The sequence below is a fragment of the Semicossyphus pulcher genome, unplaced genomic scaffold (assembly GCF_022749685.1).
Source record: "Semicossyphus pulcher isolate SPU_LCO1_2020_fin unplaced genomic scaffold, fSemPul1.0.p SCAF_3, whole genome shotgun sequence".
In the NCBI taxonomy this organism is placed as follows: Eukaryota; Metazoa; Chordata; class Actinopteri; order Labriformes; family Labridae; genus Semicossyphus; species Semicossyphus pulcher.
In genome coordinates, this window is record NW_027211704.1 from 12,852,579 (window position 1) to 12,920,823 (window position 68,245).

The 68,245-nt window shown below is 40.4% G+C and overlaps 8 protein-coding genes across 11 annotated transcripts; 7 read left to right on the forward strand and 1 right to left on the reverse strand.

Moving 5' to 3' along the window:
* Window positions 1–617: 617 nt before the first annotated feature.
* cisha (cytokine inducible SH2-containing protein a) lies at window positions 618–3,227 on the forward strand. Its single transcript, XM_069678933.1, has 3 exons — window positions 618–1,264; window positions 1,921–2,084; window positions 2,287–3,227. The coding sequence occupies exons 1-3, from the start codon at window positions 1,245–1,247 to the stop codon at window positions 2,781–2,783; spliced, it is 681 nt and encodes a 226-aa protein (XP_069535034.1). The 5' UTR covers window positions 618–1,244; the 3' UTR covers window positions 2,784–3,227.
* hemk1 (HemK methyltransferase family member 1) lies at window positions 2,977–10,721 on the reverse strand. Its single transcript, XM_069677860.1, has 11 exons — window positions 10,462–10,721; window positions 8,876–9,049; window positions 8,671–8,762; window positions 8,504–8,597; window positions 8,279–8,416; window positions 6,454–6,518; window positions 6,322–6,371; window positions 6,136–6,241; window positions 4,552–4,647; window positions 4,152–4,262; window positions 2,977–3,959 (listed from the first exon to the last, which is right to left on the reverse strand). Exons 1-11 carry the CDS (start codon window positions 10,522–10,524, stop codon window positions 3,896–3,898), a joined length of 1,053 nt encoding a protein of 350 aa, XP_069533961.1. The 5' UTR covers window positions 10,525–10,721; the 3' UTR covers window positions 2,977–3,895.
* A 531-nt stretch (window positions 10,722–11,252) lies between these two features.
* On the forward strand, window positions 11,253–15,762 carry nprl2 (NPR2 like, GATOR1 complex subunit). The gene is made up of 11 exons (XM_069678672.1): window positions 11,253–11,590; window positions 12,021–12,112; window positions 12,245–12,413; window positions 12,527–12,635; window positions 13,234–13,370; window positions 13,645–13,742; window positions 14,027–14,063; window positions 14,648–14,741; window positions 15,037–15,154; window positions 15,259–15,401; window positions 15,483–15,762. Exons 1-11 carry the CDS (start codon window positions 11,510–11,512, stop codon window positions 15,548–15,550), a joined length of 1,146 nt encoding a protein of 381 aa, XP_069534773.1. The 5' UTR covers window positions 11,253–11,509; the 3' UTR covers window positions 15,551–15,762.
* A 550-nt stretch (window positions 15,763–16,312) lies between these two features.
* zmynd10 (zinc finger, MYND-type containing 10) lies at window positions 16,313–20,941 on the forward strand. Its single transcript, XM_069678912.1, has 12 exons — window positions 16,313–16,401; window positions 17,428–17,536; window positions 17,643–17,759; window positions 17,845–17,898; window positions 17,986–18,138; window positions 18,243–18,331; window positions 18,519–18,613; window positions 18,694–18,866; window positions 19,243–19,368; window positions 19,451–19,572; window positions 19,681–19,806; window positions 20,730–20,941. Exons 1-12 carry the CDS (start codon window positions 16,313–16,315, stop codon window positions 20,827–20,829), a joined length of 1,353 nt encoding a protein of 450 aa, XP_069535013.1. The 3' UTR covers window positions 20,830–20,941.
* Window positions 20,942–21,560: 619 nt separating this feature from the next.
* LOC138606385 (ras association domain-containing protein 1-like) lies at window positions 21,561–31,690 on the forward strand. Of its 4 annotated transcripts, XM_069678850.1 has the most exons (7): window positions 21,561–21,853; window positions 22,762–23,114; window positions 23,884–24,008; window positions 29,496–29,600; window positions 29,693–29,978; window positions 30,302–30,417; window positions 30,508–31,690. In XM_069678850.1, the coding sequence occupies exons 2-7, from the start codon at window positions 22,796–22,798 to the stop codon at window positions 30,652–30,654; spliced, it is 1,098 nt and encodes a 365-aa protein (XP_069534951.1). In that variant the 5' UTR covers window positions 21,561–21,853; window positions 22,762–22,795; the 3' UTR covers window positions 30,655–31,690. The 4 variants fall into 4 exon arrangements, with proteins under 4 accessions (XP_069534951.1, XP_069534954.1, XP_069534953.1 ...); XM_069678853.1 differs by lacking the exon at window positions 21,561–21,853 and having other exon boundaries at window positions 23,088–23,186; XM_069678852.1 differs by lacking the exons at window positions 21,561–21,853; window positions 22,762–23,114; window positions 23,884–24,008 and adding exons at window positions 26,702–26,990; window positions 27,083–27,270.
* A 256-nt stretch (window positions 31,691–31,946) lies between these two features.
* On the forward strand, window positions 31,947–35,853 carry tusc2a (tumor suppressor 2, mitochondrial calcium regulator a). The gene is made up of 4 exons (XM_069678362.1): window positions 31,947–32,039; window positions 33,266–33,503; window positions 34,929–35,049; window positions 35,134–35,853. The coding sequence occupies exons 2-4, from the start codon at window positions 33,355–33,357 to the stop codon at window positions 35,197–35,199; spliced, it is 336 nt and encodes a 111-aa protein (XP_069534463.1). The 5' UTR covers window positions 31,947–32,039; window positions 33,266–33,354; the 3' UTR covers window positions 35,200–35,853.
* Window positions 35,854–40,049: 4,196 nt separating this feature from the next.
* Window positions 40,050–45,073, forward strand: hyal2a (hyaluronidase 2a). Its single transcript, XM_069678361.1, has 4 exons — window positions 40,050–40,274; window positions 40,865–41,837; window positions 42,381–42,470; window positions 44,020–45,073. The coding sequence occupies exons 2-4, from the start codon at window positions 40,908–40,910 to the stop codon at window positions 44,410–44,412; spliced, it is 1,413 nt and encodes a 470-aa protein (XP_069534462.1). The 5' UTR covers window positions 40,050–40,274; window positions 40,865–40,907; the 3' UTR covers window positions 44,413–45,073.
* Window positions 45,074–45,728: 655 nt separating this feature from the next.
* On the forward strand, window positions 45,729–49,152 carry hyal1 (hyaluronidase 1). Its single transcript, XM_069678461.1, has 4 exons — window positions 45,729–45,816; window positions 46,146–47,053; window positions 47,136–47,225; window positions 48,500–49,152. Exons 2-4 carry the CDS (start codon window positions 46,148–46,150, stop codon window positions 48,824–48,826), a joined length of 1,323 nt encoding a protein of 440 aa, XP_069534562.1. The 5' UTR covers window positions 45,729–45,816; window positions 46,146–46,147; the 3' UTR covers window positions 48,827–49,152.
* Window positions 49,153–68,245: the final 19,093 nt, after the last annotated feature.

Consider the following 68,245-nt stretch of genomic DNA (forward strand, 5'->3'; position numbering starts at 1 on the left):
CTGATTATGAACAATATGGTGATAATGTAGCACCAGTAGCCTTTATTAAGCCTGCTTCCACGAATCAACAGGAAAGGACAAGATATTCAGCTGATGTGATTTCCTAGATAGATTCCCTTGAAAAGAAATGTCAGGAGAGATATGTGTGCAGTAATTCAGTTTGACTATTTTCTATCTTTAAGCCCTCTATCTTTAGAAAAAACTATTGGAAACACGCGGTTTAACAAATCCTCCATAATATAATATAAAAGTCTGGGTCACAAACTGGAACAAACCGTGAGCAAAATGTCACTTACTCTGCGGTTACAGAAGCATTTTGTTTTAGTTTGTTGTCACGATAACAACTTGTTTTGTCGCGCATAATTACTCCAACTAAAGCCTCCGAGAAAACCTCTCGCCGCTTGTTTTTCCACCATGGATCGAGGGAAATCTATATTACTGGAAACAGCCTGTGTGCATTCCTATTATCTTTAATGTCGAGGCGGTGAATTCCCAGAATGAATGCTCTGTCGGGGCCGCCCGGCGGGGCGGAGTCAACTCTGAAATTATTCCTGGAAAGCGGATAGGGAGAAGCTGCCGCGCGGTTCCAGGGAGCGCGCGCCGGTTCAGCGAAGGCACGAGCCCATGGGTGAAACGAAGGGAGAACAGCAGCCGATAAATATGACGAAACCACGCACGAATGTCATGAGAGTTAACTGTCACAATAAATCGTTTTAAACTCCATGTATAAGCCAATAAAAAACAATATGCTGCTAATGCCGGAGCCGTTAGCTGTCACGAAGCGAATTAACCGGCGACGGTTGGTGCGGAATGGGAGTTGGTGCGTTCGATGTGACGTCAGAGCCGCCGGTGCTGTGAAGAGTTCTCAGAATAGACTTCTAGGAAACGGTAAATTTTAAAAGCCAAGCCTTTACACTCTGTCCTTCACACATTTGGATCTCACTCTGGCTACAACACACTCCAACCCGCGGCTGTTGCATAGGTTTTTAAACGTTTTGAATTAATTCCGTTTTCATAGTACACACAGTGTTCTTATAGCTATAAAGTACAGGACCCTGTTTGGATACGCGGAGCGCTTCCTCGTCTCTATATCGCTAATAACAGACGGGCTTCACTCATATCGGATCTAAGTTAAAGCTTATTTTGTACTGGATGTTTTTCCTTTACACGCAGCTCTGTCTTATTTTCTGAACCAGACGAAGAAACACTGACCGGATTTTAGACCATAGGATTGAAGAAATAGCATGATCCTGTGTGTACCAGGGTGAGTCATGACTTTTCTTTGTTTCTGTGTTTTCTCCTTCTTTGTCTTTGTTAATAAACACTGCTCTATCTGTAAAGTACAGTTTAAATAGGGTAAAGTTCTCTTTAAAGTTTTTGTTTTAAGTAATTACTTATGTATTCTAAAGGTGAGAAATGTTTCGGAGTCAAGTCTACCTATTCCACATGCAAAGGCCTGTTGCACAAGTTTTAAAAACCAAAAAAAAGGTCTTCATGAGAGACCTCTAATAGGTGGAATTATACACTACTTTTTAATTTAACCTTGATGTAATCAGGAAAGCCTGACAGATGTTAAAAGTGGCCAGGACAGTATTTTCAAAAGTGTCCTGGCCAAGACTGCCATCAACAACAAACAACAAAAAAACAGGTAGAACAGTATACGCCACTGAGTCAACTTGAAATACATATGTGATAATTAAATCACTAATAAGATACATTTTTCAGATTTTGTGTTGTTAAATTGAAACTGGACACTGAATTCCCGTCTTATTATTTTCATTATTCAGAAAAGAGCTATACTGAACTACAAATAATGTATGATTTGACTTCCTGTATTAATATGGACGAGTCAAGCCAACAGTGATTGTTTTGTGTTTTTCTTGTATGTCATCTAAGCCACATTTTCCATCTTATCTCCAGGCCTAGAGCTCCTCTGGCCACTGCTCCGTCCACTGAAGCCCCGCGGGGCATGCGGGCAGGAACGGTACCTTCCACCCCATGCCTTCAAAGCAGCCCTCCACTCTGGGACCCCACTAAGGACCTGCGGGCAATCGCCAGCAACTTCTGCTATCTGGAAAATTCAGGTATAGACCAAAAAGTGCAACTAAACCTACTAATTAAGATCCTTTAAAATAAATCACAAACTGTCCCAGGCTTTGTTTTGCCCATTTCTGCTCAAAGAGATTCAGTTGTATTACTTACTGTTAAAATGAAGCAACATACATGGAAGTGGAAAATGCAGCAGTAAGTGTTCAGTGACTAATATTTAGGAATCTGTGTGTGTAGGATGGTACTGGGGAGCGGTTACTGCGTCTCAGGCCCACGCTGCCCTTCAGGAGGCATCCGAAGGGGCTTTTTTGGTACGGGACAGCAGCCACCCTCTGTACATGCTCACCCTCTCTGTCAGGACTGCACGAGGCCCCACCAGTATAAGGATCCAGTACAGCGGCGCACAGTTTCTCCTCGACTCAAGCTCCCCTGCTCGTCCCAACCTGTCGTCATTCCCCAACGTGCCCAGCCTGGTGCAGCACTACATGGGACCACAGGGGAAAGCAGAGGAATCGAAGGTAGAGGAGCAGGCTCCTTCAAAAGCCTCTCAGCAGACAATTCAGGAAACATCGGTGGTGTTAAAACTGAAGCGGGCCGTGTACAAGCCCCAAGGCCTCCCGTCGTTACAGCACCTCACCCGCCTCGTCATTAACAGACACTCGGACTGCCATGAACAGCTACCACTCCCGAGACCTCTGCTGCGCTACATACAGGACTATCCCTTCAAGGTATGACGGGTCCCTTGAGTCCTTTACTCTGACTGACTTAAAGGAAAAACAGTCCAACAGGTCCTTTGTGCCTGTGAGTGATACAGCTGCTCCGGCATTTGGAGGCCAGTCATGGAAATACTGGACACAGGGTCGTGTTTTTTTTGCTGATGAAATATGTACAAATTCAGCTCATACTGACGTGCCTGGTTTCAGACTTTATTTGTCAAGGCCTGGGTGGCAAGTTGACCCAAAAAAGATGACATTTAAGCAAACCTCAGTACTGTAATCTACACGCTTTATGAGGAATGTGGAAATTGTCCATATCCATTTTACCCACATCAGTTTGGGATGTACATGCTGGTATTAAGAAGTACACTGATTCCCTTCAGACATCTTTAAGGCCATTTTATTTTTCTCAGTAAGACATTTTTTCTACCTTTTACATGTGTACATTTTTCTATTAAAAAACTTGAGTATCACATGCTGTGTGCCATATATCCTTATTTTGTGCTACTAAAAATGGAAGTATTACTCACAGGGTTTAGGGAAAAACTGTCACAATCATCATTAGTAACCACCACATGATTACTGCTCTTGTGACACTTTGTTACGAAATATTTTCGCCCTCAATCACCTTTGAAACACAAAGACTTTACGGCCTTTGAGCTCTTAAGTGTGCGAGAGAGACCCTGATTGTGTTAGGAAGTGAAGGCCACATTGTGTGTGTGTGTTTTTCTGCTCAACAATACATACACAGCCTGCATCTGAGTCAGCGAGTGGACAAGTGAAGGGGAGGACCGTTCATCAGCCGATTCAGAGAACTACTGAGTGCTTCCTGGGAGGAGGGTGAGATTCTGGGAGGGAGGGTTCTAAGAAAAGCCTCGGTAATTACCTTCAGCTTTGAGCCTGCTTTTTGAGCCACCTCGCACACATTTTTCTATCGTGCCGCAGGATGTGATCACAAATGTTAGCGGATTAAAAGTGCAATAGTGATGTGTAAATCATTTGAGCCTCTGAAATATGGGACTTTTGAGTGATAGAATCAGTGCGATTGCGTGCTTGGCGGCACAGTGGGGGCAGGGGAGCGGAGGCTGTGGCAACCTGGGCCAAAGCCAGCGTAATAGGATCTTAGTTTCTCAATCCAGATCCAGCTTGTGGTCCTTGTTTGACTTCTCTTTCTGGAGGATGCAAAATCGTGGCCTAAGAACAAAAAAAATAATTTAATTAAGTCTAAATTTGGAAATGCAAAGTGAGATGACCAGAAATCAAGCCTAATTTTGTAATCAAGTTATTGGGGAAGCTTTTTCTTTAAATTAAACAAACAGCGATGTGCCTAAAAGAACAACAAATATGAAGTCTATGATTGTCGGCTGAGAGGTTCTCTAGACAGACCTGCCGCTGATGTCGTGCCGTGTCTCCACATAATGCGTCTCCTCCACATTCGCCTCCACCCACTGCTGAATAAGCGGGGGGTGTCTGGGATCTACCTCCAAGTAAACACGCCTGTTTTTCAACAGAAAAAGAACACAAAATAGATAAAATGTAATTATCTGCAGCACAGGATTATCAGAGGTAATCCTGAGATGAGAGCGGTGGCTCATGTCTAGAAGTGTATTCACTAGAAGTCTTTTAAAGCTTAACTCATTAAATAGGCAACACGATACAAGTGTTTTTCAGAACATGCTGTTCCTATGACAAGCCGCCGCGCCGTTAGGAATTAAACCCAGGTGGGTGTCCGTGTGTGTGTGTGTGTATGTGTGTGTGTGGTTGTGTTGAGCGGTGGGTTTCTTACCCTTTATTTGATAGAATCTGTGGCGCCAGAGTCAAAATCTGTTTTATCACTTTGAGGCCATCTTTACCGCCGTCCAAAGCAGCGTGGTCTTCAAACCTGGACACACAGTGTTCATGTTTCACTTTATTACATACATTTGATTTCACATACTTCCAAAAAAAATACACTTCTCTGGACACATCGTGCACTGATGCAAATTTTATGCATTTTCAAGGGTATGTGTTTGAACAAACATTGAATTTAGTTCGTACAATTTTCAAAATTATTGAAATTATTGGATTTACTTTATTTTTTTTACCATCTGATAAGCCTTTAGAAACCTTCACATGAGAATTAATGAGATGGTTTACAGCACATTATAACACACTTCTACACCCTTACAAATCCAAAATACGCATTACATAATTGTAATTAAAACTAGATTATGGCTTATTGGAATTTCTTCTCATGATGTAACATTTACTAATGCCAAAGAAAAGTATAACTAACAAAGAAAACTTTGTATATAAACTTGTGACCTAACCTGCCATGCCTTCCTAAAAGGCCAACAACTAACTACCCACAGCTGGAGCAACAAAGCTAAATTAAGCTAGCTTAAGCTTGCTTTCTAGGTACACCACAGCTTGCCTTGGCCAAAGCTTAACTTACATTTCCCTGTATCTGTTTCCTGTAATAGAAACAAATGTATTTTAGTTTTTAAATAAACGTAATTTAACATAAATAAGGTAGTAGCTCAATCAGAGCATCGACTATTAAAACAGTTAGCCTGCTAGCCTGCTAAAACAACTCAAATAACCCATGACTTTAGGTGGCTAAAATACTTTAAAATCATATTTTAGTTTTGCAAATAATATCATGTTTTCATTATGAGTTGTTGATGTATAATAAAAATACAGTATCTTGTATCTGCCACACAGTTCACTCAGTCAGCCTGAAAACTTTACACCATTTTCTCAACTTCAGCTTTTCAGTGCTATTGAATGCTATTGAGAGGGCAGTATCTGCGTAGGCATATAAAGAGACTTTTTGTAATGTATACCAGTATAATGTATTTTTATAATATAAGACCTAAAGCATCTCCGTGGATGAGCTGACGAACTGTCTTCATACATTTTGAATCCACATGTGAGTGAGTGTGTACAAGCACTTACTAAATGCCTTGCCTGTAATATTATATCAGTCTATTATGTAACCTTACTGTGTTTACCCATCACTCATTAAATGTTTATGCAAAGACTCAGCAGAATGACGCATTTCAAGTGACGTCAGTGATAAAAAATTTATCACATTTGCTAAAGTGGTTGTGCTCTACTTTCTGCATGCAAAAACAGTTAAGTAATAGTAACAAGACAGAGACAGAGCCAAGTCATTCACAGAGGTCATCTTCTTCTGTCTGTCTCTGGTTTATACACCTGTTATAGTTACTTTGTGAAAAGGGCTACAAGACAACAAACCCAGTAATTACATTTTTAAACTGCATGATAGTTGTAATGTTTTATGACAATTTATTAAGTGTTTATTATTGTGGGGAGGGGGAGGTTAAATAACACAAAAACAGATAGAGGTTGAATGGGTTTTAGTCACCTGTATATTTCAGGTTGCAATGACATCATATCTTCTGAGAACAGGTAAGGAGGGTTACTGACCAAAGTTGAGACAGGGTTACAGAGGCTCAACAAAGCTTCAGCATCTGGAAAAAAAACAGACATTAAAACTCATTTTTATCAGAAGTGTGTTCAGTGGTGTCATTTAATAACTGCTTTCAATTACCTTTCATTACATCTATATGAAAAACCTGTAATCTGTCCTGAAGCCCCAACCTGCACAGAAAAACACTTCATCAGACTTTAAGACTCTAACAAATAAATTAATTGATCACAACATTTCGACTGCTTCAATCACCTTAATGCATTCTCTCTCGTTAGATCCACTGCATCTTGGCTTTGATCCACGGCAACGGCTTTAAGCTTGTGAAAGAAAAACAAACACAGCACAACAGCTATTAGACTGCTGTTTACTGTTCTCTGGCACTGAACCAGTTATCTGTGTTTCAGGATTTGTCTGCACAAGTAGGTTAAGACATTTTTACAACTTTATGACGTGTTAACGGTGAAGAGAGCAAAATAAACAGGCATACCTAGCTTATGCAATGACAGATATGTACCTACAGAAAGGTACTTACTGTGCTTTGTGATATGAAGATAATAATGTACTCTACTACAAAGCACTTTTACTTGGTCATGTGTAGCAATTGTACAGCTCTAACTTTTTCTGTAATTATAATTTAACCGATTTTTTTTTCTGATAAGCAATAAATCATTTCACTGATGCCTGAAAATTACTCATTTATTCCGACCAACAGCCTAAAACTCCAAAGTATTCAATTAACAATGGTAGGGAGGTGACAAACAGTTCACATTTTTCAAACTGCAGCCAGTCAATGTTTGATATTTTACGTGATTACCATATCAAACGCAAACTCAACTGCTGTTATAATGTCGTAGTGCTGTGTTCCAGGTTGCAAGAAGCAGAGAAACTGTCAACTTTTATAAAAATGAAATCACCATCAATTGATCGATGGACTTTAACCAAGTCCAGTTGCCTTTTGGATTAAGCTGAGTTACCATGACCTGTATGACTGAGAACCTTCACAGAAACAGTGATAACTGTTACATTACTGTTAGCTAGGAATTTAAAGTTGCTTTTTCTATTGTATCAAATAACACTGTCAGACAGTATTGTTAGCATTCAGCCATTTCCTAGCTAACATTACTATTATCTAGAATTATAACACTGCAACTTTCCTATTGTATCAAACAACACTATCAATCAGTAATGTTAGCATTCAACCACATCCTAGCTAACATTTCAGTTAGCAAATAATTTAACGCTAGACTTTTGCTATTGTTTCATATGATACTATCAAATGGTAGTGTTAGCATTCATCCACGTCATAGCATACATTAATGTTAGCTAAGAAGTGGCTGTGTGCTATGCTAGCTGTTGTTTGGCGGTAGCTACTGGTTAATCAGATATGTTGTTTAAACTTCAAATATGGCCTGATATCATCCTGTATTATTACTGTTTATTGTTTTTCTCAGTTGTTAGAAATCTAAAAGCAGTGAAATTATAAGAATTTGTCCATTTCCCCAAGTTTAACAACAAAGCAGCATCACATTTGAGCTTCCCACCCTTAGCTAGTTGTAAAATATGCAGTTGTTGCAGTGTTTCATTATAGGTCACAAGCTCCAGGCTTTAACAAAGTAGAACAATGCATGGAATAAAAAGAGACAGCTTCTCAAAAATGTTATGGGAGTGCCATGCTACATTGGTGGAGTACTCCTATAATGTCAGCACTGTATGAGGTGTGAGCATGCTAACATTTGACCTCGACATATTTCCCTTAAAACAACAAATGTCAACCGTATGGTGTAGCTAGATGTTTTTTTTACGTAATCTGGGAAACCATGAATGCCTGTATAAAATTTGGTGCCAATTCATCTCTTTGATTTGGAGATATTTTGCTGAATAAGTAAAAATGTGGGCGCTTTGGGCCTTAGAGAAAAGTTCAGGAGACCAAAGTCAACAGGCTTTACCCTCATGGGATTATGAATGTCTGCCAAATTCCATTGTAATCCATCCATTACGTGTTGAGATATTCCTGCCAGAATCAAAGTGCTTGGAAGTGGAAATTAAATCTATTGCCTATTATTAGCACAAACCTCACCTGAGGCAGACTCTTCAGCAGACTGAGAGAAATGGCACCAGAGCCACATCCCACCTCCAAGCATGTAAGCTGGGCGCCTGCACCCACTTCAGTCCTGAGCTTCATTTCCAGGTCAGTGAGCACGAGTTCTACCAACTCCTGCACCAACACACAGAGAAAGCACCGCTCTGGTTATGTGTGAATGATCTTTGGGATTTGACTGTAAATTTCATGATTTTCGTTAACCTCAGTTTCAGGTCTCGGTATGAACACAGGAGGTCTCATCTTCAGCGTCAGATCTCTGAAGTCCCACTCCTCGATCACATACTGCACAGGCATTCTACCACAAACACACACATGTATGAATGTTCTCAGTAACACCAGAGTGCATATTGATATGAGGAAACTTTTACCTGGACAGACGTCTGGTGCAGAGCTTCCACATCTGCTCTGTTTTTTCTTGGCTGAGAAACTCTGTTAACTTCCCCTGCTCGAGACTTTCGATCTGGATAAAAATAGGGCATGTGGGAAGAGGAAAGGGAAGCTGTTTAATGTGAAGACAGACATTCAGACATTACGTCAGGCGATGCAAGATGAGCGCAGCAAATTTCAACTCACAGTTTTAGCCCCGAGCAGATACGCAATGATGTAATTGCTGGAGTGGTCAGGCTCCATCACACCAGTCTCCTCAAAGTGTCTCTTCCATAAATCGGCTGCCTGAAGTGCAGTGATCCTGCCTAAAGGAAAGGCTGGAGCACTGCATCTACGAACTGCATGGGAGCCCCAAAGTCCCTATAAGCATTTAAAAAAAACTGAATTTCTAATTCTAAAAATTATTGTGTATTCCAGCTGTGGTTTCCCCAGTATGCACTTCCCCACCGTCATCACACAGACGCTGAGGTGTCAAATCTGAAACATACATTTTAGATCAAACCTCAGACACCACTGACTGATATAAACTCAAGATAAATGTCTCACCCACAGATCAACGTCTTTCATCACTTCCTCTGTATGTAACAAGTTATCTGTATACTGAGTTATGAGATTTTAGATCACAATCTTATTGGGCGTAAAACAGCATAGGTAAGGATCCATATATAGATTCAATGATCAAAGATTCAATGTTATCAGTAGAAAGTAAAACTATAGACCGATATCATATTTAAGATACATCAACAATTATATATAGGCCGACACATATTTTTTAAATTTATATTAGAATGAATAGATTGTTTTTTAATTCAAATGTCGTAAAGAGTTCAGTAGTAAAATTGTCAAATTATTGTTTTTTACATGATGCAAATGTATCTGACTGTATGAAATGGGCCTTCAATATTGATTCATATCACTCACAGGCCAATGAATAGAATAAAAATCTATCAAAATAATATTGTGGCCAACAATGTGAAAACTGCCAATGGATCATCCTAAGAACTGATATAACTTCATATCCTGATGAATCTTGTGATTTTTACACACCTACAATATAATGCAACCTAGTAGAGAGAGAGTATTTCTAATCCTCTGTCCCCCATGTTTTATATGAACATTGATTTTCACTGGAAGAAAAATTAATGAATAAAAATGTTGAATTGAACCCTCCAAATATTTGATGCTCAGGGCTTCTTAAATGTTAGTGTTAGTTGCAGCTCTATATGTGTATTTCTAGATGCGTGGTAAGGCTGACTTTCTCAGTGGTACAATGGAGGAAGAAATGGCTGCAGTGCTTCCAAAACATGAGCCCCTCCTTCAGTTGTTTCAAGTACACTGAACTTAAACAATGTACCAAACTTCCAAGCCATTTTAATCAATCAAATATTCAAATTAAGATCAATTTTAGCATTACTTGCCCTCATTCTATATTAATAAACTTTAAAAACTATCTTGGTAATGAAGTCAAGGGTCCTTGCTACTGTTGAGTATAGTCTATTAGTTTGATTATTTGCCCAAATTTGATCCTTTTTGTCTAAAGACACATCGACATAAATGTAATTGTACACTAACAACAAAATGGCTCAACAATACACATGAAGTAGGATCACTATGTTTAAATGTGCATGGGTTTGTAAGTTCAGCGAAGGAACCAATAGCACTCAAAGCTAAGTCTTAATCATTTAACATTCTTCCGTATCCTTAATGTCGTACTCTTTCCTTGTATGTAAGCCGAGCCTTCCTCTAAAATAGGCTCATTATATTTTAGTTACCTTTGCTCCAAAACTCCTGCATCCAAAGCATCTGTAGCCAGCACTCAGTGATCTTCTCCACATGATTTACCTCAAAAGACATCCCCTACTACATCACTGTTCCTAACAAACAGTCTGTACTCGATGCATCCTGGAAGTATTACGTTGTCCTAAATGTACACGTTCTACTTCATTTGTATCGTTTTATGTTGACATTAAACAACATTTTCTGTGGTCGGACGACACGCTGGTTGACATTGTTGACAGTATTTCCTGCACATGGCGCAGCAAACCTGCCCTACCATCGACATAACGCGAAACGTCTCCATGTGCGGTGCATACTACGCAGCACTGAACCTGGTGAAGGGTGTTGCCTTAAAGTAGTATCGAATATATATAATAGTTGGCCATGAGCTCTCGAAAAACACAGTAAAGTTGTGATTAGCACCAATAGTCATGAGTTTTTTTATATTTTTATTTACGTTAGAATTGCTTTAAGAATGTAAATGATGTGGATAGCGTATAGCAATTTTGATATATTCCACTTCTGGCTATGTATGAACCTTAAAATATCGGAAATGTCCTACACAATATTAAAGATACATACATATTTATAAACTTAAAACTGTAAAATAATACTAACTAATTACTAATAATATTTTTTTGTGTTTGCTAAAAAAAAGAAACATGCTCCACTGTCTACGTAGTGTTTACGAGTTCCGTCATTTGCAACAGTAAATTCCGAGGAGCTCCTGAAGCCATCTTTATTGTTGTTCCACTGTCTGGTGTGGCTGAATGTGTCGAGTATTGAAGAGTTGTTGGTCAGTTTACTCCAAGTTTGGCAGTATTTCTTCCAAGTGCGGTGATAGCACATTATTGGTACACTGTCCAGACGTTAGACCTGTTACATTAATTGAAGCATTGGACACAAGCCTCTCTTTCAACGGTAAAACAGGAAGCTGGCAGCTAGCTTCAGCTGCTAAATAACAGTGGAGGCAAACAGGAGCCTGTAATCTCAAACTGAAACTGTTTGGTCAAAGTTTCTTTTCACACCATTTGGTGGATTGACATGATGGGTATGACCAATCGTATAGAGTGTTTATTTTTCAGTGAGTTTCACCCCACCCTGGGTCCAAAGATAACATATCAGGTAAGTGTGCAAATATTATATTTTATATGGGCTTAGACATCATAGTTCAGCATTTTTCAAAAGGAGAGTGGCAATATAAATTATATAAACTACCACTATGTCATAATTATCTTCATTATGATGGTAAAGTTAGGGTAATCATATAATTTGGTATCCGAAAAGTCAAGTGCATGAATAAATACACCTTTAGAGTGTGTTAGAGTGCTCAAAAAACATGCAGTGGCACATATTAGCCTGCGTCAGACTCTGCATTTTTGTATTGTGTTCGTGTGAATTCCATGTAGGAGTTATATAATTAAAATGAAAACCTCTGATCCCTCTACATATTCTTGTGGTATTAAGTTTGGTAGTACATAATCTTCTTATTGTATTTCGTTGGATGCCTTTTTTTTTTTCATTCAGTGTCCTCTCTTTTTTTCTCCTCTGACAGGTCCCAGAGGAGTACATTTCACGAGAGCTCTTTGACACAGTTCAAGTTTATATCATCACCAAGCCCGAGCTGCAAAACAAATTAATAACAGTGTATGCAATCTAACATTCCTCTTCAGTCTCTTTTTTTTGTAATCCTTTTTTAAAATGTGTGTTAATGTTATCAAGTTAATGGTATGTTTCTTTTTTCTTATATCAAGTTTCTTCTGGCTTTATTTCTTTTAGTACTGCCATGGGGAAAAAGTTGATCGGTTGCCCTGTTTGCATCGAACATAAAAAATACAGCCGAAACGCCCTCCTGTTTAACCTCGGCCTGGTTTGTGATGCCCAGACCAACACGTGTGCCCTGGAGCCGCTTGTGAAGAAGCTGTCTGGGTACCTAACCACTCTGGAGGTAGAGAATAATGCAGCTTCGCATCTGCACTTGTTACACAATTTCTTTGATCTTTGTATAGTTTGGGGTAATAAGTCTTATTATTATCTTGAATGTGTCTGGTTGTGTTGCAGCTGGAGAGTGGCTTCATATCCAACGAGGAGAGCAAGCAGAAACTTTTACCCATTATGTCGACCTTGTTGGAGGAGCTTAATGCCACGGGAGCCTGCACCCTGCCAATAGGTATTATTTTGTATTTTACAATGTATATTCCTGCTTTCTTTATAAAAAAATAACCTAAAACATGCTGAAAGTGCAGGTTAAATGCAAGTTATTGGTGTGTTTGTGTGTGTTCTGGAGCCTTGATTTAGAAGAGGAAAATTGTGCTTGCAGAATGTTTGGTTGCTCTTCATGTTTTCGACAACTTGAAGTTGTTGTCGAAGCTGTACGAAAGGTTGCAGATCGGACTCGCTCTAAATTATAGTTTTGGAAATAAAGTCAGGGATTCTTTGGTTTAATTCCCCAAGACAAAGCAGTTCCATTGCATTGCAGACTGTTGTAAAAAGTGTGGGCTGCAAAGACAGGAAACACACAAAAAACACACACTCAGCAAATGCTGATGAAGCATTTTAAGTGTTTGTTACAGTTCAGTTATTAATTTTAGTAATACTTTTAAATCTAGCTGTTATTATAGCTGTAATATAATGGAAAATTAAAATACAATATGCCTCAGTCTATTCATACATTGTGATGTTTCTGTACAGGTTCAATACCATGGTATCTAAAACTGATCAGAAGGAAAGATGAAAAAGCTAAAAATAATATCTCTTCCTGTATTCAGACGAGTCCAATACAATCCACTTAAAGCTGATCCAGCTGCGAAAGGACCCCCCAATCGTCCAGGAGTATGACGTGCCTGTCTTCACTCAGTGCAAAGAACATTTTATCAAATCTCAGTGGGATCTCACCACCCAACAGGTAGGCCTTGTCTGAAATCAAGGTGCATTGTGATAAACCAGGTGCCACATTTCTAAGAAGCAATAAGAGAAAGATTAAAGGCCTGTTTTCTATCAGCTTTGCATGAACTGATATAAGCTCTTGTGTCACATCCATTATTTTATGAATGTAAAAGGAGTTATCAGTGAAGGTTCAGGTGATCTTTATTGGTTCGATAACAAGTTATTGCTGTAAGTAAGAGTCCAAGGAGCTTAGAACAAGCCCATAATGTTGTACTTTATTATGTTTACTGCAGATCCTGCCCTATATTGATGGATTTCGACACATCCAGAAAATCTCTGCTGAAGCTGATGTGGAGCTGAATCTTGTTCGCATCGCGGTGCAGAATCTGCTGTGAGTATTTCAGTGAATAAAGGGAAACAAACACCAGCGAGGGCTGAAACGTCGAAATACCCTCATGCATTGTTTTCTGTGTACACCTCCACACCAGCATCATCACAGGTTCATCCAAACCAACATGTCAGGATAAAACACTGTCCTTTTTTCAACAGCAATTGTATCACATTTGCTATCTTTAAATTCTAAGATGTTTCTTGACATGTTGCTCGCCAGTGTGATAAGACTTTTATTTCCAGAAGCCAAAGAGAGATTCTCAAAATCTTCTTTTTCCTTCACAGGTACTATGGTGTTGTGACCTTGGTGTCCATATACCAGGTATAAAGTCTAACTCACAGCACAGCACACTGGACTATATCCAGTTATAAAACTCTAAAACTTTCTCAATGTAATTTTAGGGCCACTTTTATTTTGTCATAAAGTCATAATATTTTGTAATAAAGTCTAAATTCTACAACTGTTGAAGCTGGCTGCTACAGCTACAGTTTTACAACTTGCAAATATAACGACTTTTTACTCATTTTCAATTGCTATTTTACTCTCAAAATAAAACATAATTCATCAAATATATATGTTTTATTCAAGTAATATTGCCACCTTTGTAACAGCAGCCTAGGGTCTGGTAAATATGTTGATTGTCCTGTGCCTTTTCTCTTTTGTCTCTATGCCGCTAACCTGCTCTCACCTGTTTATTAAGAGTATATAAAATGATCATGACTTCAATGTCATGACTTTTTTACTCCAAATATTTAAGAAAATTTTACTTTTACTCTCTAAAATATAACGCCTTCATTCTAAAAATGTAAAGTAAATGTACTTGACCAGTAATACCTTGACTTTATCTTAACAGTGGCTTTGATTCCCTGTCTTAACTATTAGAGGGTCTGTTTTCCTCTTTCCAGTATTCAAACGTATATTGCACCACCCCCAAAGTCCAGAACCTCATAGATGACAAGTCCATTCAGGAGGAGTGCCTCAGCTACGTCACTAAGCAAGGTAGTTAATGGTCTTGGTAAATACTACAATCACTTACCTCTATTGTCTCCTGTCTACAACTGCTGTTGTATTATTTCTTTTATTATATATACAGTACATATATATGTATTTATTTGTATATTATTAATTAAGATATTATTCACAGGTCTGTATATGATAGTTTTAGTTTTTAGTGTTTTAAGTGTTTGTGTTACCTTTGTCTAACTTGTCCTTGTTTTAAGTGTAGTATGTCAATTTATGTGGCTGTACATAGAGAGTTGTCTAACACCTGAGTTATTGTTTTGTTGTCTGTCAGGTCAGAAGCGTGCTAGTCTGAGGGATGTTTTCCAGCTGTACTGCGGCCTGAGTCCAGGAACCACAGTCCGAGACCTTTGTTCACGATACTCACAGCAGCTTCAAAGGGTTGATGAGAGGTGAGCATCAATCACGTCATCAAATCCTGAAAAGCCTTTAAAGCTCTAAAAAAGTCAAATCAGAGTGACACTTGTTATTATGTGTCTCATGTGCTGCCTTTCAGGAGGCTGATCCAATTTGGACTGATGAAGTCTCTGATTCGACGGCTGCAGAAATACCCAGTGAAGGTGATTCGTGATGATCGGAGCAGGCCTCCTCGACTGTATACAGGCTGTCACAGTTATGATGAGATCTGCTGCAAAACAGGTAGGTTTTGAAGCTACTTCTCTGTTAGTTCAGTGTAACTTTATATAAAAAAAGCTGGTTTACAATATCCTAATTTTACAGGAATGAGTTACCAGGAGCTGGACGAACGTTTGGAAAATGATCCAAACATCGTGGTGTGCTGGAAGTGACACGAACTGAAAAAAAGAGCAACAGCCATGAGACTGAAAAATAACAGAGATGCCTCAACCAAAGATGCCTTCAGTGAGAGGAGAAACACTGGAAACAGAAGCAGTATTTTCTAATTTTTAAGTTAGATTTTTCTTTCTTCACACTTCTCTTCAGGTCTAGTGAGGAATATGATGTTTACTAATATTGTACAAAGCAGACTGTGATTAATAAAAGGTGATTATATGACAGCGTGGCCCTTTGTCTTGTATCACAGTGTTTAAAACAAGCTAAAAAAGTATCTAAATTGGCATTTGATGCAATTTTGTATCATCAAAAGAAGATACAGAAGATTTTATTGGGCTATATAAGATTTTGTCGGAAATAATTTGTCTAATTTTAAGAAGGGACACTCTTAACATTCATCTCAAAGATCCTCCGTTCAGTACTGTACTGTATAGAATTAAGGCTCTTGCACTTGTTCATTTCATTAGTCTTTATTTCAAGGAAAATGTACTTTTACGCCACTACATTTATTTTGGTTGAGTGTCTTTTGTTCCTCTGTTGCATTTAGACCATGTTTTAACTTAGAGAAGCAGCGCCTCTCTCTGGCGGGAGGGAGGTATTGCGCTCTGTGTGCGCTGGGTTTACAGTAACCATGACAACCACTCGACACGAAAGGTATCGCTTACACTAGTTAACTTGAGGAACACTTGACTGAAGTACATAGTTAAAGTTATTTTATATTTACTTTAGTATTTTGTGGAGTAAATTCGTGCAACAGAATGGACGCGTCTGTAATTCTTCCTGTGGAAGCGGAAGGGTTTGTTCAAAGTCTGGAAACTTTCTCTATCAAAGAAGTGGGCTCTGCGAGGTAAGATAAACCAGCTAGCTTAAGCTTACGTTAGCAAAACATTAAAGAAATGTACGTACCTACATATTTGCACAAAGGAAACGTCAATAAGTCAATTACTCTAACAGGTGGTCTTTCATCATTTAAGAAAGACTCACCTGTACCTATAGTAAGCCCCATGTCTTCATAAATTTAGAAATGAAGACAACAGGGAAGGAACTTGCAACTTTACACACAACAGAGGTGTGTTAGATTGTGTTTTAGCCAAAAGTATGGAACTGCAGTACGGTTCCACTTTGGGGCATTGCCTGGGGGCCCCAACCAACCATATTGCACCTTTTTCTCCCCCATTTTCAATGGACAGTAAAGTGTATGTATAAATTCTCCTACCTAATAGTTTTAATTCATGGCAATATCCTTCTTTACAATTGTATGTGGCTGTCTCATATCCAGTCCATGTCAAGTAAGAACAAACAAGAAAACATTACACATTAAATTCTATTTTGTCTCTATTTCAACCCGACATACAACACAGACAATTACCAGCCTTTATCAAATTCCTTAATATATATATTAGTAACATTTTATGATTGTTTAATTCCAAATACATTTTAAAGACTCCAGGACTCAAGTCGGAAGTCAGACTTGTGTAAAAGACCTGTTTGTAGGTCTCAAAATTAAGCTACTGCTGCTCAGTAAAACAGCCACAGCCAACATTGAAAATGTATATAGGTGGAAGGGTGATTTCCAGATTTTTATTCTAAAGGCAATGTAAGCGTAGCACCTTTAAATAACAAGGCAACTAAATTTACACTGTAAGATATATGCAGATCATGAATTAATAGTCCCACCTTCAATATAGTTAAAGTCACTAGTTCTGAGACTCAATCTAAAAGAGAGCAGACATCAGTTGTTTTTAAGGAGTTTGTTTTGTGGTGCATAGAAACGGAATTAGCTTCTTCACATAGGTTTGGACTCTAGGAATATCAATGAGACCTGTAATAAGTATGCAATGATTCCTGATATTCTGTCTCTGTGTGTTGCCAGGTGGTTCAGACAACACGAGTACATCGAGAAACTTAACATGCAGGCAATACTGAGTGCTTCTGCCATGCACGACAAGTTTGTCAAGGAGCTCCTGGTGTCACACGGAAAGGTGACTGCTGCCTCTCTATATATTCTGATAAAATGACGAGTAGTCGTGTTGTTTCTGTTACATAGAGTTAGACATGATAGAACTTTTGTTTCCCTCCCCTCTCTAGATACCTGTCCTGGTCCATGAAATGATCCTTGTTGAAGTGTGGAAGCATAAAGTGTTCCCCATCTTATGTCAGCTGGAGGACTTTAATCCCAAGAACACATTTCATCTGTACATGGTGGTGAGTGCAAAACAAGATGTAAAAATGAGGTTCAGTTTGCTGTGCTCATTACTGATTTAGTGTATTTTTAATGTCTCCTTTCAAGATCCACCATGAAGCCACCATCATAAACCTGCTTGAAACGATAATGTTTCATAAGGTCAGTGTAAACATAAATACATACCGATTAATCGTATTAATCTGCAGGATATTTTATGTGTTAGGAAAAAAAATCTGTTTTGTGTAGGATTCCTGTGAAGCAGCAGATGACTCTGTTCTCGACTTGGTGGATTACTGCCACCGCAAACTCACCCTGCTGGCCGGCAAAGCGACCAGGGAGGGCGAAACGACTCATGACCAACAGAACATGTCAGGGAACACAGTTGTCTCCTCTATAGAGGTAAAAGAGACTCAGATTTAAGCTGCTGTTATGGTTTCATTGTTCAGACTATTGCAGTGGAGTCTTTTCTTTAACTTGAATCTTTGGTTACATCCTTTCTGAAGGAGTTACAGTCACAGAATGCTGCACTGGAGTTTGAAATCTCCCTGAAGGCTGTCTCTGTGCTGCGCTACATCACTGATCACAGCGACAGGTATGTAATCTGAGAAATGGTCTCATATTTAAGGGATTTATTCTCAAGCTAAACTATTAGAGTTCTTTTCGGATACTGATAGTGCAGCTGACTCATACTGCCAAATAACAATTTACCATTAATGAATTTGTGATCGGCTTCACCTCTATCACCTACATGAGGAGAGTACTTTTGTTCTTCTTCACAGCATCAGTGTTATCAACCGGATGCTCTGCACCCACAATGTGCCTTGTGTACTGGTTCAGCTGATTGACTGCTGCCCTTGGAGCCGCTGCAGAAAAGGTATATCCACATCTTTGTTATCAAATATGTCCTTAAATTTTCGCATGCAGAAAACATAAAACATGTGACTTTGCCTTAAGGTGTGGTGGAAAAGTACATCAATGGAAAATGGCAGAATATTCCTGTTGAGGACCATTTGAAGATGACAAAACTTGATGGCCAAGTCTGGATTTCACTTTACAATCTGCTTCTGAAGGAGGACTGCCAACGGAAGTACGACTTCAACAGCTTCAACAAGAACCAGCTTCTTAAGGTGTGCTTTGATCAAAAAAATCAACCAACTCTTTGCTTCAGTCAGTCACAGCAACCACTCCACTCCCTCAGAGTGGCTGCTGTCCGTTATCTGTAAACTGAGGAGTAGGAAGTGTGCGAGTGCCAGATCATTGTCCTCCGAGATCTTAAAACACAGATTCAGTTTCCAAGGGTTGTTTTGACTAAGATGTTTCCTGCTATTATACGCTTTCTCATCCTCTTCCTGTTGCATTAATTATATAAACAGAGAGCCTTGTGCATCCTCCTGTTGTCACTTTTTCTACACTACAGTCTGCTTAACTCATTGTAAATAATCCTGACCTTGTAATTGTTGCTGCTGAATTATTTCTTGTGTGCTTATGGTTGTTTTGCCACAGCTACGAGGTTTCATGACAGAAGTGTTGATCGATCAGCTGCCAAACCTGGCAGAACTGCAGCGTTACCTGGCTCATATTGCTGTAACAGACCCTGCCCCGCCTAAGAAAGGGCTCGTCTTGGAACAGGTACACACTCACACACACCCATGTTTTTACTGAACTACTGTATGTTCATGTATGTTTACCTCCAGCTCTGCTTTGTGTATAGATCCCAGAGATGTGGAACCACATTGTCAGAGAGAATTCTGGGAAGTGGAAGGCAATAGCAAAACATCAAGTCAAAGAAACTTTCAACCCATCTGAAAGTGACCTGCAGCTACAGGCTCAAAGGTAACACTGAAAGAAACAGGTCTGACTACTGAAGGTATAGAGAAATCAACTCAAAATCAAACAAAAAATCCTTTCGTAATATTGAGATTAATTTATTTTTTTTACCAGGTTGGCCCAGACCTACAATTTGGATGTTATGGAGACATTACTACCTGAGAAGCCAAAGTGTGGATCCTGTGGGAAAGAGGCAACAAAGAGATGCTCGCGATGTCAGGGAGAGTGGTACTGTCAGAGGTAAGACTTAACACAGGTATAGATATAAGTCCAGCGGGTAATGCAGCTTCTGAAACTAACCTGAGGATCCCCTAAAAGCTGGAGTGGCGAGAAAAAAGGACTCATGGGTCACCTGGGCAAGCATCCAGATAATGGATGGATGGATGGATGGATGGATGGGTGGGTGTATGGGTGTATTTGGGTGGGTGTATGGGTGGGTGTATGGGTGTATTTGGGTGGGTGAATAGGTGTATTTGGGTGGGTGTATGGGTGTATGGGTGGGTGTATGAGTGTATTTGGGTGGGTGTATGGGTGTATTTGGGTGGGTGGGTGTATGGGTTGTATGGATGGATGGACAGACAGATGAATGGATGGACGGACGGTTGTTTGGATGGATGGATGGACGAACAGAGGGATGGACGGTAGATGGATGAATGGATGGATGGTAGATGGATGGTGGATGGATGGAAAGTTGGATGGATGAATGGGCCGACAGTTTGATGGATGGATGGATGATAGATAGACAGATCAATCGGCAGAAAGATGGATGGATGAATGGTTGTACAGATGAATGGAAGTATGGTTGGATAGATGGATGGTTGGTTGGATTGATGGATGGATGGTTGGATTGATGGATGGATGGATGGATGGATGGATGGATTGATTGTGAATGGTTAAATGGATAGATAGTTGGATGGATGGTTAAATGGAAGGACGGTAGACGGACAAAGGCACTGACGGACGGACAGAGGAATGGATTCATAAATGGATGGATTTATGGGTGAACGAATAAAAGAATGTAAGGATGGATTGTTGGTTGGTTGATTGGTTGGATGGACTACTTTCAGTAATACTGAATATCTTAAATACATATTTTTGTTATATCATATACTGAATGTGTTAGGTTTTTTACTTTATCTCTTCATCATATTGTGTCTTTTCAGAGAATGTCAGGTGAAACACTGGCCTAAACACAAGAAAGCCTGCCAGCTCATGATGGAGGCCACAGAGAAGATCCAGAGGGACCTGCACATCAACAGATAAAGAGAGAGACGGCTGAAGCTTGTGTGGGAACAAGCTGTGGATTAAAACAGGAGAACAGATCCGCACATGGACGATAGTTCAACACTCAAAACTTTATTTCCTGTTTCAGAATGTTGTTGTTCCTGACTGTAATGTTTATTCATGTGATAAACTTTTGGCACACTGTTCTAATAAATCAAGCTTGGAGAGGTGTTTCCCATTCATCAAGATTTTTTACATTATGCAGTAGCAACAACTAAAAACTTCCTTGTCTTCTTGCTCAGTGCTGTGACAACGAAAGTATGTATTTCAAATGACCCTCAACAGTGAGAAACTCTCTGCACTCAAAGAGTCACTTATTTACCCTCATCAGTAAAAAAAAAAAAAGCCCTGCTGGGGATGTGTGGTTCCTCTTCTTGGTTAATATTCTGACTGGTTATGTTCAGACTTTACCCTCCCTAAATGTTGGCTTGTTGACTTTCTGCAGAGGAGCTGACCTGTTTGTAGAAATGCATAATATGACAGTATGTAGGATATAGCATCATTTCCAGCATTGTAGTTTCTATATGTAAAAGACTTTACTGCTGTGGTGAATAAAACCCTGATCAATCACACATTTGAGACAGTGGTTGGAGGGGTGGGGGACGGCCCCTCAGCTGTGCTCAGGCCTCAGAAGCAGCTCCCCCTATGTGAAAACATCCCGGATGTCGGTGCGGCTCAATCTCATCTCACTCTCTCCTTCTCATGATACGCTGCTTCCTCCTGCAACAGTCTTGACTAAATCAAAAGATGATTACTGCCTTCAGGAGAGCTCACATACCGATGTTACACTGATGTTACCGAAAAAAGACAGCACGTTGTTCGGCCTCGGTCTCTCTCTGAAACTAGCCGGGGATGAGAGGTTATTTCCAGAGATGTAGCCGAGGCTGCTCACCTCCGTTACTTGGAAACCCACAGAAAAATACTCGCGGAAAGTTTTTCTCTTCGGATGGCAGAAGTCTTGAGACAAAGCGGATGCCACGGGGCTGTTTTCTCTACATTTCTGGTAAGTTTGACTGATTTGATTTTACTTTGCAGTTCAAAAAGTGATTACTTTAATTAACAAAGCTTGTAGTGTGGGACTTAACTTTTGGGTACTCATCCTTCGATCCTTAATTTCAACTATTTATTATTTAATTTACTGAGAAGAGGGAAAGTACACCGTTCATTTACTACATTACTACATGTTTAAAATAGTCTACTTATTACTGCTTATTCTGTACCCTGCTTTAGTTAGCCTTATGCCAAGTGACTGCAGACTGACAGATATTATGTAATAACTTATAAAGAGTAGGCCTATGTTATGTCTGGTCAACATATACATTACAAAACATGGTTACTTAACCGCCATTTATGTAAAATTAAGCATGTTAATAAAGATGTCTGAAATCTACTGTAGCCTACAAAACGAAACAAACACATAGGCATAATAGGTTACTTACATAATCAATGTAATTTAGTGCATTTGCTCTAAAACTGTTCTTAACTATATTTTACTGGACTTTATTCCCATTTTATGTTTCTAACTTCAACTCAACTACATATCAGAGGGAGATATTGTACTTTTATTCCACTGCATTGATTTGATTCAATTACTCTGTAGAATAAGATGTTGCATACATAACATGTTTACTTAATCAAATATGATGTACTGTTACAAATTAAACTGACTAACTGAAAATAAATACTTAAAATGATCCACACCTTGACCGACTATAACTTTTCAATGCTGTTATGTATTAAGGCATCAGTTATATAATGTATAAAGAAGCTATTCTGCTTTTGATGCCTGAGGTAAATTTAACTAAGAATACTTTTACTTAAGCTAATTGTTGAATGCAGGATCTTTGCATGTAAAGTACTATTTTCAAATTGTGGTATTGCAACATGTACTTGTGTTTCTCCACCTATCAGTGATAATGGAGGAAGTTGAGGTCTGACTGACACAATGTCTTGGGAGGAGTTCATCGAGCTGCGCGACCTGCGGCTGGACAGAGAGCAGATAGAGCTCACCGGTTCGCGCTCGCCCTGCTCGCCTCCACGCCTGGAGAGAACCAACGCCCTGAGGATAAGCCCGGGGAAGGTCCCGGACATGCTGAGCCGCGTGGGCATCATCAGGGTTCTGAGCAGCACCCAGGACCCCCAGATCCCCGAGGAGAAAGGAGAAGGGCACAACTTCCAGCCTTGCAGCCATGCTCAGCCCACATGGTGTGACCTGTGCGGAGACTTCATCTGGGGCCTGTACAAGCAGAGCCTGCGGTGTGTCAGTGAGTCGTCTTACGGAGGCTGTGTGTGTGCAGATGCATGATGAGAAATGAGAGCAAGACGGAGAGTGAGAAGTGAGAGGAAATTTGGTTAAAAGAAGAAGGATGTTGCCACTAATGTAGGCCTGAAATAGTCTGTGCTCATGCTGAATCATTTGCTCAGCCATAAATGTTCTCTATGTCCTGTCTGCAGAATAATGAATGTCTTGTTTTTCAGACAGGCTTCACATCAAGACTATTTTATACTCTGGGCTTTTGATGTGCGTGTTTCTGAAGAACGGGCATCTCACATGTATGCAGTAGTTTAAGTGGTTTTGGTGGTTTGGTGATGATCATGGTGCAGGGCATACTTCAGACCCGTATGCTCTTATTGCTGAAGTCTTATTTTAGCAATCGCCCCGCAACTTCCTGTTCATCAACTAAAACCATCTGACATGTACCTGCGGTTTGTTTAAAAGAACAAGGGTACGGGGGAAAATGCATCTATTCAGTAGCCTGACATTGAAACCACAATCAAGTCAGAATGAAACTCTGTGGCACAAGTAGACTGATAAGTGTCAAAACCTTGACCAAAAGACGGATCAAGCCTACAATAATTTATGTACTTATATTTATTGTGACACAAAAGTGAAGGGTTCCAAATTCAAGGAGAACTTGCAGTGACCATTAATGGCCAGAGGAGGACATCACACATTCGCATTTGCACTCCATTTTGTTGTGTGTATTTATGTTTGCAAGTTTCTGTCTAACCTCAGTAACTTTCTGTTTTCAGATTGCAGATTCACATGCCACTACCGCTGTCGTGCACTGATCCGCTTGGACTGCAGCTGGGACCGAGGCTCTGTGTCTGACCACACGTTGGTTGTGGAGCACACAATAGAGACAGACACAAATGTGGTAAGGACCTTTGTATTTGGCTTTGCACTCTTTAATTGTTCATACGCAGCCTTTGCTCACAATCCAAAGTGGCAGTAGTCACTGGTAACCTGCTTTGATAACTTCAACAGATTAAGCAATAAGTGAGGATACTGTGAGCTTCTACAGGCATCCAAACTTTGTATGCAGCATAGCATGCTGATGGGATTGCAGGGTAATTCTGATGCACTGATTAAGGGATGTGTTGTCTAAACAGGAAAAAGATTAACGCCAATGAATACACACCCTTCATCTATTTCCACTAACTGAACAGGTTTAACTTAAGGTAACCAGACTCGGTAAGAGCTTTCTGTATGTTTGCTTTAATCAATAGCACAGCACAGCAGCAGGTAGAGGAACAATGAGCAACATCGTGTTTTTAAAGGGAAGTAAAGGGATTTGAAGGGGAAGTAGTTGAGTAACACAGAAAATTACACCAGAGGTTATTTTTTTATTTATAGAGACATAACAAGTGGCACAAAATATTTTAGTACACCCTATCCACATACATCGGCATTAGTCTAGACTATTAATGGATAACAATTGTAAGAGAGGTTGTTATATCCCATGGATAAAGTCAAGTCCAAGCTAAAATCATACTAGAATTTGACTCCTTATTTCCCTTTTCTCCCCCACAGTATTTATAAAAAGGAGAGTCAGGACTACAGGCGAGTTGTTGCTCAAGGCAGCAGGGTTTGTTCTCATGATAAACAGGTTTAATGTTCTCTCTATCAAGCATTCGTCGCCTATCAAAGACCGACAGGAATGTAAAACACTTCAGCTCGCTGTGCCGCAGAGTATGAACAGTATGAGTATGTTGTTGATGCCTGGGCTTTGGTGAGCTAACGCCTTTTTCACAGCACGCTTGTTGACCCGACATTGCAGGAAATGCAAAGGTGGAATGAAACCTGCATTTATGTGGTGTCGAAATAATCTGAAATATGAGTTTCCATCTGGGTAGATTCATGTGAATTCCCTTTCAAGTCTGAGGGACAACTCAGGGAAGATCTGTAAACATCTTGGTACAACACGTGACTGGTTGACTTGATATTACACAGAAAGATGGAGGATGAAAGTAGATGTTGGTTTGACTTTAACTTTGACTTTTACTCTAACTCTTTTGGTATTAGGTTTGACCATTAGTTGCTGTACATGTAGTAACCTCGATTAGTAGAAAAGCAATATGTTAGTGGTTCCCTTTCATTTGATCCTCTTGATACAACACATATAGTAAGGACGTGATATCCCATACTATATGTGTTGTACCTCGTTCCTCTCCTTTGTTCCCTTTCACTCGGGATATCACACCGTTACTATATGTGTTGTTCCTCGTCTTCTTCAGGGAACAGAAGTTATAGTCATATAATTTCGTTTTTGGGAACATACCAGTGTAGCAACAAATCTGGGACAAATTATTATCAACATTATCAACAAAATCCCAAATTGGAAACAGCTATCAACAAGTTGTTCAAATTATCTAAGCAATAAAATAGGACAAATCAGATTTGCAGTGTCCATATTGGTTCCACATCATGACAGCTCAAGATCACAGTGAAGTTAGAAGTAAAGTGTGCAAGCACTAGGACCCTGTTTACACCCGGTATCAACATGTGGTCCGAGTGATCGGATGCGGCTCACCTAAATGAAATGCAGCCAGTTATTAATAACAGCTGTTTTTTTCCTGCTATCAAACAAAAAAAACAACAACAACATGCAGGACAAAATCATCATGTTCATAATTGTAATCATTTTCACTAAAGTAAGAGTGGTGGATCGAATATGTTCGGTTAAATGCTGCTCAATATAAAAACAGCTGGGGGTTGTCTGGGTGTAGCAGCTTGTATAGGTGAACTTCTCTGTCACACTATGGGGCTCCAAAGTATATCCTGCCAACGAACATTAGCCAACAAAGAAATGTGAAAAGATGTAACCAACTCCTCAGAATGTAGATAAACAGGGAGGATACTTTTTAAATGTCCTCACCAGTTGTAAAGGTGCATTTGGCTTTTATTGTTATTACTTACATCAATTAAAAGGGTACACTGTGGGTGGGATGTTCCAGACAAACAAAGGAAAAAGAGATTGTTTATGTATCTCAAAATCACAGTTTCTGGAATAAAGCCTTTCATCTCAATTTTCTAGCAGAAATTTTACCTACAGAATCTGTAAACCTGGAGTCATCTTCAGCCACATTATAGTACCAGATTGTATGATGCTCTAAAGACTGTTGAACATTTGTATACACAAACTTAGTGATGTTTCTTTTGTCATATTATAAGAAATACCCTTCACCACTTACCAGGATGATAATGGGCTATATTGCTGCCTTTGTTCAAGCAACTTTTAAAAAACTTTTTTTTTATTTTTTATTAAAGAAATAACACACACATATTAACAGAAAAAAACAACAATGACCAGTAACTTTAAAGCTACTAACTAGAAGAATAATGAAAGTCACATGCAGTCTATGGCTGTGGTGTGACAAGACTGTGCTACAATCACATGTCTTGATATATTCCGCGGGGAATAAGCGGCAACCGCATCCTGAGAGAGAGGGGGGGCGGGGGGGGGGGGGGGGCGGCAGGAGAAACAGTGCGAAAGGGGGGGTTTTGGCATTTCCTCTCGGCGTCCAATCGCGACCGGCCCCGGTGGTTTTGTGTATTTTCTAAACTCAAGTCAACGGACCTGGGTGGGGCCTCGGCCGGCTGGGGGAAGGAAACGAGACAGTAAGGGCGGGGGACTGAATACATCCTGTTTCTCACAGACAGTTTGTGTAGTGGAAACGTGGCCGGTTGATTAAGTTAGAGGCAGAAAGCACGCAGGATTTGTCGGTTAAACTGTTTATTTCACCGAGCTACTGAGATATTGCGTCGTCTGAGAGATTAATTAGCCGTTTAAGTTAGCCAGTTCATTACCGTTAGAGCATTACAGACTGTGGTTAAGCGACGTTTTGAACAAATTCAGGTAAAAGTGAATTACTTTTTGACATTTTAAAGTCGTTGTAGCTTACGTTTCAATTGTTGACTCGAGTGTAAAAGATTTTTTTTTACCGGTAGTCAGCATGTCAAACACGGCTAGCAGCTCGGGCAAATCCCCCTCCTTCGAGATGACCTGGGGCAGCTCGACCAGCAGCGGCTACTGCAGCGAGGAGGAGTCCGACTCCGAGTTCGAGCAGTACTTCACCGCCCGGACATCTTTCTTCCCAAAAACCCGGAAAGCTAACGTTAATGCTAACGTAAAGAAGGTGAGAAGAAGAATCAAACTAAACAAATGAATAAAAGCTAGGCCTCAATAAAAGTAATTTCCTCAATGTAAAAGGGGAAGTCTGACCAGTGAGAAGGGCGATGGTTGGTTCCTCTTAACTGCTCTCGCGTTGTTTGACATTTCTGCACCTAGTAGAAGTTTTTCTTTGTAAGTTCAACACCATATCAATTATTTTGGTAGAAATATGCAAAGGTGTGTTGCACAGCAGTGGTATCATTTTTGGGGGGGCCCCCAGCAGAGAAGATGCTAGCCAAGTATACTTGCAGGCAAGGTAGAGTTCTCCTTCCTGTTTTGAGTAAACTTGTTGAAATACATGTCACCATTGGGGACACGCAGATTTTGACATGACAATGTTGGTTTGGAAAAACAGAAATGCATCTTTTTTTTAAAATTGTAATAAGCTCAGACCCACAGCTGAACTCTTGCTGAGAGCAACCAGAAAGTCAAGTTTTTTGTGACGCACACCCGCCTCTCTAGTTTCCAGCCTCACTCCCACTATGTTTCTCATTTCTCAATCACAGTTGTGTCATGACTTGTTTTGGGATTTGTTCATTTTCTGTTCCCTTTGTCACCCCACGGCCCACACCCACTCATGTATCAGTTTTCGTTGTGAGAAACAAAAGTGGTTTAGTTGAAACTCAGTGACATTAACCATTTTGCCTTTGGGCAAAAGCAATTTAATTTACATGTTTTTGTACTTTCAGCAGAGTGTTTCCCATAGACACTCCTTTTGTGGGCATGTAGAGACACAGCTGTTTCTTATGTTTATCCTGCTACTGTCTGTTGCCATATTGAAAGGCCTAGCTTGGCCCCATATTGATTTATTGACTTGTTCACAGCAATACATTAACTTTAGTCTTTCAATTTGCCTAAGGATTTCTGCTATTGATCTTGTTCTGCTTGACTTAGACCTTACCCAGCCCTTTTGATGCATACAACTTTGCCTGGTTTGTCTTCATCCGACAATAAAGGAGTATTAAAATAAATATAAACAGGGTAGAGTTTGATACATTTTGTACATGTATGCAAAAATGCCAGTTAATAATAACAGAGAAATCTGCAGAAGTACCAGTGCAGATATAAGCAGCATCTGTAGGACTGTAACAGTACTGATATTTGGATTATACTCCTCAGGGAATCCCTGCTCCTACCTCAGGGAATTGGCTGTAGTTCATTGGGGAAAAGACATTTGTGCTGCCTCAGATTTCTGTTGAATTTCCTCTCTAGACAGGAAATACCAAGTGGTCAGCAGACCCAGGAAAGACCCTAATTGAGCTAACGGTTGTGCGAATGCTAGAGGCCAAATGTGTATGACTGAAACATGACTGGGAGTCTGTGGTTGATGAGGCAGCTGACTTCACAGGATGTGCCTGTAAGACAAGGGAGGACATTGTCTGTCCCACTTGTGAGAGCCAAAGAGGGGGGAGGCTATTTTTACATGAGTACCAAGTCAAGGAATGTGATGCAGAACCATTGGTTGCAGTCATTGCAAACAGCTGCAAGTTGCACATACACTCTTCCTCCTCCCTCTCTCTACCCCTCCTTCTCAGAGGGATCAGAGCAGCCAAACAGGATTGGGCAGCGCTGACATCATCGTGTTCGGCTTTGCTACGTTGTCAGGAAGTTGCGAGTCTGATGCAACTGGTTCTCACTGCTAGAAATAAGAGAGGCTAACAGAAAGTTGAGTAACAACACATTTACTACAGCGTGGATGTTTGAATTCATCTTCCAAACAACATAAAGCATTATTGTCTGAGGAGAAACTTTTTAAAATCAAATTTGGATCATGTGACTTTTTACATGAATGCTTCACAGCTGCATCCAACATATATATATACACATACAACATGTATTAAATCAGTAAAAACACCCCTACAATTCCAGACCAACATTTTTCCAGGTGTTTACAGTTGTTTTGGGAGTTTTTTCTCCTAGGTCTTTCCCCTGTTACTGTTACTTGTTGTACTCAAGAGGGTCATCCTCATTTCTATCATGTTTTTGTGGTTGGTACAAAACATAAGTTGTCCATTATGTCTGTAATCATCACAGACCATGACCTTGTTAATGTCACAACCCAAGGCTCTATCCAGTGTCCATTCTTGTACTGGGTGATTTGCCGAGGCGTCTCTTGTCCCTGTTGTGGTATGGAGGTTGAGCACTGACACCTGGTGGTCTAACACTGTAACTTATCACTGTCTCCTCCAGGATGAACAAATTGAATGGGGAAAGCAGGAGTTGACAACTGCAGATATTCAGCAGAAGGTGAAGGAATACAATGCTCAAATCAACAGCAATCTGTTCATGAACATGGTGAGTACTGTTGATTATCAACAGATCCATGAACTTTATTTATTGTCAACGTGTTTCTTACCTCAGTGTAACATTTGTATTCCTCTCAACAGAACAAGGATGGGTCCTACACCGGCTTTATTAAGGTGCAGTTCAAGCTGGCACGACCTGTGTCTGTCCCTCCTCCAAAGAAAGGAGGTCAGGATGCTGGAGGAAGGAAGGCAAGCGGAGTGAAGCGCCGCACCTCCTTCTACCTGCCTAAGGATGCATCCAAGCACCTGCACATAAGCTCACGCACTTCTGCTCGCGAAGTCATCGAGGCTTTGTTGAAAAAGTTTACTGTGGTGGACAATCCTGGCAAGTTTGCTCTGTTTGAGCGAAGTGAGCGCCATGACCAAGGTATTACTGCGTTTTTATTACACATGGAATATGTGCAGTGTTTAAGCCCCTTCTTTACATTATGGGAGTGCCTGTCCTGTTTTGTCTTGAATTTTAATTTTTTAATATTGTCTTAATTATATTTTATTTCTTTTAGATCATTTATTTTCTATTTTTGCCTACTCTGTAGTGAAATGTATTTTATTTTGAAACCTGAGTATTTAATGATTAGTCTGTTTTATTTTCCTGCTAACTTCAAATTTGAAAAGTGCTCTATAAATTGTTTCTAAAAGGGAATGTATATTTTTTGCTAAATTGAAATGTATTCATTATGTCTCATTCAGTTTATGTACGCAAGCTATCCGATGCTGAGCGCCCTCTCCGCCTGCGTCTGTGTGCTGGGCCCAACGAGAAAGTCCTCAGTTATGTTCTGAAAGAAAATGAAACTGGAGAAGTCAACGTGAGTGCAACATTACACCTGAGAATAACAGATCCACACCATGTGTGTGTTCCCTCAAAAATGTTGTAATGCATTTTTCTCTCCTTACAGTGGCATGCCTTCTCCATGCCTGAGTTGAAGAACTTCCTGCGCATCCTGCAGCGTGAAGAGGAGGAGCACGTCAAGCAGATAGTGCAGCGCTACGCTCTGGCCCGCACTAAGATGAAGGAGGCTCTGGCTGGCACGACCCCCGGCTGAGACGACTCCGCGCGATAGGGGTTTAAACGTGCACCACTTGGCTGGACAATCACCAGCCATCGCTGCATCCAAAGATCCCAGAGAATACAACTCCAAACGCCTCTTGGTGAACGAGAGAGTGTGAAAGGGCGCAAGACAATGAGAGAGAGCTAGCGCGAATGTGCGTGTGAGATGATGCGAGAGATGAGAAGTGCCTTACACCTGGAGAGTCTGATGTGCCTGAGAGAATGAGTTGAGAGAAGTGAAGACTGGCAGATGAGACTGTGGTTGTATCCAGTAATATCTTATGTTAGTGGATACTATCTGATTATCCTCTTTACCTCACCTGTGTCACTGTAACTTTCAAGAAAATGCCAATGAAGGATTAACCATTTTTACATCTGTAGATGCAAGGCTGAAATCGAGCTCTGCTGGAACTACCACAATCACATGTCAATCATGACAATCACATTTAAGAAAGCTAAATCTATATATGTTTTCCAAAATTCTAATCTATAATTTGCCCAATCATGAAATTACTGCCATTTAGAAAAGTATATAGAATCTGGTCCTTAATCAACCCACCACAATAACCATAATTAATAACTTCATATTGACATTTATCCTGTTAGAAAGTTAAATACATTTGTTGGTAAGTGTTTTTTGGATTTTCATTCGACCCCAGCTCAACGAATCTGCCACTTCCTCTCGACACCCCTGATGGGTGCAACTCTTTTTTTTATTTTACTGTCAAAGTGTGAGCTTGACTGATGTATGGACATTTGTATGCGATTATGAATGTCAGAGAGAGCAGTGCCAAAGTCACCCTGGTTGACTGGAATCTTGAATGAATATTAGTATACATGTGTTTTACTTGAAACTGTATTTCATTCCTTTATATCTTTGTTTTATTCTGTCCTTTTAAGAAAATGTTCTGTTTCTGTTTCTCAGTTCACTTTCAATGTATGAGTCTATGCACAATCTTAGATGTTGTAGCAACCTGCAAAATGTTGTGACAAATGTGCACTGTGTTCAGTAAAGAATTTCCAACTTCTTACGTTTTTGTATTTATTCAGTTAACGCACAGAATAAATGTTAAAATATCAAATGGGGTCAAAGTTAAATATCTGCTCTGACATTCTGTATGAATATCCCTTACATTACATTAAAACAATTCACATTTTAGACCTATAGTTGAATGACTATTTATCTGACCGTTTTTAGATTGACACCCCTAAGATAAGGAGTAGAGAGATCCACACTGTTTCGCTTTAACTGTGTCGGTGCCGCCTGTCAGATCAGCTGATCACCTCATCATCGCAAGGACCAAAACAGCTAACGCTAGCTTAACGTAGCTGGTGGTAAGAGTTATGACAGGACATGAGTGCTTAATCGTGCGTGACAAGGTAGGATATTGTCCAGAAATACGTTTGCTTGAATCGTTTTGGTCGTCTAGGTCAAAGATAATCCTGTGTTTGTTGTGGAGACATAGCTCTGCCTCGGCTAGCTAGCTGGTTATCATTTAGCTGTCGTTGCTAACCTGCGTCAGCGGCGGAAGCTAACAGGCTAACAGTAAACCCACCTAAATATGCAGGTACCGATAGCGAGGTATTATTAGCAACGTTAACCGAATGTCAAGGGGTTCTTATATTTACCATAGACGGAGTGTATTATTTGTATTAAACGGTTGCGGTGTCTATCAAGTAATATAGCTACGTTACAAACGTTATGACCCAGCTTGCTTGCCTTAACTGCTGGGTAACCTTAGTTGTATGGCCCAATGTTAGCTTTCCTGTTAGCTAGCACAACGTACTGTGACCATATACATCAAACGGCAGTGAAGCTCGACAAATGTCAGCTTTGTGATGTGGTATTTTTGCAGTACTTTTAATCAACGTTAAGCTTGACCGCATTTATTTTGTTTAGCGTACATGATTTGGATGAATGCAATTTCTAGAGATATAAATAGATAGATATAAATTGGTATTCAATAGATTGACAGTAGCTTGAAAGGTGCATTTAATAACTACTTGGTCATACTAGTTAACTGTCACTTAATATACAAATAGTGCAGTACAGTATAGGGCTGGGCGATATGGCCAAAATCCTATATCATGATATAGGATTTTTCATATCTCGATAATGATATATGTCACGATATAGCATGTTTTCTGGTAATTTAACAAATAATTAGTCCATATGAAATAACCACATGGTAAAGCCTATTTTTGGATAATCCTGAGTGAATTAAATACTTGACAAATAAAAAGTTTCCATTTTCACTTGGGCTGAGCCTGAGTCCTTTTCTGCACGTTAATTAATAACATCGCCTCCCTCTATGGCCTGCTCCAGGTTCACTCCCACGTGCTAGGATTAGAACGTTAAGTGTTGTCAAAATTCTATAAAAATTTCCATAAAGTAGTTAAGCCGCTGGTTTTGTGACATCACGATAGAGACTATATAGAAAAACACATACGATAAACATTTTCATATTGTTTTAACAATATATATTGTCATATTGCCCAGCCTTAGTACAGTATCCAGCAGAGTTCAACAAGCAGTCACTAAACTACACAAGGCAGAGAAAGTCTGATTGGTAATGTGTTCTTTCTTTGTACATTTTACTTTTCAGACCCTGGCTTTAGAAAGGAATTGAGAGCGTCTGGCAACCAACCAGATTGACAGCTTCAACTTGAGACTAACTATGCCTTATCTCTGAGGATGGGAGGAAGTGGATCCAAAGCCAAAGGGGTCTGGCCTTTCTCAGGCAGTGGAGCAGGAGGGGATTCGCCTAGTGATGGGAACGAGCAGTCTGTGGCCCGCCTCAAAGGGTCCAGAAGTGCAACACCCTTTGTTTTTACCAGGAGGAGGTAAATAATACACAATGTTAAAGGTTTCCCAAATCACAACATGTTTTCTTTTGCATTTCCAGTGGAAGTAGATTGATTTTATATAATAAGCCTTTGTATTTGGATGCCAGATATCCCAGTTGTAAATATATATCGAAGGAGAAGAACATTTTTTTGCCTCTATCGTTCAGGTTAAAGTAAAGACATGGCACTTAATGAGGGGAGAGAGGAATAAGGAATGACATTCAGCAAAAATGTAAGGCCTGATGGAAGTGGAACCACAAGGGTTAAACGTGCAAAACAAAATAGCCCCCGAACCCCTAGGCTACCAGGGGCCCCAAACAAAATACAATTTGTTTTGTTTAGCAGATCTGTGTGTTACTCGAGAGAGTCATGGTTACTAGAAACTGAGGTTTTTAGAACCACTTTCTTCTGAAGAAAACTGTCCACAGTAAGGTTTGTAGATTATACTGATACCACTGCTGTTGAAGGTATAATCTTTAAGATTTTCTTATAAATAAATGTCTGTTAAGTCACTATCTATTGCCAAATGAGGTTACACAGTGGTGAATGAAAGCCTTTGCATTTGCAGTATATAGTATTATTATGGACTGGTGTCTGTGGTAGAGGTCTGTTTTTTTTTTACTTCTTTATATTCTTTATCTTTTAGCTTTTTTGTCCACAATATTGACAAAGATATCCATCATTACCGGCTTTGGCTTCAACTTTTCTCACGTGCTGTCACGTGACACATCAATCAACTCATTGCTCTTCTTCCGTTTATTTCCACTTTATTTCCCTCAAGTTCTCATGTGAATGACACATTGTTGCAAGTTAAAATACATACACAGACACACACAGCACTTAAATCATGAACCCTTTCTAATCACGGATCCATTCAGGTATTACACATGATGTTGAACAGACCCAGAACCAAGGATTATAGAACGAAGGAGAAGGACCCGTTTGACCACGTAATACGTGGACCCGAACCCGTCCGTGTCCCAGGTCGGGTCCCGGGACCCGTGAAGACCTCTGGTTTGTGACATGTTTACCATCACCCAGCAGTGGTTGGTCTGCCTGGGAGGGTAGGCGGAGCTACGCCGCTGCATTTCCAGCCTCTGCAACAGACTACAGATACAACTTCAAAAATAAGTGAAAATCCAAAGAGAAAGAAACGGATTCGACGCTCAGTCTAAAAAGGAAAGCGACAATCAGCGAGGATCTGGAGTTAAGAGTTACAAAGGGAGCCGACTGTAGACGTCTGGTTAAATTTGTGTACTCCCGCAATTACCGTTTATCGCCAAAGAGAACGAAACTGAAAATGAAATCTTCAAGATTAGATCTTTTAAGTGAAAAAAAAAAAAGTTTGTGTTTGTCATAATATAATAATCCACTAGGTATGATGTGTAGTTTTAGACTGATGTTTACTTGTTGTGTTTGCAGCTCTTTGTACTATGACGAGGACGGTGACCTCGCCCACGAATTCTACGAAGAGACCGTGGTGACGAAAAATGGCAGAAAAAAGTCCAAGTTGAAGAGGATCCAGAAAAATCTGATCCCACAGGTGAGCCAGCGCCACGTTACTGACTGGGTTAAAGGATGTTTTGAATTATCTGTCAATTTGAATATTATTTGTTTCATTTTTCAGGGCATTGTGAAGCTGGACCACCCCTGTATTCATGTAGATTTCCCCATCGTGCTCTGTGAGGTGTGAAAAGTTGCTCAGGACTGGTATACTATGAAGTGCAGACACAGGTACTCGTCTCGAAGCAAAGTCTTGTTCCGGTCTACATGCATTGGGGTCAAGACTGGAACTATGGCTGTGAGAGAGGAAGGAATATTCAAACATATTAAACTGATATATTGAATGAAATGTTATACATTTGAATTCAACTATGGTCAGAGGGAGCCCTGTTCACAAACACCCAAATTTTGATATTCTCAAATGTAGTGATGGTACAGGTTGTGTTTCCACTACCCAGCTGATATGTACGCAGTCATAGAGAATACATCAAATGAAGCTGTACTTCTCTTGTAGGTTTGTTGCAGGGAAAGACATCCTCCATGTGAAAAGGCTTTAATGGTTCATGCCTTCTGTGAGACGTAGAGCGAAGCTGTATGTGTCTTTGTACGTGTACTGTGTGCACTTAGGTCTGTTTGAGTGAGTGCGTGAAAGAGGGTTTGAAGATGTATTTACAGGGTAGAAAAATGAAGGGTTGTGAAATTTATTGTATATATGGTCATGTTCTGTATTGTCATGTCTGAGTCTGTCTCAGTTACCGAAGCTCAGACCTGCACTAGTGAACATAATGTACTGTAAATAATTCAGATTTCTTAGTTGGAAATACTTGAATAAATGGTTTACTGAGCTGAAAGTCTTGAGTCAAGATATTTCTTTCATGTTGGTTCATGCCTTACTTTGGATGTAAACTGATGATAAGATTCGGGTTGAAAGGAATGTTTCCACTTCTGTGAGGAAAAAGGCATATTTGCTTTCTTGCCAAGAATAGTTAAGAAGATTACCATTTCATATCTGTCTGGTGTTTGCTAAGCAAAGCTTAATATCTACTGGCCCCAGTTTCATGTCGAATGCACATTTCTATTTGACTCTTCACAAATAAAAAGAAGCTAAAAAAACATATTTCCCAAATTTTAAATTATACCATAAAATTTCTTGCCAGTTGTCGAGAAAGTGAATGGACAAGTTGGGACTGCATTCAATCAAGTGGTCACTGTACTTCCACGGCAGCTGTAACTAAACCTTATTTTTAGCTTTTCCTCATTGCCTTCTTAAATTTCACTCTGCATTGCTGTGCTGTAAGGCAGCTGTCCGTAACAAAACCCAGCTTTGATTTCTTTATTTTTTGCACACTGCAAGGATGAAGATCTCCAGGCATTATTTTGAAATCAAATTCATTTAAACCTCCTTAAATTGTAAGGTAAGCCACCTCTAGATGGCAGCAGAAATCTACCTGCACATACTTTAATGAGTTCATGTGTGGGTTTGTGTAATAATATATGTTTACTCTCTGAACTTATATGATTTTCCCGTGCTGTTACTCTTTCTTAAAGAAGGCTGAAGGTATAAACAAATTTTGTCTGAGGTAAACGCTGAAAGACTCAGATCTTGACTAGTTGAGGCTCATGCTACCAGCTGGCACAATATCAAACTGTAATAGCAATGTAAAGATATTTCAGGGTGCATAGTTTTCAAATCCCCACGATAAATGGGCAGGGCTTCCTTTGCAGGCATTCTCTGGTGTCTGTAATTGTGTGGAATGCGGTTGGGAGTGTTTTTGGGCCAGAGGTCAGTCACTTTGATGTGCTTCCTCTCCACTGCTCTTTGATGTTTTGCTAAAAGTCCAGCTTGCGTTATAAGGATGAATGCTCCCCACTGCAGCCATAAAAATGTATGAACTCAATGGTTATGACAAGCTATAACAGTGTTTTCATCCATACAATGTGGGTTGTGAGACATAGTTGGTCATAAATTATCGAAAGCCTCAAAAAATGAACCGAAGCATGTTTTGAATTACAAAAAATAAGAGATATATTGTTTTCTCGCAGGAGGCCCTCAACATGCTGAAGCTGTTAAAAGGGAAACATCATTGGTTACTGTAGCCTGTTCTATCTAAATGTACGGTTGGATTATGTTACTCTTTACTGATGTACAGTGTTAATATAGACTGTGGAGGCAACTGACAGAATAACAGAGCAAACAATAATCCTCCATGGAAATTGAAGGCAACATCATATGTTTCTAATCGATACAGAATACCACATGCAAGTGGGTTTATGTGGAAACTGCAGCAGTGAAATGTGTATGGATTTTGGGCCCATTTCACCATCTTCTCTTAGCGCAGATTTTCATTTGTAGGCGCGCTCAGGGAGAGAAGCCCAAATGCTGTTATTGTACTGATGTGTCACAGGTTTGCAAAACGTATTATGAAGAGAATCTGATCTATAGTGAAAATCTGGAGGGACACTGGGCTGTATTATAAGGCCAAACAACATATTGGGTAACCCATTAGCTACTGTTAGACAAAGGATAATGATAGCATTTTACAACTTCCTTGCTGACATTACCATTTAATTGTTTTTCAAAATGAGAAGCGTAAAATCCTAGCTAACAGTAATGTTAGCTATCCAATGTTAATGTTAGCTGAATGTAATGTAAGCTAGCTAATGGTAATGTTCGCTAGGAATGTAATGTGAGCTAGCTAATGGTAACGTGAGTAATGTAATGTAAGCTAGCTAATGGTAATGTTAGCTAGGAATGTAATGTGAGCTAGCTAATGGTAACGTGAGTAATGTCATGTAAGCTAGCTAATGGTAATGTTAGCTAGGAACGTAATGTTAGCTGTTAGCTGATTCAGTTGCTGATTCATTGATGGAGAATTGTTGAAATTATAAACATTTGTCAGTCACAGAACACATTAGAACAGAATTATACTAAATATTAGCTTCCCACCCTGAGCGTGACTTTAGAGGAAAATGGCCGCCATGTGAATTAGGTGTTTTGGATCTTGTTGTGGCCATGAGAATCATGTAAAACAAAAGGTAGTAAACTCAAAGTTGTTATTATTCTGGTTAAACCCTGTTGTTCCAATTAATTCCCTAAATCCCAGTGTAGAGATTCACAGGACTACTCAGATGCATCACAAAATTCATAAAGTGTTGGGGACGTATTGTGACGATGCCAGGGTGTGTTTCCAGTTTCCTTGCCATTGTTTTCGCTTCCTGACAGTCCCTAACTTCTGCTGATGCAACGTTCAGGAGGCAGAGGTCAAAGGGAAGCTGGAGGGAAACCAGGCCATTCCTCTGTTCCTTCCCCCCCCCCCCTTCATTCAATCACGCTCTATATTTTCCTTAAACACACACAAGGGGAGATTAGCTAGAAAGAAAAAGAGAAAAACTGATGACATGGTGATGTGAGTCAGCAAAGCTTTTAAAACAAACAGCAGAATGGATTCTGACACAGGAAATCATCTCACTTCCAGGCCCCGTCCTCACCCCAGTCATGTGCTCAGGCATCCTTCAGCTCACGTGGATCTGCAAAGGAAACTTTCAGAGGAACACCTTTCTTAAGAACTCACTCATCAACTACCAGGAAGAGTTTTTTTTAAGTGATGACAGAGACTTTTGCAGCTGTTCACACTCAGATGTCTTTCTTCCACAGTCCTTAAAACAGGTTGTTAAATTTGGTAAATTATGTGTCAGTGCATGGCCTCTACCCTTTTTCCCCCATGGCCGTTAATCCTGCGTGCCTAACCCTGGACTGCACCGTGCTATCGGCTGCACTTGGCAACATGACGGCATGTGGTACTTGGTTACTTCCCTGAGCCACTGCCAGAGGCTGTCATCACACGCCTCAGGCAGCAGTGACATCTGCATGCCAGATGCCTTGTGCCCACCGTCTGAAGCGTGTACAGAGCATTAATGGAAAAAACATTAAACACTTAACTTAAGTAGCAACACGGAAATTTAAAAGTACATCAAGTATTCAGGAATGTACTCAGACTGTCATTCTATCAAGTGCCATTTGTTTGGACCATTTGATGCTACTTGAACCTTACTAGGCCTTCATTATACATTTACTTCACTACATACATCATCAGACTTTGGTTAAACAACACAGTAGCCTAGATACAGTAAAGATTCGAGGTACCTTGCCCAGCTACAAAATTGAAATGCTGAAATATACTATAACATTAATTCATAATTTATGTTTCCTTGCAAAAAAAATTGTGAATACAGTTTATCATTGCAGTTTAGTGAAATAAAAGTACAGCATTTTCCGAAGAAATGTTGCAGAGTAAAAGCCTCACAAAATAGAAAATCTAAATTTAAGTTGATTTGGTTAATTTGTACCCGAAAATACAATCTAATCAAATCACATCCACACAGAGCATGCCTGAGAGGTCCTGAGTTTTAACTAACCAAAACTATTTTGGTTCTCTATTTGTCAGTATTGTAATGTTTAATGATAATTAAGTACTTAACGTTTGATGCATGATTTCTGATGTTTTAATGACGTGATTTTCAAACTAAAATAAAGTTTTCACATAATTTCCATTGTCATTATAAGCTATATCTTAAAGTAATGTAGCTGAAAGGTCACTGGAACACAGTGGTCATTTGTGGGCTTGATCTTATTTTTAGGGATGTGGCACACTGGCCTGCTCTGACCTTGTATGAATCTTGTCATTGCTGGTTACAGTATATCTGTTTCACAGTGGTGATCGTGGTGGTGGCAAACTTCTTGGACTGATTCATTCAGCGCTGTACCGGGACCCTGGAAATATCTTAATTAAAACACATTTAAATTAAAGCTTGTGTTCAATAAACCTACACCGAAAGTTAGATGTAGTTTTTAGGTGAAGGAACACGTCGCTGTATCACATTGGACACGCTGACGGTTTTGTTAGGATGTCGGGGTTTTTTTTCGCCGCTCTTCCCCCCCCCCCCCCCCTTTTCCGAGTCTGTACATGGTACATCCCGAAAGTGGTTTGGCACTCGGAGCAGGCGAGCAGCAACTGACAACATCGCAGGGGGCAACTTCACTTCTCTTCACTTTACCGACCGCAGGCAGCCGGAGAGCGGAAGTTGAAAGACACTTATTAGAAACTCATGACTTTGTGAATGTACCCCGTCGTCATTTTTTTTTCTCTAAAGCTATGTGTATTTTGATTTTTTCCAATTTGTTTTGAGGCAGTACAGGGAAAAAAACGCTGCTTGAAGTAGCAGGCTTCTGGTTTTTGGGAATGCTTCCTCAGTCTGCTAGTAAAGGTAAGTTTGCCCAGCTGCACGGATGTAAATTAACTTTGCTGTTGACTTGAGCTGTTGCTCATTCATTCCTAAAAACTGTAGTTTAATTAAAGTCAGTTTATGTTATGTAGTTTATAAGGGAAAGGGTTAGATACAGTCTTACTTAGGAGAGTATTACTGCATATATAGGGGAACTATGGGAATTTGCTTTTTGTAAGTTAAAAAAAGTGACCAAAAAAAGTTGTTTTTTATGATTTTTTTAAGGGTTTGTTTGTAGCACTAATTATCCCAAAATTAAAATGTCATTGTGATTTTTGGCTCTTAATTTAAAAGTATTTTTGATAGCCAACCCTATAAATTCATATACCGGTAATTGTCACTTCTAAGAAAAGTAAACAGAAAAACTGAATGTCACTTCCCTCTGTGAGTGATGGAGCAACTGAGTGGAACTAGCTTCTGTTGAAATTTGAATACCAAAAAACAGAAGGGCTTTAGTGTGCTGTTCACATAAGAAATATTTTTGAATAAATCATTTGAAGTTTATTTGAACTGGGGACTGCCACAGCAAACAAAAAGACTAAATTTACATCTATCTCCTCTGTGACTTGTAGAGCAGAGTGTGACAGTCCCATCTGTCGACCCACATCTGAAGACATGTTGTGCTGGACTCTGCCTGACTGGAAACCACTGCTGCTGATCTCTCTGCTGTGGGACCACCTCCTTGCTTCAGAACTCAAACCCACGAGATGGCCACTGTATTCACAAAAGCCTTTGCTCCTCGCATGGAACGCCCCGACTGAGGACTGTGCCCCGCGGCATGGCATTCGCTTTCAGCTGGACTATTTCCAGATTGTGGCCTCACCCAATGAGGGCTTTGTTAGACAGAACCTCACCATCTTCTATAAGGGCCGTTTGGGGCTGTACCCCCACTTTGAGGCAGATGGAACGCCGGTGAACGGGGGGCTGCCGCAGGCAGCCAGTCTCCAACAGCACCTGGAGAAGATGCCGGAAGCAGTAAGGAAGTATATTCGTGAACCAGAGGCCAAGGGCTTGGCTGTTATTGACTGGGAGGAGTGGCGCCCACTCTGGATACGTAACTGGGAGACTAAAGATGTGTACCGCAAACACTCTCGGGAGTTGGTGGGTCAGAAGAATCCAACATGGCCTCCGGATGATGTGGCAAAAGTGGCCCAGCAGGAGTTTGAGATGTCTGCTAAGAAGTTCATGCTGGAGACGCTGAAGCATGCCAAGAACCTGCGGCCCAACCAGCTGTGGGGTTTCTACCTGTTCCCCGACTGCTACAATCACGACTACAGGCGCACTCTGGAGAACTACACAGGCCGCTGTCCGGATGTTGAGGTGGCCCGCAACGAGAAGCTGAAGTGGTTGTGGACTGAGAGCACGGCCCTCTTCCCATCCATCTACATGGGCACAGTGCTGCGCTCCTCCACCTCCGGACGGCAGTTTGTCCGGAACCGGGTGAAGGAGGGGATGCGTTTGGCATCGTCGGGTGACGGCTTGGCACGTCCGGTCTTTGTGTACACCCGCCCCACCTACGCCAACTCTCTGGAACAGCTGACTGAGGTGACGCTTTAACTTTAAAAACACTGCCTGCCTGAAATATGTTTTTTTTCCTGCTTATTCTTTACCATTCTTACTAAATTTAACTACTGTGCTCCTGTGCTGTGTCATGTCAACTTTTTGAAGGCAGAGGATGTTGTCTTTGTTGTTCCAGGATTAACTCTCAGTCACACTGTATCTCTAACATTCAGCACTCAGTGCATGTTGCATGGAGCTATACCTTTCTCTGCTTTCCCTTATCGCAGCCACATTCCTTTCCTGTTCCCGTACCAGACCGACTCCTACGTATACCTCTCATTTGTGCAGAGTGGGCAGGATGGGTGTTGGTCAAGTTGAAAATCTCGCTAACAACCTATAGACCGTTTCCTCCTGGGGGAATAAACAGATAAGAGCCGGTGCTGGGCCTCACATACAGCAGCTGCACTAACATTTTGACCCAGATACAATGATCTTAACTGTGTAAATATCCCGAGCTTGACCTTTACTCTTGGAAATATAAAAGGTTAAATTTGATATGATTTAAAAGGCTGTGTCGTCTTTTCACAGACCGACCTCGTGTCCACCATCGGGGAGAGTGTGGCTTTGGGAGCTGCTGGGATCATCCTGTGGGGAGATGCAACTTATGCAAGCAGCAAAGTAAGAATCCGCACACGTTAGTTATGAACATGTTAAATCACTCCGACACACCTTATTTATCTGATGTTATCATGTAGTTAGTTTTGACCCGCTGCTCTTGTCAGTCATGTGTGCAGTCATTCGAGAACTAGCTGTCCCTCCTCAGGGCTTCAGTTCGAGGTTAGTGGCTTGAGTCACATGGACATCTTCAGACACACAGGAGATGTTTATTCTCAGTCCCATTTAGGCTGTGAGGATATTTTAAAAGTAGCCATGTTATGAGGAACTCAGTTTTGCAGTCTAGTATTGTTTTTTGAGTGCATAAAGGATAGAATGAGAAAACAATGTTTTTGGTTAATTTGCATTTGCCTGCATCATCAGAAAAGAAAGAACCACACATTAGCATTAGTTTAACATGCAACTCTTCATTCCACTTCTATAATAACAAACACATGGTACGTACTGCAGCAGCATTTCAACAAGGTCATTTTAAACAAAATAATAATCCATGATTATAGACAGCTTTTTGCACTCACCAATATCCTACACACCTGTACAGTTTTTAATTACAACTGATGTTCATATTTTGTGTTTTACATATTGTATTTTTATTCTTACTGCCTATTTTTTATCTTGTTCTATTTAAGTCTTTTACTTATTTTTATTCTAGTTCTGTTATAATTGTTCTGCACCAAAACACCAAAACAACGTCCTTGTATGTGTAAACTTACTTGGCAGTAAACCCTGACTCTGATACTGATTCTATAGTTTGTTTGAGTAATAAATATAATGTAAACAGCATAAACACTTTACGGATTACAGTGAAAATACATCAGATTCTTATTCCTATATTTGTGATAAACAACTCATTGTAAACTGAATGTGAACCGTTGCCATGTGAAGATAAATATTTATATCTAGGATTTTTTAATGAATGAATGTCATTATTGCATCAATGCTAGCAAATAGTTTTTCCTAAAGAGTAACATTTATTAAATAAAATTGCTTTTAGTAAACCTCCTTTTTATTTATATTTATTTATTGACATTTTTTCTCACTCATTTTTATGCTATGTACTTTTGATATGGGTTTTGTGTTAAGAATAAGTTGGACCTAGTAAAATGCTGTGGTAGAATTAATCCATGTACTTTCACTCAAGTGCTGTTACTTATATAATTGATATGATGCACTGTGACAGAATACATTACACAGCAGTAATAGTAAACTGCAGGTTACATCATATACCATTAGAGTTCTGCCTGATACATTTATCCATGAGGGATAATAAGCCAATGACATAATAATTAAATTTTTGATGTTTAAGATTCATTTCACTTTTATCATTGTTGAATGACGTAAACTGCACCATGTTTAAATAGTGCAATTTTTACTTCTACCTAAGTAAAGCATCTAAATACTTCAGATCTTTCGTCCTTTGAAGTCTTTTAAAAGTCACCCTGAACCTCACATTCTTGTTGAATGCGATTTAGGTTTGATGTTTGTCGACTGTGTCTTCTCGTGAATGTTGACCTACAGGTGAGTGATGACTGTGTAATTTTTCTCTCCTCAGGCCAGCTGCTCTGACCTGGACGTGTATCTGCGGGGTCCGCTGGGCAAATACCTCGTCAACGTCTCCACGGCAGCAGAGCTATGCAGCCAGACCTTGTGTGCTTCTCATGGCCGCTGTCTGCGCAAAAACCCAGACAGCGATGTTTACTTGCATCTGAACCCCCTCACCCACAGCATCATCAGCCAGGGCGGCCGGCAGACGGTCGAAGGAGAGCTCAGTGAAGCGGAGAAGAGACGTTTTCACTCAGAGTTTCAGTGTCAGTGTTACAGCGGATACGAGGGAGAGGGCTGCGTTCAGACAGACCCCCTGCACCAAAAAGGGGCGGCATCAGAAAACATTTCATCAGGGCTGCAGTGTGTCATCTTACTGATTATCTCTCTGCTCCTGTTTTAACACTCTAAACATTTCGCTGCATTTTATGAGTCTAAATGAGTCACCACACGAAAGGAGGGGAGTTTTAAGAAGTGAGAAGTGTCATTTTTTTCTTTAAATTGCTGTAAACAGATGACACAAAGTGAAATTTTTTAGGAAACACTGTGGAAATTGCAAAGTTATATATGTTTATAACTTTTAATCTTTTTTTAAACAATGGGAGACTCTCTGGAAATGACCTTGTTTACATTTTGCTCTCAGTTTCCTCTTCGTTGCTGTTTCCCAAGGTGTCATATTCCATGTTTCTCATAGCGGGGAAGTTTATTTTGGCGGGGAAAAGGTGATAAATGAGTCGGCGTTTGTGGTGAAAGTGGAATTGATGCACTTAAATCTGGTGATTGCACATTATATCTGAAGTGCCTTATCCTTTTTCAACATGACCTCTCTCTGACATCTGATGTTTTTATGGAGGCATTGACAGTGTTACTATTTATTTGAATGTATTTTAGGTGTTTTATATGATATTTTCTTATTTTTATGTCAACAAATGACTACTAGATTTCTCTTTAAAAAAATACATTACTAAACTTTACAATAAAAATGACTGCTATTTTACATCTGAAGCACAATGTAAACATCTCTGACACCCTTTTAAGTGACCGCCTCTCTCTTTTTACCCTGTTTTCTCAAGTAAAATAAAGTAAATAAACTCTTTTTTGAGGTCCTTCAATTTGTCATTTCTTTTAAGATTTCCAGAACACAATAAAAACATAGATGCCAACCTTGTTTTCAGACAATACAGGCGTGGATTTGCAGTTTACAGTCAAAAAAAGTTTTCAGAAGACGAACATGTCAACACCGGCCACTAAGGGGAGTCAAACCCATCCGGTCCTCAGGGAGGCTCACATCACCCCCTCCTCATGTAATTGCAGGGTACCGTTAAGCCAAGAGTTATTTTTACTCCTTTTAAGAGGTTAGCAAAGCATACAATTAAATGTGGACCAGGAAAAGCTCATTATGGCTTTCTTTACAGCCATTCAGAGTGAAACTTTATTACTTTTCCAGGTCAAGTCTCTTCAGTGAAACGTTTGTATTATATTTACTGTTTTTCATTGAACAAAACTGAATTCAGGAAAGGCAGAATGATGACATGATGTAGCTGGCCCTTTAAATCCTGCTTCCTTGAAGGATTAACATGTCTCACTTGATTGGTCATTGGAAATTCTATGTGCACTTCTGATTGGTTGTTGGAGAACTTTTGCACACTTCTGATTGGTGGTTAGAAATCCCAGCGCTCACTTTTGCGTTTTTGTTCGTTCCTCTTTTCCTGCCTCTGTCATGAAGATCATGAGACTGCTGCTCGTATTTCCCTGCACGTTCAGACCACAAAGTCCAAATCACAGTCGCTATCCAGCTGTTGAATAGGTGAGTTCACTGATTTTTAATCATTTTCACTTTTTTCACACTATATGATACTATAGTCTACAACTTTATTCCCAAATATCTACAACACAGCAACAATGTGGTTACTGGGAGAATAACGCAGGATTTAGAGACATAGAAGAGAACTTGTTTGAGCAAACGCTGAAATTCTTGCTGACTTAATCGAAAAACATAATGCTTAAATGTTTGATCTTTCTGACTCCTGTTGCCTCCAAACAAACAAAAAAAAAAAATGGATGTACATTTTGCAATATCCTCAGCTCAGTGATATTAGCAGTGATATGAACACTGTTTCCTTTCCTTCTTTGCAGGTATGAGTTCCTACTCTGAGCTGCTGCATTTCCTGAACCTCATCAGCCTTGTGTCAGGGCTGCAGTTTGCATCATCCTCTTTCTCCCAGGTTCCCTTCCTCACAGTGTGGAACGCCCCCACCTCCACCTGTCTCTCCCAATATGGCGTCGACCTCGACTTGGGCACATTCAGCATTGTCCAGAACCAGAACCAAACCTTCATGGGGGAAAACATAACCATCTTTTACTCGGAAAAGCTCGGCCACTATCCTAGATACTCCGGCCAATCAGAGGCCATTAACGGCGGGGTGCCACAGAACGGCAGTTTGGATGAACACCTCAGAGCGGCCTCTGAGGACATCCGTACTTTCATCCCTGATAGAGATTTCCAGGGCCTGGCTGTGGTGGACTGGGAGAGCTGGAGGCCTGTGTGGGAGAGGAACTGGGACAGTAAGCAGGTGTACTGGGAGGGGTCGAGGGCTCTGGTGAGGTCAAAGCATCCAGACTGGAGCCCTGCTCAGGTGGAGGCTGCAGCTCGGGTGGCGTTTGAGGATGCTGGGAGAAAATTCATGGAGAAAACGCTGAAACTAGGTCAGGAGGAGAGACCGAACGGGCTGTGGGGCTTTTACGGTTTCCCAAACTGCTACAACTACTACAACGACAAGACCTCCAACTACACCGGGGAGTGTCCGGCCGTGGAGCTGAAGAGGAACGACGAGCTGCTGTGGCTGTGGAACGTCTCCTCCGCTCTTTATCCCGACATCTACCTCAGCCTGGAGATGCGGGAGCTCGGCAGGGAGGTGCTGCTTTACACCCACCACCGCATCCTGGAGGCCATGAGAGCAGGAGCTCAGTCTGCTCCAGCAGCACCTCCTGTGTTCCCGTACGCTCGCATCGTCTACACATACACCTTAGATTTCCTCTCTCAGGTGAGCAGCTAATGTTCTTGCACTTTTTGGATTGTCTTGTAGTCTGAATGTTCCTCTAACCTCCTTTTGTATCCTCCTGCAGGAGCACCTGGTCTACACCATCGGGGAGAGCGCTGCTTTAGGATCTGCAGGGGTGGTGCTTTGGGGTGATCACGCCTTCGCCAAATCTAAGGTAGAGTAACTGACCCGCAACCATGCCCAAATTCATTCATAGTACTTCCCTACACATTTTGTGGCTATGGTCATTCAATCTCTTAATCCTTCAAAGGTATTTTGCAAGAACTGATGATGCTGGTGTTGCTTTGGTTACCATGGTGATTCATAAGTCACATGATGGACTGTAAATGAGGAAACGGGAAGCAAGCTCAGACGTCACCCTGGTGAAGAAAAAGTGTTGAGTACAGGGGAACAGATAGTGGCATGTTGTCATGGTGATGGATCTGAATGAAGCTTGCACTTGTCTGAACTTTGCTGTGCGTGTTCTTAAAGTAAGAGCATTTTAAAAGAAGCTTTGAGAATGGCAACTTGATCCCCTTCGTGTGATTTATTTAACCAGAGAAAGATTATAGTTTTGGCTTTTTGCTTTTATTACGTAGGTAAGCTAAAGAGAGACAGGAAATGTGGAGAGTAGAGAGTGGGGGATGACATTCACCAGATGATCGGCAGACTGGGAGTCGAATCTGTGATCGGTGCGTCAAGGACTGTAGCCTCTTTACATGGGGCGCCTGCTCCACCAACTGAGCTAAACCTGCACACCTAACAAATACTTTTTGAGATGTACCTCGTTCCTCTGAGATTTTTTTAAATTCAAAACTGAACACAACAATTGAGTCGTTACTTTCCTGCTCTTTTGTTTTTGTCTTCTTTAAGATTGCCTTGCATTGCTCTGTATCTCTTTTAAAGACCAGTTCCAGTCCATGTTTTAACACATATGAAATGATCTGCTTGAAATAATAAATTGTCTGTTTCTGCAAAATATGTTTGATTACCTTGTAAAAATCCTCCCAAGGCATATCCTACTTCTCCCTCATTAAAAAAATCCAGAATCTACATAGACCACGCCCACTATGCAAATTACCAACCGCCCCCTTCGTTGTTTACAAGGTTAAACACTTTATTTTTACCGAAGGGGGTCTTTAAAAACCACAAAAAAGAGCAAAACCTCCTCTCAATAATCGATGAGTTCCCGACTTTCTCTCTGTGTACAAAGAGGCCAGATCAATTTCTGAAACATCATGTGAGGAGCAGAACTTTGACATCTCACCTGCTTTGAAATCGGTCTTTTTTCATAACGGTAGTAGCTGTAATTGTCATCAAGGTGCATTATCGTCAATTTAACCCTTGAGCATGAGAAGGCCACATTTATTCCTCTGAAAATAAAAAAGTGGCATTACTTTGGAACATCCTTTTTTCTCATACTATATCCTGTTTCTTTTCTACTTTCAGGCCACTTGTGTCGCCATCAAATCCTACATCGACGACACTCTGGGCTCTTACCTGGTGAACGTTACCTCAGCTGCCGTTCTGTGCAGCCAGACCTTGTGCTCCTCTCAGGGACGATGTCAGAGGAAGAAGCTGAACTCAAAGGCCTTCCTCCACCTGGACCCCGCCGTGTGGAAGGTGGTGTCTGAAGAGAAACCAGAAGGAGGAAGGAACTACAGTGTGTTTGGACAGACGAGAGCACACGAGGTGAAGCTCATGAAGGCTGACTTTCAGTGTGTGTGTTATCAGGGGTGGGGGGGCGAGAGCTGCTCCAAACCGGTTCAGGTGTAAAGACTTTTCTTCTGGGAGGTAAACCGGGGCCAGTACTGTGGTAAAGTTTATAAAAAGTCAGAGGAGGGCTGGGGCTGTTTGGCTCAGAGGTGGTTATCTGCATTAGAGCATGAAGTCTCCTGTGACTGAACATGAACCAATGTGTTTACTTAATTAATTACTTTTGTTATTTTCCATTAATTTACATGGGAGATAATGTTTTCACGACAATGTTTGCAGACAAATGTTTACATTCCAATTATGCGTTAGAATAAATGAAGAACGTGTTTTTAATGATATAAAATGAGTCAAGTCTTTTTATAGTTTGAGTTCAAGAAATCAGCATAAAATTCATCCACTAAAAAATGTGTGTTACTTGAATGTGCAGAATCATGTTCACGCAGTTTGACACTAGAAAGCTTCTCTTACATTCACCTGCTGAAGTCTCACTGTACCTGCATTAAATGTGAGATACACACAAGTACGATGGTGAAACCTTAGACCTCCAGTTCCTGATACTCGCGCTGAGTCAGTGACATCACAGCCATCATGTGTCCGGCAATTACCTGAGTTACTACAGGTATTGATTGAGTAGAAGGAGTACAAATTAGGAGTATTAGCTTGCCTGAAATGTTAATTGCAACATGACATAATGAAGGGATTTTGTTAGAAAACATTTCTTGCAGAGGCAAAGGGGACTCGTGGTGGATTCAGGTAATGTATCTGAGAATAATTCTGTGGTACAAGTTGTAAATCAGAAATACTTTATTTATCCCTGCGGGCATTACAGTTGCTCCGACACAGAGAGAAGCATGAAGAAATATATGACATAAAAATAGAAGTAAGAAAAATGTCAAATATGTGCTTTATATATACAATACATTAAATATAATCACCTCTTTGTGCTATTTCATACTTCTAAACAACAATTTCTGTTGCTTTTACTCACCTACTTGTATTTAACAGTTAAAGTTACTAGTCAAGTCAAGTCAAATGTATTTCTGCAGCACATTTAAACAACAGAGCTGACCAAAGTGCTTCACAGACAGTAATAAATAAAAAGTGAATAAAAGTGTAAAAAGACACAATAAATGATGTTGATCATAGACATATAAAGAAGTTTAGAGTTAGGGTTAAGTTTAAGTTTATTATTAAACGAGCTAATGAAGTTTGATTTATTGCAAGAGGGTAAACTTGCAATAAAAGGGTCGGCTGTGGCTCAGTAGTGACGGCTGTGGCTCAGTGGCAGAGTCGGTCGTCTTTCAATTGGAAGGTCGGAGGTTCAATCCCCTGCTCCCTCAGGCTGGGACATGTCGAAGTGTCCTTGGGCAAGACACTGAACCCCAAATTGCTCCCGGTGTCATAGCCAACGGGTATGAATGTGATAACTGGTTGACAGTTGGGCACTTTACATAGCAGCCTCTGCCATCATGAATGTGATATGTAGTGTAAAAGCAGCTTTGAGTGGTTGCAAAGACTAGGAAAGCACTATATAAGTACAGTCAATTTACCATTTAAACTAAAAGGTGTGGACTCAAAATGTTAAAATCTGCTTAGAAAATTCTCACTATAAATAAAAACAAATCAACAATATAAAACTCTATTGTAATCAAACTCTAGCACAATGAGCATGTTTATTTTTGACACTCCAAGGACATAGGACATGTGTCGATAATTTGTTTGCATTGCCACTTTTAATTGAGTTTGACCAAAATAAAGGTTCTGGATACCTCTTCCTCCACTGTCTGTAGGGAGTGTAAATGTAAACTGAAATAACTAAATTAGTTTAGTTCTTACTCATAATTAACATGCTGGTGCTTTTTATTTAACATATTGGTGGTTATGTTTACGACCAGCAGGTGGTGCTGTGGGACAGCTAACTGGAAGGAGGACCTGAGACGTCAAGGTCAGAGCTTTGGGTCATAGTAAACACATGAAAAGCCAAATAACTGAAGAGGAAGAAGCATATTTGACTCAGTGTTTTAGATTCTGATATCTACAGCAAGACTCAAGTGTTCATGATGAATTAGCGCCTCTATAACAGAAGCAGAGTCGGCTTAAGGTGACCTTGATTGATTTACGAGAGGCATGTGCAATGTTGTCTTATCTGATCGCCACCGCTGCTCCACCCTGGCGTCGTTGGTTGTAATTTCCCTCCTCTGTCCCCCACGAGAATCAGCAGGCAGGAGGAACAAACTCCCACAAGGCCTCACTGTTTCCTTCTCCAAGATTTATCATCACAGGCGGGACCGTGAGGAAATGAGGAGAGATATGTGGAATACATTTAGGTGTCTGGAGTTGATTTTTCCATCTTGAACCAGACAAACGGCTCAATTGGTTTTTTTAAGACCAAGGGCGAAATTAAACGTCTCTCCTGGAGCACTGTATTTACCTGTAGTTACTTGATAATGGCAGGAAGGCTCTCGTACTGATTGACATTCAATGCAGCCTGTCAGTCTGTTCATTATTATTATTTTCTTCACCCCGGCAGTTTAAACTCCGCTCTCTCCTCCGTCCAAAAACAGACGAGGAATTATAATAATGCTGTGTTGTTTTTTAATAGGATTTATTTATAAAAGTTTTTCGTCAACAATGAAAACTCAAAAGGCAATATAACAGCTGAACTTTTCTGCCTGTGTCTGCAAATTGTGACTGTCAGCTCTCACAAGAACTCGCACTTTTCCAACAGTTTCAAACCTCCCATGCAGTTTTGTTTGATATGACAGACTGAGTTTTACACATTAAGAGCAGCCTTCATAAATCACAAACTTGAGAACTCCTCTCCAACAGAAGCCATTGTGATCTGTTTATCTGGTTTGAGTGGTCCTCTCTTTTCCCTCTGTCAGGTCTGGCAGGCTCTCTATTTCTCTATCCTCTCATCTCTGCATTTCTTCATTTTGGCGTCTCGCTCTGTCACCCCTCCATGGTCACGTCTCCGCTCTCTCCCCGCTCCTCGGTCTCCAGATCGTCTCGCTTGCTCTCGGTTTAATAACTGTTTTGTCACGCTCTGCGTCTTTGTCCTTCAGAGGAGTCGACTCTCTGATCAGCCTTCTTAAAGATCTGATGCGCACTTGTTTGTAAGATTCATGTCACCAAAGCCTCGTTGGTGTGCATTGATCAGGCTAGAACGTGCGGGACTATCACGCTTCATAGTGTAACTTGAAATGAATAGTTTTGGGAGACACAGTTATTTGCTTTCTGGTGAGAGTTGGATAAGACGATCGAGGCCACTGTCAAGCCTGAATGCTGAATATGGAGCTACAACCAAGAGATGGTTAGCTTAGCTTAGCACAAAGGCTGAAAATAGGAGGAAACAGCTAGCCTTGCTCTGATCCAAAAGGTGACAAATATGAATGCTAAGTTATTGATGCACGGTCCACAGAGGGAGGTGGCTTGGTCAATGATACATTGGTTTCCTGTTTTGATGGTCCTTCCTTCATTTCAACCAATTATTGCAACAATAACAGTGGATTTATCTTAAACAATGACTGTAAGAGCCATATTCATGTTTTTGGGAAAGCTGTTTTGTTTTTGTGCCACTGGGTGTCGCTGCACTATTGCTTAAGGTAAAAGGTATAAAAGGTATGGTGATAGTAAATGTAGGTGTGTGTTTGACCCCGGAAGGGCAAATGGTTTTTGACCGCTGTGACGACAGGCGGCATGGCAAACCGCAGCTGTATCGTTTGTATTGCTTGATCGATCGTAAATAGAAACTGGATGCTGTATCAACGCTGCATGGTGATTGAATTAAATGGATTGTATTATGCAAACTTAAGACGCCTGCAGAGATCTGCGTCAGCCAGGTCACTCCTGGGAGCCAAACACATCGGCAGCTTTAGTGATAGACTAAGCTTCTATAATGACTGTATATAAAGACCTGCTCTCTTTGTACGAAAGGAATGGTGACGTCATTTGGAGCCAGAGCTGCGCAGTAGAGATCGGCAGGTGGAGCTGCCGTAGCCACCGCTCACCAAAACACACACTTTACCGAGAAAAACAGTAAGGATCCCGCTCGCTGGCGTGTTTAACACCTGAACAGCTTCTTGTGTTGGTCTGAAGCAGATGTTCACAGATATGGAAACTTAAATGACTGTAGTGATTGTTTTAGTTACGTCTCCTCTCACCGTTCCTCCTCCACTCTGCTAATCCGGAACAGATTGACTGCAGGAGCCGGATTTGTCAACAGAGCTGTCAATCATCCTTTTGAGAGCATCAAATAACTAATTAAAATTAACTTGTCAGAAGAATGAACACTTGGACGTAAATCAGCATGATAAGAACTAACTATAATGACAGAAACCATGTGTGAGAAAAGTGTATTTGGCGTGTATTTTGATTTTATAGTTTGACTCATGTCCCATCTGTTAACATGGAGGAGGCGGGCTTTATGACCTATACTGCAGCCAGTCAGCAGGGGGCGCTCGACATGTTTTGGCTTCACCTTTAGGGAGCTGTCATGTCGTCCATCTTTTTATACAATGTGTGATCTTAAACCAAACCATGACCTTCCCCGACCCCAGCCAAGTGTTATTTTTCCTTCTAAACTTGACCAAAACCTAAAGCGTAGCAGAGTGAGTTTAAAAAAAACTGTTTTATTTTGAAAACCATGAAAAATTGCCCTTTCAAGTGGCATCAGATCTGATGCTTATATGTGTCATTTAAGAGGTCATGAACTTTGTATTGTTGTTTCATGTGCGGGACTTGTTGCTTTAATCTTTACAAAAACAAAAGATGACAAGCAGTGCTGGTATGTCCTTGACTACGTCTTAGTTGGGAGCAGTGACTTCTTGGATTCAAACAAGATCTAACATTTAATCGTGAGCTCAGAGATGCTGGTGGGCAGATTTAGTTTGACCTTTGGAGAGGGCCACGTCAGCTGTTTACACCCGTTTCAAGTCTTTGTCCTAAAATGATGAACTATCCCTTTAATGAAAACAGTTATGGACATTAAGCTTTTTTTAACAAGTAAAAAAGAAGCTCAAATGATCCTTTACATGCATTTGGCAAACGGTAAAATTAATCTTTTGACTGAGCCAATTTCACAATAAAAGCACCTGAGTGTGAGATGGAAAGGAAGCAGTTGAATCACCTTTTATCATATCTTCAACTAAGTAAACAACAACAGAGCAGGGAATTGGACTCAAGGGATGAAAAGGCAAAAAAGCAATGTTGAAGAGAGGTCAAGGTGTCTTATTTCTTAAGATAGACGTCTGGTATAACTGCACGTAGAGGTCATGTGTCGACTGGTGGAATCACTGCCACACCACATCCTGAAGTATTGGTTGCACAGCTTGGTGAACAATGTATGTGCCATAAATCAGTGCGAAGACAAAGGTTGTAGCAATGTGCAGTAGGATCTTATTGTGATGCATCTTTTTTTGTCTGTGTTTTAAAGCGTAATGTGTGTGTTATAGTGCTGTTGAAGATTTGCTTCCTCTGCTGTGCGCCTCCTGATGAGAGGCGACCTGACAGACTCTCCCATGTGACTCTGACAGCGCTCTGCGCCCCCCGCCCCCCTCCTGTGAGACCCCATCACAGAATACCATTTAAGAGCGAAGGGAAACACACATTCACACACTTACGATACAAAGGTGGCCCCTGAGAAAGACACACAATAATTGTGTGTGTGTGTGTGTGTTTGAGCCATTCAGGTGGAAAATTACACGGCCCAATCAATCGCTAATAGAAAGTCTTTCCTCTGGTAGCAGCCAATCACAACGTCACAATGCACCTTCTCATTGAAACAACGGCCAATCAGTCGCTCAAACTGCTTCAAATTGTCATGTTGATCCTGATAAAATGTAATTATTCTGAGTTTTCATGGACAAATATTGATGAGACTGGGCAGTGAGGGATGATGGGAATAAATAAATGCAAGCTAATAACAAAATAGCTAAATAAATGGAAAGAGAACGAGCGTTTTTTTCAACCCCGACGCCCTTTCAGTTTGTAATTAATTCAAATATGATTTTTTTTCCTGCGAGCATATAATCCATTTCAGCATTTTCCACATTCATTTTATAGGATTTGATGTGGGCTCATTTGAATAAACATTTTGCTCCGTATTAGTGTGGGTAATGAAGTGGATCTCAGAAGAAAAAGGCTTTTGTTATGAGAGTGGAGACAGTCGGGCTCTGAGGAGACTCACTCTGGTCACCTCAGCGGGGAAATTGCTGATTGGATACCAGATTCAATCTTACGCAGAATACCAATAATGATTTGTCATTTTTTTTTGACAAAGTTTGACGTGAAGAAGTGATGAGCTCAGTGTTCATGGAAATGCGAAGCATAGTCTTATACTCAAAGCACAATAGAGCCAAACGTACATACTGGATTGTAGAGGAGAAGTCTTAGAGTTTGAGGTTTGTTACACTTTACTTTGGTATCCTTCTATTTTGCTTTTAAAGGCAACATGTCAACTTTAAACTATTGTTAAAGTACGCGTTATTGTAGTTGTAAGCAGATATAAGCATTTATCTATCAACAAGGCTGTAAAATATTTGACTTTAGTTTTACAGTAATTAAATGGCCACTAGTTGCATTATGTTCTCAGTGACTAACTGCCAATTTAACAGCAAAATAACAGCTTTACTCACTGAGACATGTCAGCTACTGATTGGCTGATTGACTTTATTGTACACCTTTGTTAAATTAGTCTTTGGCTTCTTCCAAGTACAGCAAATTATTCCTTATTTCTGGAATAATGTAGAGAACGATCTGAAACCGTCAGAGCTGATTACTACCGAGGAATTCAAGTTAACTTTAGGGTTTGAGACAATAACACTGTTAGTCATTGTGTTTGGTTCTAAAATTGTTACTAGAGTTGTTCCGATCCGTTATCATGGCCCAAAAAATCAGTCGGTTTCAGATAAATTATTAGGTGACAATAAACAAGAGCACTGTGGTGTTAGCAGAGAGCACAATGTCAGCAATTGTTTTTTGGCAAATACTGAAAAAAATGGTGTCAGAACATCTCTAATTTTTTAATAAAATCATTCAAGATAATCGTACCTGTTTGTATTTCTGTTCCTGAGCTGTAATCGTTTGTATTGTTGCTGTAACAAAGTGGAAGCTTCTCTCTTGGCCAGGTCAACTTGTATAAACGTTCATTTCACCCACACACGATTATAAACGTACAAACTATAAAACAAAAATACCTTTTCGTCCTCTTTATCAGTTAACTAGAACTCCCCCTGTGGTCACCCATAATAGGAGGCTGTTGTATAAACAGATAATAAATGAGAATACACTTGGATGCAGATGCAATAATATAAAATATTGTCATCTATATCTGCTTACAGCTGCTTTACAGTGGTTATTAATCCATGTATTTTGGATGAGCATGAAGGTCCTATAACCTGATGGAAAGCAGAACCAGAGGGTTGTTGTAAGCACAATAATGTCCTTGCTTAAGTTATGACATTAAACCATCACATGGTTGTGTAACGTTCAAGTGTCGACTTACTTTTGGCCATGCAGTATGTGGCAATATTGACTATAACAGCCATCAAAGGCAATATTAGATAGACAGATAAATGTGTCTGCATCTTTTAGGACTAAATGGTTAAACTGGAGTTTTAACAAATCCTGACACTAGATCCATAATGTGTGCAGAGACATAACATACGCACACATGCATTCACAAAGAAATCAGGGACGTCTAGAAAATGGATGTTTTTGTAGTATTTCTGTGTGATTGAAACAAAATTTGAAAGATCAAACGCACCTTTCTAGGCACCCTAATCTCTCCCTGTCTCTTTTTAGATTTCTAACAACACTGAAGTGATCGACTTCTTATCATGTTTCTCATTTATCCTCTGAAAAGTCATCTCGCTGTGTCGTTTTTTTAGTAATACTCAGTTCCTCGCAGGAAAAATAGTCTTCAAGAGAACAAGGAATAAACTTGTCTCTGCCATAAAAAAAGAAGCACAGATGTTATTTTCACAGATGATTTAACTCCTGTATATTATTATATGTATGAATAAGGTCAACAGAGTCACTCCCTGCCTCTGCGGAACGCTCTGCTCTCTGATTTTCCTGCTCCAAACGTCTGAATCTAAAATACATAAAGGCAGAATGTGATTTAATGGGATTCATGACTCCTATTTCACTATCTTAATCGACTGTCTGTTTTCTCCTGTTTTGATTCAGCCACTTTTATTATAAACAACTTCAGTACGGAGCCCAAGAAAGGAAACACACACAAACACACACACACGCGCAGTTATATGAATTGAAGATTAGTCTGCAGGAATCAGGGATTGCTGGCTCTCAACACAAATGTCATGGTGAGTCGTAACCTTTACTGGAGCACGTTATCTGCTCTGATAGCGTGGCCGAGGCCGGGACGGAGGACCAATGCGATGCGATTGGATTTGAAAGGTCCCCATCCAAGTCGTGCCCGCCGGCTATCTTGCCTCCACAGTTCAGCAACACCAGCAGTATACGGCACGTCGCAAAGTTTCAAGGATCTGATCTGTCCCGCCTCATCTGCATCTCCCCCTGCCCTCGATTAATCAGCCGGAGAAACAGGAGCCGGTCCGTCTGCGTGCTGGAGAGGGAACATGACACAGAATGGGATCATAATGAGAAAAAAAATGTTTACATAACTCAGCGGCTCCTTTTTTTTTTTTAAGTTGAAACAGTGGAGATATGAGGCTGAAAGACGGATGTGGTGGGCGCTGTTGGGGGCAGATGTGTGTGCAGAAGTGCTGACATGTGTATCTGTCACTGTGGGTCATGAGTTACGAAAGTGACGGTGGCAGCTCGTTGTTTAAAGCGCAGAGATCACAGGACGCCCTTGATGTCAGCTCGGATAGATAAATGGAGATATGCATTACATAAACTACGCTGCTTTTAAAGCTGCAGGCGTGCTTCCTTTTAACTGATTTGCTTTCCTTCTTTATTTGTTGTGCATTGATAATTAAACTCAGGATTGCAAAAATACCCCTTTTATTTTCATGTTGACCTACTTGAAGTTGTTGTCCTAAAGGGGGAATTTGTCTTGCAGCAGGTGAAACAAAGAAACCTGAACATAAAACATATTATGACAATAATAAGAGTCCCTTTTTCCAGGTCTTTAGAGAGAATTAAATTAACTTAAATAACTCAATGTGAAATAATGTAACATTTCTGACTGTATGCAGGTGGTCATATTGTCACTAGATGTTTTTTATATGTACAATATTTTTTGTTTGAACGTGTTTTTTTCTCCTCTCTTTTCTCTTGCTATCTTCATTCAATATTTATTTGTTCATTCTTGTTATTCTTGTTTGACTCTAAGACAGGAGGGGCAAAAAATATGTCTGCCCAGGCTAATGATTTGCTGTCATGTTTAATCTAACCTCCACTACTGAAAATAAAGACAAATGACTACAAAAAAAACAACAAGAATAAGAGTCTACAGCCACATTAGCAGCCCTGTGAGGCTGTACTTTGAGTGTACATAATGACATGCCAATCCATTGACTCATCTTTTAGATATTTATATTATAGGATCTCATATGACAGCCAATCATTATCATCTCCCAGCACGGCTTGAAAGACATCCATCGTATGAGCTTATATAAAACAGTCTATATGAATAAAACCAGAAGTTCAACCAGCTGACTCTTGAACATTTATCAGTTTGATGGTATGAGAACTAAAACCCTTTATTTACATCCAGGGGAAGAAGGATGTAGAGGAGGTTCTAAAGTGACTCCAGCGTTTTGACATTCCTCTCTTGCTAAGACATATCAGGTAGTACACAAATTATACTTTAAAAAAAGTCTTAATAAATTTCAAGAGCTCATAGAAAATGTCCCTTTTTGTTCACTTTTTGAGCACTTTCTTTGACTTAAAGCTGATTTTATAAAGACATATCTTACCACAACCTCATCTGGATAGGCAAGAATTATAGAGGAACCTATAACCAAACTATATGTGAGGATATACATTTGATTTCAATTGCCTTTAATCTTCTTAGTCAGATATGATTAAGACTAAAAGATCATTTCTTTAGGAGGATGGTTGTTTGTCAAAGAGAATTAAAATAGACGGAGCAATAACGCCACATTTAAGCATATTTGTGCCCATCTGTGTTCAAATTAACTGCTTCTGAATTTGTCTGTAGTAGTCTTTTACTTCAATATTCTTCAAGTGAAGCGACGGTACTGGAATATTGTAGTTCCCCTCTGTTCACCTCTGGTAAAGTGTTCACAGTATGACACATTAGCAGACAAGTTAGCACTTGTCCTCACAGCAGGGGGCAGTAGTGAATAGAGTTTCCACTGAGAGACACAGTGACAAAGTCTACTCCCAAATGACTGCTTTCTATCAGGCGAGTTCATAAGTCAAAATTTGTGTTCCTGTGAATGCTGGGCCTCTTCTATAGGTTAAAAATTGGACTCTGGTGGGTGGCTTTATAGAATATATAGGTAACAAAATCTTAATAAAATACAAGCAGATGTGAGGAGCCAGTGTGCAAGGATTTTACTTTAAGATGGTGTGGCAAATAATTGAGCTCATTCATATAATTCATCTCTTAATTAGAAATGAAATGCTAACTGCATGAGTATTTCACTGCAGAAACAAACGTGAAATGTCAAAGTTAAGAAGTGACTGACACTGTTCACTTCTGCACGTTGTTGTCAGTTCCCCACATATTCATGAATTATCCCGAAGATGGGGATTAAAACATCAGGAGGTCTCTCTGCTGTGTTTCATGCTCTTACCCTGCCGGTTAGCTTGAATTGCACCTCTCAGTGCTTCAGTGGAGCGGCGTGGCTCCACAGGGCGGCACGCTGCTGCTGTTGTTCTGGGTGTTGCTAAACGGCGGCTCCTGGGTTGTTCAGCCACCGTCCAAATCCTCTGTTTCTGCACCTGTTTCCAAGACAACTGACATTTAAAGGGGCGGCTCTGGTTATTGACTGTTTGCCCTTCACCAGCACTCGGCTTGTACTCGAAAACCGTTTGGATCAACCTGTGACTGTTTTATTGTTTTCCACTGAAACTCTCAGCAAACTCTCTGACGCTTAATGGCAGATGATAGAAGTTGATGAAGAAACACGTAATTTAGCATTACAGCATCTCCTTAAGTAGAAACGCAACAGTTGCAACGTTAGATATATTTCAGAACTGACAGGTAAAGCTCAAAGACGATGACAGTTATAGTTAACATGATCTTACCCCACAAGATCAAGTCGATTATGTACACCTGCACATTCAAGTCTTCTAATATATCTTAGATTTTTATGGATCATTATTGTAAGATTTGGTAAAGCTCTATCAATTTTTCTCAATTGCTTTTGAATCCCAATTATATTGTTCGCGGCAAACGTCAACATCTATGAACAAACGTTCATACAGGGTTAATCTTGAAATTACAGATCCCTCAGTCATGGTCAAAACTACAACCTATCACAAAATGACATCCAACTATATAAAACAACTTAACTTAAATAATCATACACATTATAAATATAGACGAATATTGTTACCATATTTGAAACATAAAGAAACTGAAGAAACCGATAAACCAGGCACTCACCAGCACAAGGCATGATGGGAAATAAGACCTGACAGGCCTTACCTACAATATTCTTAATTTACGTAATGACAATGCGTGACGCGAGTGATGTTGGCCGTGGAACTTTGCTGCTTCCATCTACTTCGCTGGTTCCTTCCTATCATTACAAGTCTGACTGAATGCGTGGGACAAAACAAACAGACATTAGTCTAAAAGTGTCTAGTTTAGAAGTTATCATAGTAATCGTATCTCTTCGGTGAAATTCATTAAGTTTGTGCTAGCCAGCTGGTGATGAACCGCGTTACTACAGAAACGAGAGAGTGGGCGATATTAGTAGCAACGATTCACAACCTGCTAATTCCAAGAATTAGGATGCTAACTGCTAACGTGTTGGAGATAATGTTGATGCCAAATATGGAGAATAATCTGGACGATGAGAATGAAGACGAGGACTGCCCAAGATCAAGCTGCATCAACGCTGTAAGTAGTTAGCTGAAAGTAATCAACTTCTGCCATGTGCTGTGTGTTGGGCTAATGTTAGCTCGGCTGGCAGGCAGCTGCTAGCTAGCAGGAGTTGTGTGTTGCTGTGTTCTTTGCAATGCTAGATGAATCAGCTTTTATTGATTACCTTGATTTGGACTGTGTGTGATAATTGTGTTTGTTCATAAATAATGTACAGAATTATTGTGATTGCATTGCACATTAGAAACATGCATTTAAATACTTTACTTGGCATATGTGAATGTCATTTTACCGTAGTAATGTTAATTTGTTAATGTTTGTTGCGCCTAAAATCATTAGCACCTGCTGTAAGGGAAGTACTGAGAAGAGGCTCCATTTTGCCCTGTCTCATACATTTTAATTCAAGACAAAAAATCCAGTGTGTTTGAGTCATCCTCTATGCTTAATGTGGGAAATCAGCCTAAATGGGACAAGCCAGCCACCGCAGAGTAACTGAGAAACAGGTTTATGTAGACATAGATACCCTACAGTGTAACCACCGCGCTACCAAATTAAAATTAAACCATCTAAGATGAATGTAGTGGTTGAGTTTTCTTCCCTCCTCTTCTTCTGATACTCTCTGTCGGGGTCCTCCTTCAATGCTCTTTTAAGTTATCAACACAGAGCCTGATGTCTCAACCCGACTCCTGTTTCCTTTGGGTGATGATGGTGAAATCGTACATGAATAGGTGAAACCAGTCAAGCAAAGATAATGGGATTTCTCACCTCAGATTAGCAGCACGTGCAGGTTTTGTATCCAGAGAAAACCTTTAGAGTGGCTCAAAAATGACAGAAAACAGAGGATGTTCTTATGCTGTAAAAATCATGTTAAGAAGTAAAGCTGAGACATTGGATATTTACAGCAGAGATATGCTGAATTTTAGGACAGCTATGTGTAGGTAATGCAGGATGATCTCTGCTCTACTCTACTCAGATTAATATTTGCTTAGGTGCTTAAAGCATCAATGAGTCAAACTGATGGAGAAGATTCCTGCACACTTAACCTATGCTGTGTTTCCATTTGTTTTGAACTCTGTCTATCCATCCCATGCTGATACGGCTTACTTTACTTCAGATTTGCCCGTTCACTTTGAATGACTAAGTGTTTCCAGTCCTGTTCCCATCGTTTTTTTTAACTATTATTAAACTGGATGAAGAGTTTTAGTTATGCTAGCTAGTGAGCTAAGGTTAGCAATAGTTCAGCCTGTGGTTCATGCTAGCCCCTCTGAAGAGAGTCACACTCTGAAACACTGATTTTACTTGAAATTGATTTATTCAGTGTTTTTTACTGGTTCTAATGTCCTGGTCCAGACTTGGAACAGTCTAGAACAACGAACACTGTAGGAGTCCTAACCTAAAAACAAGCTTATCATCGTAAACAAGCTAGCTGAAGCTCCGCTCGCTGACCTCCTGACGTCCTGAATCCAGAGAAGAGAATTGGAGAAACACTAGTTTTTAGCGAGAAGCTGCTTCATCTCTTGGCTGATACAAATATTCAACTTATAGCGAGCAGCCCTACAGTCTAATTACTGACAGTATAAGCTTGTGTACACCCTGGTGGTCGTGGCAGGACAGACATTTTTAGCCTTAATGAGGCCTTAAGGACTCTCCCACTTAAAAGAGACCTATATTAAACAAGCATGTTCACTTGCATGCTCTTCATTATCAGGCATTATTGGGCCTGTCACACCATTATATTTGTATATTTAAACTTTAAAGGTATAATAAGTTGGATTTTCCTAGAAAAAGAAACTTTTATATATATAAAATAATATTAATCATCACTTATGGGCCTCTATACATGTGAGTGTGTGTGCAGACCCTTGTGAGACCCTTCCCTCTGCATCTATTCTGTTGTTTTGCTTCGCACGGGACGTTTTCAGGAGGGGCGCTGTTGTGGTTCCCTGAGCCAATCACAGCCTTTAGGTGAGTGTGGGAGTGGTTCAAATTAGCAGCTGGGCCCCATTCAGAATGGCGAACCTGGCGAAAGAGCGATGCAGAGTTGGCCTTCTTTCTGTTGTACAGGTAGGTGCCTCAAACCGGGTAGGACAAGCTAACCGGCGATTAGCATGCTAGCGCAAAGGTAACCGTGATGCTGTCGGTGTTAGCTCGGGCGTGTTCTCGCACGAGAGAGTGAGAGTGAGCTTCTGGTGACGAAGAGCCCAGGAGGAGGGGCCCAGTTTGAATGTGCTGTTGACAAAATGCAGGAAAAATCCTTCTTATTATACCTTTAATGTGAGATATAATTTAATAATAGTCTGGCTTGGACTCTGTCTAATGTGTATTTTTAGCCACAATTACATAACTCCCCTCTTTCATTCCCTTTCACTCAATCAAGCGAATCAAATACAGAGGGTATGCCTTTAAAAGGAACAAAGAGAAGAGGCCATTTCCTTTTAATTTGAGTTCTTTTCATGGAGACAAAGTTGGCTTTAAACATATTATTAAAGAGATTGGATAGACACAGTAGCTCGGACCCAATTTATTTTGTGAACTTTTAACTTCCTGTGAAATGTCTGCAGGTAAAGCTATTTTTAGGTCTTTAGCACTCAGCATAATTCAAACTTAAATCAGACTGACTCACTAGTGCTTCACTCACCCTGTAGATTATCGTGTCACGCTTCATAGAGAATTTTTTGCTCTTAGTAAATTATATTGTATTATTGCCGTATGATTTGTGTATTTTTTTAAAGGTTCACAGTGTGTACATCAGGCAGCACACTGACGTAAGAATCTCACTGTAACACACCCCGAATAAACCGAAAGCGACAAGTCACTGAGTCATCTCTTCGCTTTCACGACGCACATTTAAAATGTTCCAATTAGAGCAAACAACAGTTAATTAGACTGAAGATTTACAGTGATATAAAAATGAGTCCCGGAGTCGTGACGAAGAGACGTTATTGGTTCAGTCAGTGGATTCTGTCTGAAGCCACATCAGTCTGGGAATAGTTGACTTTGGTGGATGTTTCGCGTGTTGTTTCACTAATGAGGCAGTTACAATGTCAAAACTGGGAATCATGAGATCAAACAAGTAAATGCAGACGACAGAAGTGGATCATATACGCCGCTCTGCTGCATTCATTTACATTTCTATTTGTTTTGCGCCAGAAAATAATATTGAATCTGTGTTTTCTGTGCAGACCTCGTATCTGAGATGTATCTGCATGATCCTCCAGAAGTTTCATGTCAAAGGGATTTCTCCATTCAAGACTGTCCTTACAAAATGTCATGCTGATGCAGTGTTCAAATCCCCTTCAGATGCCATGTGACATGTCTTTAAAGGTCATGCATACAACAAATTGTCATCTACAGAAAGGGCCATGTTAAGTTCAGGAGAGACAGCTGAAAGGCAGGCAGAGAGATACGAGACAGGCTAATGGAGCAAAAGACAGGACACTTGGTGCATATTCACCCCAACACACACCCCTGACAAGGGCTTTCAAGGTCACCATGATGAAAAAGCGAAACCATAATCTTGAAGTCCCACTTTTCCCTCTCCCTGAGTTACACCAGCCTCCCTCCTCATCGCTTTGTTTTTTTTCCCCTCTCTTTCTCTTTCTGTCTCTTTCACTCTCCTCTGCCTGTGTCGACTCCCTGATCGGGCGGCAGACAGCGTGTAAGTGCTCTAACCCAGAGAAGTCTCCAGGAGCTCTTGTGATTGGCTCTGCTTTGCAGCACAGTTCACAATCGATTAAGGCACGGTGAGCTCCCGTTAACAGCTTTTCTCTGCTGCTCCTGTGGCTTTGATACTGTCACATAGACTCCCAACTTCGCCCTTAACCCTTCAACCGCTGTCCTCTCTCTCTTTCTTTGTCTCTCTCACTTTCTCTCTTTACACTTTTCCCTTTCATTTTCAAAGCCCCTGCCTCGCTCACTCTATTGCCTCTCAAAGACGCCTCTCACAGCTCTCACTCTGGGCTTGTGTTACTCTCTCCTCTCCTTCTCTCTTTTTTTTTTCTTGGAGTTCTGACTTTAAGTTACTTAAAGCCTCTTCTCCTCACACTCACCTTGTCCTGTCATCTTAAATTTCACTCAGTTATGTGTCCTCGGGGGAGAAAGAGCAAAAGAGGGAGAAGAAACTGAGATATAAAAGAGAAAATGTTCTTTATAGCAATCATGGGATAAGTTGCCAAATAAAATGGATGATGTCTTGCATAAATTTGGGGCGAGTGAAACCGTATGCAGGGGTGTCATAGTCGGAGAATAGTGAAGGTAACCGCTCAGTGCCCCACAGCCCAGTATAACCCAAGAATTACATTCATACTGAACAATTTCATACTTCACTATTCAGATCCACTGTATATTTGCAGGGCAAGCCCAGGAAGTTGTGAGCTATTCATGTAGCAAGGCAGAAAATGAGGGTGTGGAAAGAGTGAAGTTGTGGATGAGAGCGTGTTGGATTTTTTAATGCAAAGCAGGGGTTGTCTTCCCGTCAAAGACCTACATTAGTAATAGCTTTTTTATGCTCTGTAAGCACAGTGTGCTTAACCATTACCGTATTATCTACAATATACAAGGTTTTAATATACTCGTGTTTTTTTTTCTGATAGAGATGGACCCCAGCCTGAGGGCTCTTATTCAGCATGTTCTGTTGTGTTTCATTATGAAATACTAAAGTCATCCATCTGTGCAGAGGCAAATTGATAACAATCCTTTTTTCTTAGCTGGTCTTAAGTCCAAGAAGCTTAATATCAACTAACCAATTTGCAATTTGTCAGGCCTGCATCATGTCGCCTCTGCATGCTACAGCCAATCAGAGCTATGAAACCCGTAAGGTAGCGGTAGGTTGCTAAGTCAGGTAGCTAGTTCCAACATCCGATTCATATGGCTTCTAGTTCAGCAGAGTACAAATGAGTTTGGCAAGACATACTTTTTAAATACTTTTTGCTGTTATGTGAATTACCTTAGTGGCAGCCATCTAGTCTGTTTACATAAATGCCCCATATAAGATAAAAGGTTGTGATTGGCCCGACCTGAATCAGGCCAGATGGGAATCTGCCTGAATGGGGGGGAAAAAAGGAAGATGTATCTCTCGGAGCAGATTTGCCAGGAAGATGAAGATCTGAATTCCCACAAAAGAAAAAAAAAAGATAACGCCCTTTAATAATCTCTCTCCAAATAAACCCAAAACTATTATGTAAAAAAACGTTGTCGAATAATATGTGTTTGACTGGAGACTGTCGGACTATGAGCCAGGCCTTATAACCAAACACCATTAACAGTCTTGAGCCTGAATGGGTGATGATCACACTTACAAAGAGTTAGCTCACAGTTCAGTTCACACAGATTAAAATGAATTAGTTCATGTTCCTAATTCACAATTTAAAAATTTGAACTAGGTTTTTTTTCTCTCGCTGCATCGAGCTAATATTTTTCAGTAGTAGCAATGATTTCTTGTAGTTGTCATTCACTCGCAGATATTTCTCAGGACTGGTCGGATGCTTTAACTCGATTCAGATTCGTCGCTGATGTAAGTGACGTTGGGACTTGTTTTTTCAGACCCGGTGGGACAATTTGCATAAAAATGTGAGATTTTGTCCCGCTGGAATCTGTTGTGATTTGTCAATAAAACTCTTTTAGATGTTCATAAGAACTGGCTTCAGCAGTACCTGTAGCTGCATTGTCTGAATTGCTAGCAGCATAAGCCATGCCGGATGCATGCCGGGTGCTCGGCAACTCTCGGTACCTCTCAGAACTTGAGCGGTTGTTCACTGTCTCCAGAGCGAACTACGCTCCTTCAATGAACGCTCCCTTATAACCACTACAGATGTGATGTGCTCAGTTTGTTTTGTTTGTTGAGTTATCAGTGTTAAGATGAGGATCACACATGCATGAGAATGAATGTGTGAATGTCCATGGTCCAGATGATTTTGTAATTCTCCTGTCTGTGTGTTTGTTTTCACTGAATGTGTCAAGCAAATTGTGGTGATACATGCCTTCTGTTTGGATGTTATTGTAAAAAACACCAAGATATTATATAAACCACAAAGACATCATATTTCAGTATCACTGCTTTGCTTTTGGTTTATTTTTGCCAGCAATTAAATCATTACTCTGTCGCATCCTTTCTGTTCTACCGAGTCATCTCCACCTCCTCAGGGTGAAAGAAAGAGAATGAGTCCGGTTATGTACGAGTAGAGAGGCTATTCATACAAAACTGCGATCAAAAAGCCAAATTTACAGCTTTTTGTGAGGCTGTTCATGCAGCAAGCAGCGATGGAAGACGGCATTGCCTGAAGAAAATTATGTGTTTTTTCCCCTCTGGTTTTTATTGTGAAAAGGCAGTGAACCAGTGAGTGTTCTTTTCTTCTGCCTTTTTTCTATTTTCTCTATTGTGGCTCACAGAAAAAGCTTTAAGTGGCATTTAACTTGTGGCAGGCACGACCTACAGCAGCTACATCTATGCTCTATTCATGTATATGTGAACATACCTGTGCCTGAGATGTATATTAGTTCTTCTTTGTTTTAGAGCCACTCTCTTATATGAGAAACTAACTCTGTGCTAACCAGCTAGCTTTTTCTGAAGCTCTTGGGTTAATCGCACGATCTTCTTTCGCATATAGACCGGGCTCAGGTGTTATCATGTCAGCGTGCCACCAGTGGTCTTGAATTAAGGGCGACCTTTTTATGTCAGACCCCGACTCCCATCCCACGGAAATCCAACGGGGATTCTGTGACCAGCTGGATTCCTTGAGTTTAGGTTTGGTTTTAGGTTTTAAATAGGGATGCACGATATTAGATTTTTTGCCGATATCCGATATGCCGATATTTTACAACTCATTTAGCCGATTACCGATACCGATATTTTTTTCCCGCACACCTAATTGCAGAGATCATCAACTCTCTTCTGTATTGGAATTAGCGTACAGTATAATGGTGATACTCTTATCACATTTGTTACAACGGTCGGGGTGACGGGTCTTGAGATGGTTAATCAAGTTTGTAGTGTTGAAAGACTTTGCCTTGGCTCCTCCTTGCATCACCGAAGCTGAGCAGTCATTGCAAATAGCAGTTTTGCTATCTATTTCGGACACTTTGAAAAACTTCACACCACGGACACTTTGGCTTCTAACTCTCTCATGCTGTAGGTAGACACACATGACGTCATCATACAGCGCCGCGCGGGTCTTCTTCGCGCCGGGGACATTGCACCGAGGTCGGGCATTGGATCAAGTATGCAGCAGCCCATTATTTTATCGGTTAATTATATCGGCGGATATCGGCCAACACGCCGATAATATCGTGCATCCCTAGTTTTAAATGTCTTTGGGTGGTTCGGGAAAGATTGTGGTCTCTGTTTAAAGAAACCACAGGTGATTGTCATCAGCAAACAGGAAACAAAAAAGTGACCTCCTGTGGCTAATTCAGGTGTTTAGTTGACCCATCTAACCACCATCCAGTCCTCCTATGGCTATGTTTCCTCCTCC

What these genes read in the sequence shown, in the direction of transcription:
- cisha (XM_069678933.1), top strand. Translation starts at nt 1,245, where the DNA reads ATGATCCTGTGTGTACCAGG. An exon ending in ATGATCCTGTGTGTACCAGG is followed by an intron (nt 1,265 to 1,920) that starts GTGAGTCATGAC and finishes TCTTATCTCCAG; the next exon opens with GCCTAGAGCTCCTCTGGCCA. An exon ending in CTGCTATCTGGAAAATTCAG is followed by an intron (nt 2,085 to 2,286) that starts GTATAGACCAAA and finishes CTGTGTGTGTAG; the next exon opens with GATGGTACTGGGGAGCGGTT.
- hemk1 (XM_069677860.1), bottom strand. Translation starts at nt 10,524, where the DNA reads ATGTGGAGAAGATCACTGAGTGCTGGCTACAGATGCTTTGGATGCAGG. An exon ending in TCATATAGATGTAATGAAAG is followed by an intron (nt 6,242 to 6,321) that starts GTAATTGAAAGC and finishes TTTTTTTTCCAG; the next exon opens with ATGCTGAAGCTTTGTTGAGC. An exon ending in CAGATTCTATCAAATAAAGG is followed by an intron (nt 4,263 to 4,551) that starts GTAAGAAACCCA and finishes GTTGAAAAACAG; the next exon opens with GCGTGTTTACTTGGAGGTAG.
- nprl2 (XM_069678672.1), top strand. Translation starts at nt 11,510, where the DNA reads ATGATGGGTATGACCAATCGTATAGAGTGTTTATTTTTCAGTGAGTTT. An exon ending in CAGCTACGTCACTAAGCAAG is followed by an intron (nt 14,742 to 15,036) that starts GTAGTTAATGGT and finishes GTTGTCTGTCAG; the next exon opens with GTCAGAAGCGTGCTAGTCTG. An exon ending in TGAGATCTGCTGCAAAACAG is followed by an intron (nt 15,402 to 15,482) that starts GTAGGTTTTGAA and finishes CTAATTTTACAG; the next exon opens with GAATGAGTTACCAGGAGCTG.
- zmynd10 (XM_069678912.1), top strand. Translation starts at nt 16,313, where the DNA reads ATGGACGCGTCTGTAATTCTTCCTGTGGAAGCGGAAGGGTTTGTTCAA. An exon ending in CAGTTGTCTCCTCTATAGAG is followed by an intron (nt 18,139 to 18,242) that starts GTAAAAGAGACT and finishes TCCTTTCTGAAG; the next exon opens with GAGTTACAGTCACAGAATGC. An exon ending in ATCACTGATCACAGCGACAG is followed by an intron (nt 18,332 to 18,518) that starts GTATGTAATCTG and finishes TCTTCTTCACAG; the next exon opens with CATCAGTGTTATCAACCGGA.
- LOC138606385 (XM_069678850.1), top strand. Translation starts at nt 22,796, where the DNA reads ATGTCTTGGGAGGAGTTCATCGAGCTGCGCGACCTGCGGCTGGACAGA. An exon ending in GCAGAGCCTGCGGTGTGTCA is followed by an intron (nt 23,115 to 23,883) that starts GTGAGTCGTCTT and finishes TTCTGTTTTCAG; the next exon opens with ATTGCAGATTCACATGCCAC. An exon ending in GCAATCTGTTCATGAACATG is followed by an intron (nt 29,601 to 29,692) that starts GTGAGTACTGTT and finishes TCCTCTCAACAG; the next exon opens with AACAAGGATGGGTCCTACAC.
- tusc2a (XM_069678362.1), top strand. Translation starts at nt 33,355, where the DNA reads ATGGGAGGAAGTGGATCCAAAGCCAAAGGGGTCTGGCCTTTCTCAGGC. An exon ending in TTTGTTTTTACCAGGAGGAG is followed by an intron (nt 33,504 to 34,928) that starts GTAAATAATACA and finishes TTGTGTTTGCAG; the next exon opens with CTCTTTGTACTATGACGAGG. An exon ending in AGAAAAATCTGATCCCACAG is followed by an intron (nt 35,050 to 35,133) that starts GTGAGCCAGCGC and finishes TTCATTTTTCAG; the next exon opens with GGCATTGTGAAGCTGGACCA.
- hyal2a (XM_069678361.1), top strand. Translation starts at nt 40,908, where the DNA reads ATGTTGTGCTGGACTCTGCCTGACTGGAAACCACTGCTGCTGATCTCT. An exon ending in CTCTGGAACAGCTGACTGAG is followed by an intron (nt 41,838 to 42,380) that starts GTGACGCTTTAA and finishes GTCTTTTCACAG; the next exon opens with ACCGACCTCGTGTCCACCAT. An exon ending in CAACTTATGCAAGCAGCAAA is followed by an intron (nt 42,471 to 44,019) that starts GTAAGAATCCGC and finishes TTCTCTCCTCAG; the next exon opens with GCCAGCTGCTCTGACCTGGA.
- hyal1 (XM_069678461.1), top strand. Translation starts at nt 46,148, where the DNA reads ATGAGTTCCTACTCTGAGCTGCTGCATTTCCTGAACCTCATCAGCCTT. An exon ending in CCTTAGATTTCCTCTCTCAG is followed by an intron (nt 47,054 to 47,135) that starts GTGAGCAGCTAA and finishes ATCCTCCTGCAG; the next exon opens with GAGCACCTGGTCTACACCAT. An exon ending in ACGCCTTCGCCAAATCTAAG is followed by an intron (nt 47,226 to 48,499) that starts GTAGAGTAACTG and finishes TTCTACTTTCAG; the next exon opens with GCCACTTGTGTCGCCATCAA.